Genomic DNA, 72,089 nt, shown 5'->3' with positions numbered 1-72,089 from the left:
GAATTTGATGTACTACAAAAACAGAAGAAGGGAGAACCAAAGAGAGATACCCTTGGGAGGCCATTTTAACACAAATCTCAACCAGAGCTGAAATGCATGTGCCCTTTGCAACCATACCTAAACTGTGTTGTGGAAGGAGACTTTGCTTTGTATCTTTCCTTGACTTTCAGCCTCTCTGTGGAGTAAAATGCACTCAGGTGCTTAGTAGCCATTTATCTCCAATGTTTTGTCAAATTCCAGTCTTGATGGTTTGCAAAGCTTAAGCATACCTATAACAGACTGTTATTTTACAGTCATTAAAAAATGATGATACTCTCTGCCAGCTTTCTGCTGTCTATTCTTAGCAAAAGTCAGAGGAATTTTCTGGCAGAGAAACATTTAAGATGCAGTGCAGTATCAATAGCAGCTCCAGAGGTAGGTTATTTTCTTTGTGATGTCTCAGCTGGTTTCCTTTCCAGAAAAAAGGCAGGAGGGGACCACAAAGCTCAACAGTTCTTCTGGTACTGCAGTTCCTCTCTGCACATGGACGAGAGATGATTATATTATTTTATTATACAAATACAAAAGGCATTTGATGTCTTATAATAATGGTTTTAATTCCAAAATCCCAGTGAGCAACTTAATACTGTGAATCCAATGGGAGAAAACCCTTCTTTTGTCAGGAGGCAATTTGTCTTGTCAGTCCGTGTTTCTCAGGGATGCTTGCAGACCAGGATGCAGCACATGGGAAGGCACATGCTCTGCACTGATGGGAGCATGAGAGGCTGGGCACGACAGGCTGCACCCAGTGCTTTGCTCAGGAAGGAAGGAGCCATGAGCCACTTGCAACTTGTAAAAAACAAGAATCAAGAAGCTGGAAAGAAGAATTCAGTAAAGATTACTTCAGAAAATAAGGGCATATGATCTAAGGTCAAAACACATTTACCTTTTTCACTTCAGTTTTCTTCTAAAACCGTCTTGTATTTGTCTTCACATCTGTGTAATGATGTACAGCTACAGGGCTAACGTTCATATTTTGCTGTGATTGTCTTCAGCAAATATGTCTGAAGGGGCTGCAGGGCTGAAAAGGACTCCTCAGCCAAAGTCATTGTGACAAAGTAACAAAAATGAGAAGAATCTTGCACATGTGATTGTGCTTGGAAGATGCGCTACTTTGTCAAGCTGTAGCATGGCTTTGGCTTACTGAGCTGACTGGGGAAGATTTCCATTTCCTTTTGCCTCTTGAATTTTCCATTTTCCTAGAGCTGCCCAAGTCTATTCTCACTTTTGATTTTAGAATGATTCAGAAGCACCCTGGAGATGGTCTAGCTACTGAAGCTTCTAGCCAGTGAGAGAGAAACTGTGCTTGCAGTGTGATAGAGATCACTCTATGCAAATTGCTCTCCCATTTGCACTACTGTTCTTCAGATCTAAGGCACAGCATTGGGTTTTCTATTGCAGTCTTTTAAACTTCCTGTCATAGTCTATATTTTGCTTAATAAGTTTCTGAAGGAATGTATTGATTTCACTGCAGAATGATGGTGACTTTTACATGCTGCTTGACTTTATCTCACATTGTGATAGCCCCACTGAGTCCCTCTAGCCCTGACCCCACCTCCAACCTGTGAATCAAGAGCTGCACATTTTGAAAACCTGCATGTTTACTCCAAGTGGGTTGGAGGGCTGAAGGGGAGGACTCAGATATCTAAATAGTCACCAACTCTATACCATTTGCACTGCTCAAAGGTTCAGCATTGCAGAGATCCACCTGTGATTCTTCCTTGGGACATGTGCAAGTAAAATGCAGCTGTGAAGCCCCGCAAGAAGGTGTGAACAGGTTCTGGAGATTTGCTGGTTTCAGTGTTTAGTCTTAGGAGCAAGCTGTCTGTCAGTGATGGATCACATGGAGTTATTTTCTTGTCCTTCTATGATTTTAGCAATGCTCTGGTGAGTTGAAGTTACTACCTAAACTCTGGTGCCAATTTGGGGCTTTTCTTATCCTTGCTGTTGCCTGCTCCATCTCTAGACTAAAGGGGATGTCACTAAAGATGGAGAAACCTTCATTCATGCACAGTTACAGCTCAAGAGCAAGGTATCACCCCTGTAGATGTTGAAGGAATGGAGGAACCAGCAGGTTCCCTTGAGACTAACCTTTATCAAGTGCACATGCTTTCAGTTTGCTCATTGAGGAGTGCTGAGGGTCAGGCTTTTCACCTGACCACATAGTGTTTGATGATTTGTAGCACTGGCAGAGGGCCCCAGATAGGAGATAAATCCATTAGAACCATCTTGGTTAGCAGATTTTGCTGGGCAGCAGAAACATCACAGCAATTTGTTCCTGTCTGAAACCAGCATCCTCTTCTTTTTGTGTTGGCCTCAGAGACAGCCTGGTAAAACTCCCCAAATTGTGACTTTCACCTGCAGCTCTTGTTACACATTACTGAATAACACCATAAACACCCTGAAGGCTACTGTGCATGGATTTGTGTTAGTGCAACTATAAACGTGAATATGGATTACCAACATAATATATCGATGAAGGAAGTTTAGTAATAAATAAGAACTTTTGATTTGAAGCAGTACTCTGCAGAGTTTGAAGAGGAACTAGAGGGGGTTTCCTTTCCTCCTGCTCTAGCACCTAAGAAATAGGTATCTAAATACATATATAGATACATATACCAAACTATGCAGGAAGAAAATGGAGACCATATTGAACAAATACATGACCAGTGAGAGAAAATCTGTAGTAAAGGCATTAGCTCTGTAATACCAGCTCATCAACAGGTACTTCTAACGTGTTGCTTTGTCCCAGAAATTAAACAAGAAGAGAAAATCCATCCTCTTTTACTGTGAGCTACTGAGGATTAAAATCTGGAACTATTTCAAAGCCTATGAGATCAAAAATATTGACCTGTGTCTGATGTGTACCTTAAGGGTTTGGTATGGAGATGGCTTGGGCATTTAGTCAGACAGTTAACAGGTATAGTAACTAATCTGAGCATTGAAAAAAAAAACCCCACTGTTAATATAAAAAACATGTGTAAGTGCTTTTCATGTAACTAAGTTCTCAGTTTTTCTCTCCACTGTGCATCTGCATAGAAATATATTTTTCCCAATTTTTGTGGCTTAGAACCAGTCACTGTTCCTTTCCTTGTCTGAGTGTAACTAGTTCCACCTATTGGTATCATTGTAGTCTAACACAGCAGGTAAATTGCTTATTTATTGATTTTTCTACAGTACAAAATACATGTTTTGAGAATTAGTAGCATTATATTTAAAATCCTACAACTGATATAGGTTCTTACCCCGGAAATTTTGAGTAGTTTAGCACTAGTGAAATTGAGTGTGGGACAGTGCATCCTGCTTCTGAGCTTAGTGAAAATGACCTGGGAATATCAAGGGCTAAGTAACTGCTGACAAAACGACTGGATCTTCTGTTGAGGAGGAACTGGAAAAGTCTGGCATTTTCTCAAGGCCAATTTTGTTACCTGACATTCTGCCAAAAAGGAGCTATGAGTGACAAGGTTAAGGGCTCATTCGATGGCTGTGAAATCAGCATCAAACAAACAGCCACAGGGAGTGCCAGACCATGTTCAGTCCTTTGCCTGGAGTCTCCTAATATTAGGATTACTCTTGACAGAGCAGACTTCCACTGGCCCAGGCAGGCAGAATGAGTAACACAAAACAACTTACTACAAAGCATGCAGTGACACAGTGGCAGGAGCTGCCAGTGAGCCTTTGCTACTTTTAAAGCCCCTGTGTCTTAATTTACACTTATCTGAATTCTTCTTCCTCTGATGAATAAAAAAGAGTTAATACCGAGTCAAAGTATTTTCTGAACCCTGGGCAAAATGGCAATTGCCTATTTTAATCTGGCATATAATAAGAATCTGACAACCACATAAACAAAACAAAAATTTCCAGTTGCGTATTGAGTTTGTGACCCATGGGAGAAAATAAATAAATTTTCTATGTAGTTGGAGTGAATTTAACCAGTGATTTTAGCCATTTAATAAGGTTTCTTCTGCAGGTGACCATTTTGCTGGTGACCAGGTTAATGTGATCACACTTGTTAATTTGAATCATGTTCCTGAAGAGGATTCCTCCATAATTGTAGGGATTGTAAGTATGAAACTAATACTCTGTTCAGCATTTATTCAGCTTCAGGTTGTGAGCTGTGTCTTCAGCTCATCTTCATGATTGGTCTAAGAGTGCTTATACTCTTCTCAGAAAGATGAGTCTTTGCACACCTCCAGCTGTCCACACGCCCCAGGTGAACCAGCTGACATTGGCAATGATGATGATTTACAGACAGACTGGATGCCAAGGTAAGTAACACCCCATGGGGCAGCAGAACATGTTAGTTATCCAAAGACAGAAGGCATTATTTCTAAGAATGCAGAAGTTGGATTGTCATTTGTGCAAACACACACACTCCTGACTCAGCAATGTAGAAACAGTTGGACTTAATTTCTTATTTGCACCTCACAGGTGAGATACAATTGACACATAGATGTACCTGGACTAGTTTTCATCTGTGAAGGAGTTGCAAGGAGAAACTCAGGGCTTGATGTTTGCTCTGTATTGGAGGCTTATGTGGTCATGGCTTATTCAGTATGGATTACTGGACAGAAGCTGTGTCAAGAGAACCTGCAGACTGAAGTAGCAACAAAACCACCAGACAGTTGGAGTGTGGGTTTCATCTACTTGGTGTAGTGCAATTATTTGGTAAGGTCTGACACATAGCAAGGATGGTGCAGCAGTTACTGCTGGTGGTTTCATGGAGGTTGCTGACAACACTCATTTTTCTATATATGTGTGTAACTGTTCAAACCATGCTAATGATTGAATGACACAGAATATGTTGTTTTCTTACCTGTCCAGCTTCCTTCATGGTGAACACTTTATGGGAGTGAGGAAGAAAAGCATATGCTTATACACATACTGGCTATCACAAAATTGATACCTAAAAAAGTCAGGTACAAACAACTATACAAAACAATTCCCTATAGGCTATAGCAAGCAGGACAATAACAGGCCCACTCTAGTCAACTTGGCCTCTAGAAGACAAAATTGAACTGACTTGAATATTGAGTAAAGGGTCATGGGATGACGTAGTTTCCTTGGTCCACCAAAACAAAATGCAACTTGCGTTTTTGAGAAAAAAAGAACCAGCAAAGAGTGAGGTGACTCTGGGGTGATAAATTGGTCTTTTTCAATTTTCTGAATCTCACACTGGCTTATGCATTCATAACATTCAGCATTTTACTTGAACTCTGAACACACACAAGAATCTGCTGAAGACAGTGGGAAATAACATATGGGTAGATACAGGTAATAAATAAGATGTATATGTTTATTCTGGATCCATCCATTCCACCTACCCACATAGCTAAAGGACATATTACTGCAGTAGCTTAGCATCATGTCTTATCCTTGGCATGTTCATGTTTATATAGTTCTTTTCTGTGAAAAAATGAGGCAAATTGCAGCGTTGGTTTATATTCCACGTATGTTCTATGTTATTTATTCATCCTTTTTGGCTCTTACATCTAAGAAGTATTTCAAATCATCTTGACATCTCATCTGTACACAAAGCTAGGAAATTTTACATTTCCACCAGTTTTACAACCCAGTGAAAACCATTTATTTATTTTATTTTATTTTTTTGGTCAGTGCATCATTGCAAATTTCATTCATGAAAGAATGTATTTTTACCCATGCAATCTGAGATTTTGCTTCATAAAACCAGGACCTGCTTATATCTCTGTGGAGGTGATTCCATAGGGTCAGAGGTTAAATTTAGATTTTTCTGCGGCTGATTCATTGTGAAGTTACTTTTCAGAATGATATTACCCAGTCTAGCCAGGAGATTGGCCAAAGGGACAGCAGGAGGATTGACTGAGAGGCAGGGACCTTTTAGTTTAGACTGGAGGAGCCACTGGAGAGACCATTGCCTGCATTCTATTGCTCTGAGGTTCAGAGGCTGCCTTCCCCAGCTTCAGTGAAAAATGGGGTGGGCTTGACAAAGTGTGCATGAGGGATGCCTTTCTCCCACACCTCTAAGTTTCACCATCCCTCCAAAGAATGTGATTGAAAAACTAATGTCCTTTGGATGGCTTATTTTGGGGGTGATCAACATTTTGTGGCTTGATTTAGTTTTCCACTCTGCCTTCCCCTGCAGAGCAAAATTAATGTCTCCAGCAGCAGTTTTATCAAAATGTGATGGTTTAGGGCAATTTAAATCAAATTAAGCAACCAACAGACTTCTTAAGTATCTGGTGTCCAAAGTAGGGCCTTGGGGTCACAGTCACTCTGGCTGCTTGCCCCACATGGCGTGGGCATTATAGGCCACGGAGGTCTGTGGGCAGTTTCAGCTTGATTTTGAATGATCTGTCAGGCCCCTGGAGAGCAGAACTGTAGCCTTGTCCAGCTGGCTCCAGGTCAGGTTCTGAGCTGTCTGGTAGAGACAAAAAACATCACTGCTCTGAGATGTGAGGAGAAGTGGAGGATGTGAAAGTAATGCTAATTCCTACTTCTGTCTCTAGTCAAGTGGGTGAGAAATTAAATCGAAAGGAGCTGCACAAGAAGCTGGGGAGTTCGTAGCTTAAAAAAAATTAAAAATAAAAAAGAGAAAATAAAAAAAGCAGAGCAACAAATTCCAGCTCTGGGTGTGATGGAGTTTTGGGGAGCTGAAATTTCTTAAGGCAGCTCACAGTTTTGCTGTTGAATTGCAGGATCTGCTTTCTTAGAGGATGAAGGAGCCAGGCTGCTCAGCACTGCAGGAAAGCTAGTGCCTTGTCTGATGTCTCACAGTAAGACACAAGAAAGAGAATTCTGTGGAGGCTCCTTTTTCAGCTGATCACCAGTGGGCAGACAGATAATTTCTAATTAATACTTGTCAAATCAAACTAAGTTAGTTGGACCAAGAAGGAAGGTATCAGAAGATGATTTGCCATCCACGGTTTTAATTTTCTTGGCTAACTATAAGGCTCTTCTGTCTTATGATGTCCTTACCAGACTCTTAAATGCTTTAATTGAAAATGGGACTTTGCATAAAGTACATGGAATGCCCTGACTTGGTGATCTGCTTCCCTCTGAGGGTAACACTTCCTGGCCCAGTTCTTGGTATGGGCAGGGTTTTTTGAGTCCCTTTGTGGTGTTGTGCTTCCTGTTTGTGCATATTGAGATGGGAAAGGCAAAATAAAATCCTTCATTCTGTAGGTGTAGGAAGGGCAATTTTAAATTTGGATTCTTTTGCAGTGAAAAAGTGGCCAGAGTTGGTAACCAAGATCACTGCATTTCAAATGTGAGACTGAAGAAGGCTATGTATCCTCACTGTGCCATATTTAATATATTTTGTTTGGTGTTGTGTTAAATTTCACTGGTAGAAACTTTTAATAAGTTATTAAAAAAGGCTGAAGATTAGCAATTTGCACCTTTTAAAAAATGAACAGTAGTCTTGTTTTGATATGCAACTGCATTATCAATTTGCATCTTTAAACAGGTGAAGTCTTTCTGTGATGACTTCTCTCTTTTGATTAGCTGAAAAGATTCAGTTTTACTTTGCACTACACTCTCCTAAGCACACTTAAAACAAGCTAGTAAGAAAAAGCAAACCAAATGTTTAAAGACCTGGAGTGTGATTCAGCTTATTGTAGCCTAGGCTGTCAGAGTTGACTGGTAATTTTGCTGAAGAGTAGCCCTGCAGGTTATTAAAGAAAAAAATTAGTTTCTGAGAATATATCAACAAAAATTTCTTCATGCTTGACAGTAACATACCCATAACCTCCTTATTTACCAAACTGCCTTCAGGGAATAGTACAACCTTCAGCCTGCTATCGTAGTGATCTGTGCCTGTTGGCAGAGCAATCTTGACTGATAATTCCCATCTTTCAGCCTGCCTTACCATATCTGTTCAAATTGACTTGTCCCAGCAATAGCACCCAAGGAGCCACCTTCTACAAGGTCAAGTTCTGAGAGGTCAATCTATTCTCCAGCAACCTGGCATGTCTGGGAGGTCTGAGATGTATGGACTCTATACAGATTTGTTGCAAGTAAGTATCATAAATAGGGCCGATAGGCTGTTAAAAATATGCACAGAATTCCCTCAGCTGAAAGATGTTTGAAAGATTTTACAACATTGTTTTTATTCTTAACTGTGAAATTGAAATCTTATCTTTATTTTCTTCCTATTTCATCACCTCATAAATACTTAAACTTGTTACCAGACAAAAAACTAGCAAGTAATAGTTATTTCTATAATTTTTTTCTCCACTCAGTTCATAACCATTAATACATTGATGGTGAGGCTTAAAAATTGGCTCAATTCTGTCCAGACTTCCACACAGGCTAACTGAAGTGTGGTGCAGGCTACAAGGCAAGTCAGAGATTAATACCATCAGGGAGCCATGCTTGCCTATCTCTCAAACAGAAGGTGTTCTCTGGCTTTAGGGGAAGAAAATGAACCTGAAGATGATAGTCACAGTATAAATCAAGGTTATGGAGAATAATTCTTGATAACTCTGGATGAAAGTTTGCTGAAATCACAAGGATTTCAGTGGCCTTTAGGCCTCATTAGTAAAACCAGTCTTCAGTTTTAAAGTTTTCTGTCTCTGAGCTGGTACCAGAAAGTATATGAATCAGCCTTCTGTGGGTGGCTCAAATGGGAATCCAGAGGTAGAAAAAGCATAAAACTATTGATAATTGACAATTCAGATTGAGGATTTTATCATTTTAATGAGACATCTCCCCAATTCATACATTATTGGCATACAGAGTAATATTCAGTAAGATGTATTCATTGTCTTCTGCTGAACATTGTCTTCTGCAATTTAAGTGCCAAACAATTGGACTTTTGCTTCCTTAAACATAAAAGCCTTAATATGAACTGAACTACAGAATAGTTGCTGAGTTCTTGTCAAATTAGCTAGCAATTGATTACATGGGGAAAAGCATGGCACTGCATCTATCAGCTCCCTGCAAGGGGGAATGATTAGACTCTTTTGATCATTGATTGGGGTAAATAAGTTCTCAAAATGAATCCACTCCTCCAACTTTTTAGACAGCAGTCAGTCCTAACTGAACATTGCTATGTATAGGAGGATCACAAATGTGAAATACAGGCAGGGCTGCAGCAAAAATAATGCTTGAAAAATCAAAATCTTGGACTTAGTCTTAGCTTGATTTATCTTTGTGCTGCAGGCAGAAGAGCTGTCCCCAGTGGCAATGTTCTTTAGTGGCTTACACGGCCTCCACACTGGTGAAAGTGTTGTCCTTGAAATCACCAAGGAATATCTTTATTTCAATTTCAGCTGGAGGTTATCATTATAGTACATTTTAAAGATACATTAAATTCCCAGTTCATATATGGAAGTCATACAAGTTATTGATTTTTAGTCCAGATCATTAAGAATTTTAACACAGACTGTGGCTACTAAGATAAAAGATGTTCTATTAAGAGCTTAACAAAGGTTAATTTTGGCATGTAATTAACTCATCATCTAATGAGCTAAAGACAACTTTATCATTTAATTGCTACAACTGGTAAAAAGTTCAAAGAGGGGGAACAACAGCTTTCAACATCTAAGTGCTTAGAGTAGTAGCTGTGCTTATTCTCTCACTCCAAGGAAGGTTAAAATCCAGACCCTCTTACAAATCCCTTTTCTTTGTGTTTTTAGTTTCTTTCTTCTAAGTTATGGGAACAATTCCTTCACCCTTGCCTTGCTGTATCCATTCTAGTATGGTGCAGGCTAATATTTAAAATGCAGATGGGTGATGAAATTGTAAACAAAATTCTGAGAGCATCCAAATGAAGGGGGTGTGGGTAACAGACTGGTAGAAGATGACATTATCCACTAGCTCTCTCCTGATGTTATCCCTTCAGTCCTCAACCTTATCCTTCAGAAGATGCTGGAGGAGCTTGGTAAAGGAAAGGGGAGGCAGCATTTCAGTCAGGCAAGAGGAGTAGTTGCATTTCTGGGTGCTGTTATGAAGTAATATATAAATGTGACTGTCTTCCTCTTGCTTAACATTGTCAACCTACTTGGAGACTAAGAATTAAACCCAGGAATTTAATTAGTCTTATAAGTTCTGGACATCAGGAGGAATTAATTCGTGGAGAAGATTGTCAAACATTGGAATGGACTGCCTAGGAAGGTTGTGGAATGTTCCTGGAGGTATTCAAGAAGTGACTGGACATGGTGCTTAGTGCCATGGTCTAGTTGACAAGGTGGTATTCAGTCAAAAGTTGGACTCGATGGTCTCAAAGGCTCTTTCCAACCTAAATGATTCTGTCATTCTGTTAATGGACAAACATTTGTGGGGCAGCTGCTCACCTTCTTGAGTAACTTGTGTAGTTTGCCACTTGAGAATCTGCCTATTGAATATGCAGGACCTTGTTTTGGACCATGGGGTCCTGTTGAACAGAAGGCAGTCTCCATGACAGCTCTGGCTGTCCTCATCTAGTGAGAGTTTTGGATTTGAGTTGCATTTTTCAGTTAATTTTCTATGCAGCCTGTGTGGTCTGAACCTGGAATTGCTGGTGGTTCTGAATGAGGCAGAACTAAGAATTTAATGATGCTTTGGTGGAAGGTGTGATTAAAATAAGGTGCAGCAAAGAAGAAAAAAACTGGGCATGAGTAAGATGGAAAGCACCAAAGCATGAGATAGAGCAGCTTTGGGGCTGAGAGAGTGAGGAATCAGCAGCTGAGATCTGACTGTCTTCATGGAAAGGTGAATATTTAAATACAGAATGTCCAGGACTGGGTTTGTGATGGGGTTTGAAATTCAGTAAGAGGTCTTCTATCCTTTTTCCTTACACCTTCTTCACATGATGAGAAACTTTCCTGCAAACAAGCACCCTGACAATGACAAACCAAATCCTCATTAAAACAAAGAAAGGTTAAGGGGAAAAAATAACCTATTTAAAATGAGGTAACTCACCAGTCTTTGAGCTGTAAATTGACAATAGGATTTATATAAATCCATAATTGTATCTCTTTTACCTGCAGTTAGGCTGGTTAATGATGAAAAAAGTATACAGCCTATCGAGAGGTTTTAATGAGGATTCTTTTTGCAGAGTTAAAAAAATCCACCAAATTAAATTCTGCCAATTTACTCTATTGCAAATTGAGCGCCACCCTGTGCGCAAAAAATCATCAAGTAGCTTAAATCAGTTACAGCTAAATGTGTAAGTCAGCGTGTGCTTTAGCCTTTAGTCATGAAGAATATATTAGATTTTAAAAATAAATGGCTTTCTGCTGAGTCTTCATTGCAGTGGCTTTCTGACTTTTAATTAAATTTTCAGTACTTGTGGGTACTTCTTCATGTACTTTGTCCATAGAATTCACAGCATCTCTATCATTATATGCGGTGCAAAACCAGAAGCTTGTTCATTCCTTTGTTATTCACTGGTACAATACCTAGAGATTTTTTTTGCTCTTGTAAGATAAGAGCAAAGCATTTATTCTACAACAATACTCTATAAGAATGAAGCAAGAATGCATAAACGGAACGTGATTAGCAGTCACTGGTAGCTCATTACAGTTTGCTCATTAGACACTTCTGGTCTCTTTCATTGGTGTTAAATGAACTTAATGTAAATTAATAAGTATGGGTTCACATCATTTGCAAGAAGCTCGTGAAGGAAAGGGAACATTGGGTGTTGCTGGCCTCAGCGAGATGAGCCGCTGCCTGCAGGTGTCGGAGGGAATGGCTGCTCCTCTGTGGGACAGCAGGAGCCATCCCTGCGAGGCTGGCCATTGCCTTTTTCAGCTGTGGCACTTGTGGTTTGAGGGACAGCTTCGTACCTTTGACTGCTTACTGGAAGGGGGAAAGAGGCCTAACACTGGCTGGCTTCTTTCTGCTCCTCTGGGACCCTGGCACCAGCCCCAGGAGTGGGGTGCTGGCCCTGCAGTGCATGTGCTGGCTGTGCCTCCTGGCATATGTGAGGTGGGCAGGGGCCCGTGCACATCCCCAGGATGTGTGAGGTGGGCAGGGGCCACTGCCCATCCTTGGGAGCAGCATGTGTGCTGGCACACTGTGGCAGCCCTGCCACCTCGGTGGCCAGAGCACTCTCAAACTAGTGTACCTAGGCTGGCTAGCGGGCTGCCAGCCTTCCTACCCACCCCCTCCTGCTGCATCTGTGTGCTTTGAGATGAGAGAAGTCAGAACGGGCAATTTTGACCTGGGTGGCAATGTGAAGGAACAGCCATCTCCCACTGCTCATCAGCCTGGGATTTAATCTGTCACATCCTCTCACAGGTGTGGGTGAGGCCAGGCTGGGGCTACCTTTGCCCTTTACCCCGAGAGCCCCCAGAGCTCCCCACCAGCTGGAAACCAGGCATCCTGCCACATCTCATGTGGAGTCCGGCTGTTTGTCTCTGTCCCCACACACGCTTAGGATGGTTCTGGCAGGCTGTGTCTCAAAAGATGAGTCTGGACTCCAGGGTTTTTCGGTCTTCAGAATTGTTTATTATATCTTATCTTTAAAGTCCCTTCTCTGCCCGACTGGGATCTGACCAGCACGGCAGCCAAAGGCACTCTGGCCACCCCCAAGGCGGGCACATCTTTTATAACAAAAACTACGTATATCATATTTACCTTTTATCCCCAATACCTATCACCCTCGTCACCGGATACACTCTCGTCCCAGACCAATCCCCAAGTGCAAACACCACAGCAGAAGATGGATGACAAGAAGAAGAAAGAAGAGTCTTGTGACCTGCCTTGTTTCCTCCATCTTGTCTCCATAACCCCCCCGTACAAAAACCCCAAAATCTGTAATTTACCCTATAACTACGTTTTCCCTTCACCATTCACACCCGGGTAATTCCCACAGGTTCCATCTTCTCATACATCGGTGGCACATCCCTAGATGGATCAAAATCAAGCCACCAAGTGCTTTTGGCAACATTCCAAGACTCCCGAGCCCCCCAAGGGTTCTCTCGGTAGCTCTGGACATCAGGAGTGATGTGCTGGGTTCCCACAATCTCGGGCCCCCATTTCATTTGCTGTGCTGGGCTGCTGCAAGTAGCTCATGGTGCTGGTGTGAGGACATGGGCATGGACACAGGCAGGCTGAGCTTTGTTTTCTCTTGCTGTGACTTGTGGGAACATGAGCAGGGCCTGTGCCGCGAGCTCTGCCTGCAGCCACCCGCCGGCAGGGAAGCAGTGTGGGTGACAGCCTGCGTAAGGCAATTGTCTGTGTGTCTGGGAGGAATAGACAGAGTCATGGAAATGTGACAGGAGAATGCAAAGGTTTAAGAAATATTCTTAGCTCACCCCTGCCCATCAGTGCTCATTGAGTGTAAGAAAAATGAATGTGGCTGGGCAGTGGGGGACCTATCATACACCTAATTTCAAGTGTCTCATCACCAATTATCCCCATGCGCATCTATTCTCTTTACCTGATGGACTAAGATTGACTCTCAGACCTGGGCTCTTCCTCCTCTCTCAGTGTTGCTTTCAGCATGTCATTTTTTCATTTGTCTCAGCTGCCACTTTGGAGGCTAAGGCCTGGTCAGTTACTGCCTGTGTGGCTGTTTGTCTGCAGCCAGTGTCAGTCCTGGCGGTTGGCATCTCCCTCGCTTCTCCCAGTTAGGAACCTCTTCCTGGAATTTGATGTAAATTCACTGTGAGCTGGGCCTGTATAGAGAAGACTTTAATGGGGACTTCAGAGGTACATTGGGGGTGGAGAGAGTAATGGATTCTTTCTTTTTTAAGTGTAAGAAAATGATGGTGTTGTCCTTGCAGAGATTTTCACATTAACAGCTTTCATCTGCTGGAGCTGGCTGGAAAGCAGGAATTATGGTGGGGCAAGTGGTGGGAAAGAAGAAATTTGAGGGGTGTTTAATTTTCAGTTTGCATCAAAATGAGCAGTGGAACTTTTTGAGGTGAAAAAAAAGGAGACATTCAGGATCATTCCTTCCTCCCGTCTTTCTCCCACCTGTTGCTTCTCACTGGACGTAAGTTAAACCCTGTTCAAATCCTTACCTGGCTTCTTTCAGATTTAGAATGGCATGAGAATGTTCCAGGGAGAAGTAGCAGAAATGTGGCTGGCAGTGGTTTTGGGTAGCTCTGCATGGATAAGGGTGTGTTGGGGTTGGAGGGTGTTGGCAGGGGTTGACAGACCACAGGCTGTGCAGGCATGCTACTCTTGCAGCCCTGATGCTCTGTCTACACCCATCTCTGCTGACATCTGGGGGACTTTTACCTCTCTTCTTTCTGGTGTTCTGCAGAAATGGGCTCCAGAGTGTATCTTCTCTAAGAAACCTTTCCCTTTTGACTCTGTTTTCCAACGAAAGCTGGTTTTTATTAAGAGATCTCAGCTCAATTGCACCTAGAGGTTGCTGCTCTAAGCCATTAACTATTCACTTCAAACACGGTGAAACTGCCACTGATTATGGTTATTGTGGCACTTTGCTGAGACAGCGTTGGGTGTCCTTCTGAGGAGAGGTGTTCAGGAAAGGTAAAAGTAGAGAGCAACAAAGACTCAGATGTATTTTTTGTTCCTGTAAGACAGTTTGTGTGGAAAGTGTCATTATTACATTCATGTGCTGCGAGCAAAGTTGCTAAGATACCTTAAACATTCTCCAGCAGATCCATGTGAGCTCTCATTTGTACAAATTCTGGTAAAACAAGTTTTCTGACCTAAATCAGCACCAGCCCAGCACTAAGGAGCTGGGTTCTTTATTCGGCAAGTTATCCTCCCTGTCAAAATGCATTTACATAGAGCCCTGCAGCCTATGCACTAATAGCGCCTCCCCCTGCTTCTGCCTCCTAGTGGGCTGCTGAAGGAGGCTATACATATGTATTAAGTTATTAAGCAGTGGTGTGGGTTCTCACAAGTTCAAACGCAGAGCATGCTGTGCCTATGCTCAGACGTCTCCAGGAGGGCCTGGATTAATAGAAATGCAAATGGAGCATCTGCACAAGGCCATATGATTAGAGCCTTCCCCCTCACACCTCAAAGTCAAAAGCAGAAAAACACTGCATGTGAAATACAACCAAAAAAACCTGGTGATATAATATGCAAAGTCTGTTACCAATTTCAACAGCAGTCAGCAAAACGTTGAGCCTCACCCTGCTGTAAGCACCATTGGCCCTACCTTTCAAAGGTAAGTGGTTTAATCAGGGTGAATTGCTCGGGTCCTAGAGTCCATAGTGATACTTGCCTCTGCCTCAAATTCCAGGAAACTTCAGCTCAGCCTGTCCAGCAGGACCACTGCTAACCTGAGCAGAAAAGATCCTATTTTGTGCCAACTCATGCCTAGCTCTTTCTGCACTGATGGGAGATTTAAGTTGTCACTCATTTAAAAAAAATCAGTCATTAGTAAAATCAGCTAGGGAAGATACAGTCAGTCAGATTCTGATTCTGACTCACTGGAGGCATATATCATGCTCTGTCAAAGTTTTACATCCTTCTAGAGACAGCCACTCAGCCATGGTGTAGACTAGTGTGGCATTATTGGATGTTAGTTCCTGCTGCCACAAGTGTGGAATAACCAGAAGGCAGTGAAGTTGTCATTTTGTGTTCTTGGTCCCAACCAGAGCCATGACATGTAATAGAATAGGGCTATGTTTTTCCATAACTTTTAAAATTTTTCTTTTTGTGTTGATATCAGACCCCTTAGAGGTAGTGCATGAGAATGACTCCTCTGTGGAGAGATCTAGATGTTTCTGCAGGAAATAGAGACTTGTGCCTGTTCAATAACCATATCATAAAATCAGGTGTCTATTTTTGTCAGTTCCCTGTGGTTTGTCTTCTCTGATGGCAAATTTTCAGAGGTTATTGCAGACCTCATCTGGCCAGGATCCTCTGAGGAGGAGAGAATCTCATTCCACCAAGAACTTTGCCAGGTAAAGTCTGTAGGGACAGAGGGACAGAAGCTCAGTAACCTGTGCCTGTTTGCCAAGTTGTTTACAGCCTTGCAGGGGCATGGCAAAAAGAGAGGTGCTCATAGTGAAGAAGCTTACCTTTGTCTTCTACATATGAGACATCCCACTGGATGTAGATCTGCTCCTCACACATTTCAGAACCAGGTATGTGAAACAAATCTCTCTTGTAGGTAAACCTCACCAACTACCATGGATGTACCTATGCAATCAAACATTGTCCTTTAGATTTTTGTAAGACTACATACTGTAAGCCTTACCTTTTTTCTGCTTCTATGTAGTTATCATATTCTTGATCAAGAAGACATCTTGAAACTTTTAGGAAAGTTTCTTGGAGAGAGATTACAGCTGGCATTGAAGATTTATTTAAGTGACTATTCATGATTCTGTCAGAATAAGAAATCAGATTGATCTTTCATACATTGTGGAGATTTTATTTAGTTTATCCTTGACAAGAACTCTCCTGATGGTAGAGGCTATTCACAGATGTTGATACACTTTACTGTCGTTGTGAATAAGGGAGCAAACATTTGAGCTCTTCCCTTCTCTAGAGTAAGGCTCGTGAGCAGCTGCTGTTGCCTCTACATTGAGTTTATTTTATGTGTACAGAGTAAGAACACATCTAGCTCTCTGCCTATGGTGTTCTGTGTGGAAGTGTGGGAACTAACCTGAATATAATGTAACTTGGTTTATGAAGGACAGTCCCATACATCTGATTCAAACACCTCTCAGATATATGATCCTCACAGAGCAGCTGGTGATTGTGCTTACTGCTTTGAATGACTTTAAGAACTGAAATATGAATATTGCCCTACACATATTGCAGTTATCTCTTTAGAATCAATTGCCATGTTCTCTTGCTATTTCTGTGCTGCTTGATATTGTAATCCATGTTTTGGTCACCTGCCTTGTATTCTGGGGCCTACTTTCATATGTCTGTTGCAATAAACCTGCTCTTCCAAGCTTCCTTTAGAAAACTAGGAGAATTTGTCCTTGCTCCCCAACTTAGGCTTCTGAACTGGAAAGCAAGCCAGAAAAAGTTACACATAGAACAATATGTTCTACTTTTGTCAAACAGAATAGGAAAGGCTGAAGAGTTCTGGTGATTTTTTGGTGGGGACATTTTGTTTGCTTGTGTTGGGTTTGGTATTTTTTTTAAGGTGACTAGAAAGTAACTCTATTTGTAAGGGAAGTAAAATTTTGTATATGTCTTTAGACAACGTCCCTGAATTGCTAGACTTTTTGTTCCTCTTTGTCTATAAAATTCACAGAGAAAAAAAAACATTGGGCTAGGTGGGGAATTGGGTGTGATTCTTCTTTTCAGTGTCAGAATAAGGTGACTGTGAGCTGTAGCTCACCTTCCTGGTTTGATAGGTGCTAGCATCCTCCTTCACAGTTTTTCAGCTGAACAGCAGCATGACTATATGGAGGCCTTGACTCTTCAAAGACATAGCTGGATTTATTTGTGTGGTAGTTAATTTTCTTATCTGTCCTCAAACCTTAGAACCAATGGTATGTAAATTCCTCCATGACTGCATGCACCAGGCTTGCACAGACCAAGATAGAGGATGAATTAATAAAACATAAATATGAGTCTCTGCTGATTTCTCCACACATTAAAGGCTAGTGGTTGCCCAGCAGTGAGCATGTTTGTATACATACTTTCCACCCACATGCCATTAACAGGGCTGACCTCTTTCAGCAGCACACACAAACACAAACTGTATCTACAGGAATCTTTTCATTTCTCTTAGACAGAATATATTCTTGTGGTGTTTTCAGTATGGTGGGGAAATGAATAAAGGAAACAGTTCCCTAAGGTTAGATGAGACTCCGACTTATAGCATATTATGGGCAGGATGAGTGTAGTATCTAATGGGAGAAGGGCCATTCCTGTCCAACCAGTTGCTGCTGGTCCACAGGAAAAACAGTTATATATCTCTGGAACATATTTGCAACCTTGGTTGTAATTGCCATGGTCGATTCCATTAGAAGAGAAAGAGAAATGGAGAAAACAGAATAGTTTAACACACAGCACAAATGCACAGTAACAAGAACAAAATTAATTGCTTGTAGCATTTTAAAAGCAACTTTATTTATTTGAGAGGTGATTCGGCTCTGAAAAATAGCACATCAGTTCAATATGGTTGAGTAGGTGTGTTTGCCTGCTTTGATATCTAAAGCAGGTGTTTGTTACATATAATTTACTTTGATTTAAGTAATAAAAGTAGCACCTAGGTAGAACTGTGGCTATTCTATCACATATATGACTTACAATAAAAACCTAAAGTACTCAAATACTATTTCAAACAGGACCTTTACCTTTCAGCTATCTAGAAAAAAATCCATTTAACTCCTATGAAGGGGGCAGAGCAGGGCAGTTGCAGGTGCAGACATGACTGAGTAGCATAAGAATCTACTCCTTCTGGTTGACTACTGCCCCGTAGCTGAAGAATAATACAGCCTACAGATCAGATGTCAAATAAATCCTGTGTGAGCCTTTGGACTGTTTCAGGACAATCCCACCCAGGAAAATTTAAGTTATATTAAAATGGTTCAATCCACATAAAGGTAGTTGCAATACTGTGGCAGCACATGAAGCTGAAGCAAACTGCTGTGTTGGTAATTCTTAAACCATTTTAGCTAAGTTATTAGAGGAGGTCTTGGATGCCCCCTATACTGGTTCTTGCTCCATTGTGCCAGAATGTAGTTGCCCAAAATGCCCAGCTCCTGCTTGCTGCAGTGGCTGAGCTCTGGCATTTCAGAGGATGCTGCAGATCCCAGTGAGGCACTTGCTTAGGGGAACGTTGCTGAGGGGTCCCTTGGGACAGATCTTTCTCTGCTGTAAAGCTCTGAGCCCCAGTGAAGCTGTCAGTCAGAGCATCGTGCTGCAGCTGCAACACTGCTGGTAATGCTGTGAAGTAAAAGGAGAGCCTGGCTGACGGTCAGATCTCACCTTGAATCTTCAGGATGAAAGTTACATATCTGTCACTCTTTGAGGTATTTTTTAACCATATTTAATTAGGAATCTAGTTAGCCTCTCTGAACATGGAGCCCTTTGTTGCCGTTTTCATAATGTCACTTCTCAGAATAGCACAACACAGCAAATGTTATTTAGGAAGAAGATACTGTAAAAAACTGTAACAAATTACTCCTCCAGGATGGCTTAGTGGTGAGATAGGTGCTCAAAATTTGGAGATAAAGAGAGAATACCAATAGAGAATAATAAAGAGAAAACAATACACGTGTCCAGGGTGAGTGCAGCCTTTATAGGGATGAAGAACATTTGTTTGAACATGAATACCATTAGAAGGCAAGAAAGTGTCTATTTTTCCTAAAATAAGCAGGATCTTTTCTAGCAGTACTTAAGTACTCTGTCTGTGCAGGGATCTAAAGGTGTACCCTGCATTCTTTTTTGATCTTGTGTTTTCATGCTCTCTGGTTCACAACCCTTGGCTGAATGCTTGGTGGTGGGAGGAAGAAGGACCCCGCTGGAGTGCAAAGGTTAGCCCGATTCTTAGATTATATCTACAGAGTGCAACAAAGTTCTGCACAACAAAGTCATGACTGGGACCTTCCCTCCTTCAGACTAACTTGACATGTGAGAAATTAGGCAGATTCTTGCCAGACCAGAGCTATGATTCTTCACTCCATTCCCAAATTGGATTTGATTCAGATCCAGTGCTTCAGAGGAGAGGGCATGCATGAGGCACAGAGCTTAAACAGCTTATCCAGAAAATTATGGCAGGTTTTAGTTAAACTGGGAATAAAATTGTCCAACCTCTTCCCTCATGTCTTTTCTCTGGACCTCTAGCATTAAATCTCTGTGGTTTTTTTTCTTCTGTATCTACAAATTCATTGTGGATTGCCTGGTCTTTCCTGTGTTTATGAATTGGTGACACCGTATGGGAGACATAGTTTAACACTGGCCTGTAAAAACTGAACAAGATGGAAGGTATGCTGTAACAAAATCATGCTTTTATTCAAGTGACAACCTCTAGGACAAGCTGAAGAGAGGCAAAGACAGCTTTACATCAGAGATTCCTTGATACAATATGTTCTGTAAAAAGATAGCTGTCTCCACATAGTAACTTTCTGACTTTGTGTGATTCTCTTTACAAGTGCTTCTGAGGACTGCAAGAAAGAACTCTTTCAGCAATATCATCCTGTTCAATAACAGTCACCTCACATAATACCACCAAGGACAGTTCAGGTTTTTAGGGAGCCAGTGAACTGAATCAGTGATGTCCTGTGGACACTACATGTTAATCCTTTAAGGAAATCTTTCTGTTGCTCTCTGGGAGTCTCCCAGCCACCACAGTCCTTCTTCTCTCCAAAGTAACATGAAATACAGTGATCTCTGCATGTTTGGCTTCTCTTTGAAATGCTACAAGAACACTCTTTCTTGCTGTGTTTCAGTGCAATGCAAAAGGGTGCACTCAATGGACTCTCAGATCTGAAGGAAAAGTAGATGTTTTTTTGGATGGCTTCTTTTCCTTTTAGTTCCCATCCTTCTTTTGAAGTATGACTAGTTTTACAGGTATTGTGCTTCCAGCTGACACTAACAGAATTAAAGTGAGATGTATATTTTCTGACTACTAAGAAGTGTGGGGCTAAAGTTCTTTTCTTCTACAGAAATGGTCCTGTTGTAGATTTTTTTTGTCCTTCCAAGTGTGGTCTGTGTCCCCTCAAAACACAGCCATAAACAATTACAGTGTAGCAGAGGTGGCAATCTAATGCAAATGCCAATGAGAGATTGACTCTACAATGCTTTACCTCACAGATGAGCAGATGAAGAAAAGAATCAGAATTGTGGCAGACTGAGAAACAAGCAAAAAAATAAAAAAAAAAAAAAAAATTGGAGGGCTAGTTCTCCAGCAGCCTGGTCATTCCTGGAAGTACCATAGCAGAAAACTGTTGTAAAGTTTAGGTTAATCTCTACAGTGACTTGAGAGATGTCCAGAAAGAACTGGAAAGGACAGGATTGGACCCATGGCTTCCTGTCTGCCCAGAATATTGCTTTCTAAGATGGCATCAGATGTTTGTGGACAAGTTGTGATATTGGCAGCACTGTGAAAAATATCTTGGACTTTTAATGTCCATAATGTGTGGAAGGTAATTAAATATATCTGCTGCTCAACAATGGGTACTTACTGTGTTGACCTAAGTTTCCACAGATGGCAGTCTAAAATCTGTGTAAGGCTAAGCAGAGCATGCTGGATGCTTGTCACTTTACACAACCAGACTGGATGCTTACAGATCTAATGTGCAGACCAAGGGCCCCTGTGTTTGAGAACCTGGGTTATCCTATACACCCAGCTTCTGGGCAGCTTGTTCCTGCAGCAGCTGTGGCTGTCTTAACCCCCGTGTTTTGCCAATATTATGTCTAATCTTTTAATATACAGCTTTATACTAGGATTTTCTTCCTCTGTGGACATATTTCCTTCTTTTCTCAGTCCATTCTCTCTTTCATTCCTGACACTTCTTTTCAGGGCTTTTTTCCCTCTCATTGCAATTCCTCTTTCCCACCTCACAGTGACAATAGCCAGTGGTCTGGTTGGCCTTGGTGCATCTGTGCTCAAGTGAGCAGCCTCATCCCTAGACAGGGCAGCAGACCTTGGCTAGCAGCACTCCATTGCCTCACTAAATAAAATGCAAGTGTTTTGTTGTGACTTTACTGGCAGTCTGAAGAACCCTTTAAGTTCCACTCGAGAATTCTTTGTTAGATGCTGCAGAAATATGGGTGGAGTTTCAAAGCGTGGGTGGATTCATGGTCATTTTCCTGCTTAGAATCTTTGGAGATACATGAACAACCAGAGTGCATGAGCTCTGGATCCTAGATGCCAAACCTGTATCAACTCTGGCAATGAAAAGGAAAAATCATTCCTGACTAGTCATAGCCAAAGAGCTTGTCTTGAAGACTATTCCAGGTCTCTGTGCTGTGGACTCTGGATGTCCATTTTGCCCCAGTGAGGTAACTTTTGAGACAGAATCTCAGTGGAGAAACAAGAATTTGTTTCTCTAATTTGTTGCTCAAAGTAGAAAAATAAACAATGTTGCACTTCATAAATAGGGTGTTAATGATAGCAATGAAATAATCGCTTACTCCTCATTAAGTAACAAACAACACAAGCTGAAAAATTAACCAGTTTGTTTCACACAGTTGGATTAATGGAGAACAAAGCAGGTTCCTCTCGCCAATGAATAATGGCCTAGAGAAGCGCAGTGCTAATCAAGACAACAGCGCTGGTAGTAAACAAGTCAATCCTGTATTTATTAGAGCAGTAACATGCATAATACATTGAGCTCTAGTTATCAGCTGAAAGTTGCTCAATGCTGGTAAAATAGTCTGTTGTATCTCTACTAGAAGGAGATTGTTTCCTTGACAGAAAATCCATATGTCTAGGAGGGGAGACATTAATTTAGTAGAAGGTGAGAAGAGTGCCACATGTGGAGCGGGTGGCCTGCTCTTGACGGAATGGCCATTCAATAATTACTCAAATGCATCACTAATACAGCAAAAAGCGCTGTCAATCAATCAGCACCCTGACTTGGTAAACTTACTAATACTGCTCAGGTTTGACTAGAAGTTTAGAGGAAACCATGGATAGTATTTAAGTAATGCAAAACACAAAAATATTATACCAGGTAAATCCAGCTGGTTTTTTTTGTTTGGTTTTTTTTTTTTTTTTTTTTTTTGTTTTTTTTTTGCGCAGGAACTTGCAGAGGTTTCAGTGTCTATGAAGTGAACATATTGGAATGGGATTCAACTCATTTGACTTCTTGTAGTGTACCATGGGTTTGGCCTAGAGAACAACATGCTAAATTGGACCTTGGAAAGCCTGCTCTACCTTTGACCTGCTGAATGATCTTTGGCTTAAATGTGCCTTTTTCTGACACACTTACATGATAGGGATAATGATAGTACCTATTATAAAGCACTTAGAAAGCAAAAAAGTCCTATATGGAAGACATGTAAGGATTGCTAATTTCTTTCACTGTGTTTATAGTGTGTTAACCTTAAATTTACTGGTTCTAGTGGAATTAATAATGATGATCTCATTGGAGGGGTTTTCTCACTGAGGTGAAGTTGGTTTTTTTTCTGCTTTAGTTGACTGTTTGCCTACATTTGACTGATTATGCTAGTACCAAGAAACAGCTTCATGCATAGTTTAGTAAAGGATAGATTTAGTGCTGAAGCATTTGGAAGGTGGTCAGCTAGAAAACGAAGACTAACAGTAACTGCTATTCGGTAAGCCTCATCTTAGGCTCACAAACCCAGTTAATTATAAAGAATCAGCTGTCTTCCCTGAATACTCCCTGAATTTGTCTTTGCTTTAATTTGAGTAACAGTCTTTATGGCAATGTGATTTATTGTAACTAAGTGCTAGTTGATGGTGTTCCTCGTGCAGATGTTGGTCTTTGCAAAAGTCAAACAGAAGATATTTTCAGTTTAAGATAGCTCCATTTTCAAAAGCTAGCGGTATCACCATTTCTTTCCAAACAAATCGTGTCATGGCACACAAGAAATGTGATTCTGCAGAACTGCAAAATCCAAAGATAATGAAAATTCATAAAGAATTGATAAAAAGAAGAGAAAGTATTAGGGATATTCCTGAAGAAGCTGTATCAGTAGGGGAGTTTCTATTACAGGTAACCAGAGTAAGTCCCTCAGGAGTCTTCTGTTTTCATCTATTTATTAAACAACTAAGAGAATAAGACAAACTATAAATTAATTATACTTACCAGCAACATAAAGTCAAGGCAGTGGTGAACACAGATAATGCTATTCATAGACAACAGGGGGCCAAATTTTCTCCTTGCTTACACCTGTTCAATCTTACTGAAGTCAATGGGATTGGACAGGTGTAACTGAGGGGAGAATGTAGCCTCAGGCCTTTTCTACAAAGGGGTGGAGAGCTGGTGAAAGATGCTTAATGTTAATAAATATGAAGTCTTATCCATTAGTCTGAGATGCACAAAAGACAAGGAATGAAGTGAACAGAGAGATGAGGTGCACAAGTGCCCAAAGCACGGGCACTTTGCATACAGGATCTCTGGTGATTTCAGGGAATGCTGTGAGATCTCAGCCCAACCCAAAGCCAGGTACCTTTTTGTGGTGGCTCAGAGGAAATGCACTGATGAAGGGTTTTGAGTTTTTAGGTCTGTGTGCACAGCCTGCATGGCAGATTGGAGTGTAGCACATAGCTGTCATTCTCTTTATTAGTGACTTGCATAGACAGTAGTAATGACTACCTCTTACAAATTAAGTGTTGTCTCATAAACAGATTAAGTGCCAGTACCTTCCAGCCCTGCAGTTCTCCCACTCAAACTGTTCACCAGACTCTTGTTTGATGAAAGGTATCCACAGCCTTACATATTCATTCACAATCTAAATCTCAGGTTACCAAGGTAACGAGCAGGTTAATCAGCTCCACCACACTTTCCTTAATTGAGGGAGAGTACTTCATTCTCCACTTCAGTCAGCTAAGTACAATAGCCTTTTTTAGTTGGCTCTCATAGACTGGTTTTGATCCACTTGACTCTGAGACAGCTCTCCTCTCCAACTACAGTGTACAGTATTGCACACTAACAACAAATGTGGTTGAATTGCTGAATTACACAATGTGCTTTCCAACTGGCTTGTGCTACAATATTCATACATAATTTATGTTGGAATTGCATTAGGTTGTGTCCTTTGCATGAGATTGGCTGTCTTGTAGCTTATAGCACCAGTCCTGTGATGGAGGTGGGGCAGAGCCATTCTGCACTAGCATGGTTTTGGGAGATTGGCCCATGACTGAAAGAGAGTGGGGGTTCACATGGGACCGGGGAGTGTTTCCTTGCTCTGCCTGTCTGCCTGAGGTTTGTTCCCTGTCTCAGTTCTCTGTCAGTGAAAGCAATTCTCCATCAGTATAAGAGAAGATAATTTCCTGCAGATATATGGCTGATTTGGATTCAGATTGTGTGTGAAGTGCTCCAAGGCAATCTGTGATACCACCTCATTTATTCTGGGACCCCTTACCTCTAAACTTTTAAAAGAAAGAAAACATCATGCTGTATCAAGTGCTCTTTGTGAATGTTCAGAGCTTAGCCTTAGTCTCCATTACCACCAGAATCTCAAAGCTCACAATGTTTCCTAAAAGGATTTTGAGAATTCTTCCATACTTTTTGTAAACTGATAAGCAGGGAAGTATATAACTGTCACTGAAGTGAAATTGCTTGTGCAGTATAGCATGTATTTATCATATCAGAAATAGTATCCAGCAATTACAGGCAGAAAGTACACTGCTTTTAAAAACTTCAGGGGGATTCAAGCAGGAAAAAATGAATTAGGGCTTCAGTATTAATAAAATTGATGCAACTCATGACAGAGAGTCTGGACTTTTACTTACATACATGTAGATGAATCTTCAGGTTTATGTCTGTTTTGTGAGATGGGAGCCATAATAACACAATGCCTTCTAATGCCAGTCTGGAGAGTGAAGCAAGTAACAAAACTTCACCCTAGTTTGTGAGTGTAAGGTTTTCAATGACCTCTTCAGACACCCACCCTAACCACCAATGTAACCCTAAATCCACCTAAAGCCTCTCAAGTACCGCTAAATTTGAAAGGGGGGAAAAAAAAGTAAAGAAGTATTAGGAATTTTAAACCAGGATATTCTTTCAGTATTTGTTGCTGAGAACATGAAATGTTGATTTGTGATGAGAATAGCTGGCTTCAAATTTTCATCAGTATGGGACTTCTAAATGCCTGCTACTAGCAGTGTGTTTTTATTTATTGTGGTGTGTGCCTCTCTTTAAGTTTGGGAATCATCAAAATTGGGTAGACTCAGCCTTTGTAATACAACCCTCTAGGAACAATTTTATTCAGTCAAAGTAATACTGAGACCTTGGAGAGGAGAATTGATCTAAAAAGCATATTTTTTTAAGAGAAGCCCTTGCACCAACCTTCTATTGTATATTATCATTAACAATTTCTGCTAACCCAGGAAGACATGCTGCTTTCTAAAGTAAAGCTAAAGCTCACTCAGCTATGTTAGAAGCAGATTTTTGAATCCCTTAGTTCCTCAAGTCTTTAATACTGCCTGTAAATCTTGACAAATTACATTTTTGGGCTTCAAACAATGTTTTTTTATGAACTTTTCCAACTGTCCCCCTGAGAAATATCTAAATGACCCAAGAACTACTTACATTTTTTGCACAGTGTAAACCAAAATTTCACAACTGCTATAATTTGAAATATTGTATCCCTCTGTCTTGGGAAAAAAGGAAACAACCCACAACCCCAAGCTGTCACACAATCATGTTTGTTTTTTCTTATTGACTGCATATGACATAAAACCAGCTCCCATGTTTGGGGTTCCAAGACAGAAATCTGTTATTTTTAAAATGAAAAATACTCAAAGTTTTAAAAAGTAGAGGCTAATCTGCAAATGAGAAAATGTATATGTTACTTAGCAATGAGAAAGAACATACTAAATTTAACTTCTGCTGGAGAGAGAAGGGATCCCCACAGTCAGAGAGCTTCACTGCATTTATGTACATACTTCTAGCTAAGAGGAAAAAACACATTTGCAGCACCAAATGCCCTCTCAGCATTATGTGCTTACCACTGTTACAAAAATGTTATTTCTTTCTCTTCAGTTAATTTGCTTGAGATGCCAAACAAAGATGCACACTGGCAATTAAAAAAGCTGTAGTGCTATTTCAAAGAGAAACAAAAGTAATACTGAGAGTAAGACCAGTACCATGAGGATAGTTACATTTAGTGAATTATTAGCAGAGTAAGTGAGCCAAAGAGATGTTCCTTCTGTTTATTCCTCTGGTATTTCCATGATGTCTTAGAAATTCTTACCTGATTTTAGTCACTTAAGTACCTTTTTAAATTCATATACACCCAAGAGAATGCACATGTCTTCATTTAGAATAAAACAGTTTTGCTGCTCATTTCTGTAGCAGTTTTGACTGTTAACCTTGAAATTTTTGGAGGAAAAATGCTTGTGGTAATAAAGGGCTCCAAATTATTTTACAATTAAAAAAGAAATCAGAAGAGAAAATTCTTAAGAAATGCATATAGTGATTTCAGCCCAGATACTCTTCAGAAATTAGCCCAAAAAATGTACTCATTAAAAAGCAGTTAAAAACATTTATTCCTTGCTAATTTGGAGGTTTTTAAATTTCTTTTCTTTATATCCACTTGAATGTATAGAAAAGATGGCTGTGTGCTTCTGCAGAATCTTCCTCTCTTTAGAGTGTTCTAATTAAAAAAAAAAAGACACAAAAAGTGAAGCCAAACAAGTTTGAAATTTTAATAAAATAAAAAAGATATAAAATATTAGCTTGGCAATATGAGCCAAAAATACAATCATGAATATCGATGGGATGTGAGATTATTCCCACTTGTAAAAAGCACCTCCATAACTCATTTGTGACTAAGGCAGTTTTGAATTATGGGATTTGCAGTTCACTCGTGGGATAAATTACATTCTCCTCAGATAACCATTATGTATCTGGCAATGTCTGCAGCATTCCCAGCTCTGGGTAACAGCAAGAGACTGTGCTTTCCTATTGCTTTAGTGAGTGTACTCTTCAAACATTTATTGTGCGATGGTTATTGCAGGGGATAAATAATGCATACGAGGGAAGAAAATTTACATTATAAGTTGATTAAACTGCTTAACAGTTTTTAGTCACTCTCTAAATAAGGATTTTTAACCAGATTTAATCTATGCAGTGTTTCATGTCCAAAGAACTAGCATTTAATCTCTGTTTAACTGAAATTTAGTTAGCGATGTTGACACCTCTGCATTTTAACACTGGGATTTCTTTGTGAGACACAATCCCTTTCACTCAACTTAATATCCCATCTTGGTCTCTAAGGGAAAATAATTGAGTTTAGGCTAGTTCTAAATAGCGATAAGGACAGGGAACACAGATGGGTATTTCATTGATTAACACTAACACTGGCCTAAGGCCTTGGTGTCAGGCATTAGATTAGGACATTACTAAGAGAATGACAGAGTTTTGGCACTTTATTCCTCCTCAATAACATTCTTTCACATATTAAGTTTATCCCACCCTAGGTAGCTACTTTATCATGCAGAAGGCCTTAATCCACTGATGTGACTCTATCTGCTTTCACTTTGATGCTGCCTCTGTTTACAAGAGTAATGCAGCCTGTGTAAGACAAAGTACTCGTGACAAGAACAACTGAATAAGGCTTTTAGATGCACAGAGCTCTGACCTAAAAAAAAAGGGAAAAAAAAAACTTCAATAAACTTCAAAATACTCCAAAGCAAAAGAGAAGGGAAAAAATCAACAAAAACCAGAGGCTTTTTGAAATGAAGTTATGTTGTTTGCATCATGAAGAAGCAGACATGAGTTTTCCATCAAGAAGATTCAACTTTACTGATCTTCTTGTACTGCACTTTATCTTTTCTTCACCTTTGACCTTCCTTTCAGTGTCTCCTCAAGGCATCATGAGCGTAAGCCTTGTGGTGTTCTTTTAGAAGTAGGATTGCTGCTATCCCCTCTGGTGAATTTAAGCAGCTGTTGGAGTCAGTGACAAGGTTGGCTACAGATTTGGTGTACTGGCTGGGAAAGAGATTATGGGTCAGTCCCCAGTGCTGGGAGACAAAAGATTCAAGTAGTTCAGGATTTTTTGGATATCCGAAAAAGATTTCATGAAATTTGTAAAGATCTAACAGTGTATTGCAGGTTTCATGTGGTCTAAACAGCTTAGAGCAAGTAAAACTCTAGGTAGCCAGTAAGTGGTGTTTTCACAGCAATGCTGTTTTGCAGAGGTGTATGAGGTCTTGTGTAATATAATTCCACAAAATTGCATTGCTGAAGACAGAAACTAGTGATTCTTACCATTTGCAGGAACTGTGACTATTAGGTGGACTGCCAATTTTATGAAACTCAAACTAGATTATTTATTACAGGAAAATGAGTTTCTGGTGAGGCTTTTCCTCTCTAGTTAATAGAAGATTTAATAGACTGGCTACTGACAGTGGCATTTTGTATTTTTTAAAAGCTCATTTAAATAGATGCTAGCAAATTTATCTCCTTTTTTCCTAAATCATGGGAAAATTTTGGGAACTCCTGAAAGACAACAGAGTTATGGGCAGCGAGACCAAGGTTTTGACCTTATTTGTTTGAATCTAATGAAGATTTTCCTCCCACAAACACAGACTTGTTTAATTTTGTTTGGAATGTTGCTGTACCTGGATTCTGACTGAAGGTAGGAAAGGAAATTGCCTTCTTTCAGTTTCAGACAGCTTACAAGAATTGTTATTTTATAAGCCCTGTAAGCCTGCTGTGAATGTTGGCAACAAAGAAATGTTATAATATATTTTTATATTTGCATATAAAATAGTCCTATTAAGATTGTTTAAAATTATCCACATGAAACAGGGGCTATCTTAAATTGTTCTTGTTTACACAGATTGAAAACCTGGCCTTCAATGTTCAGTCAAAAACATGTGTTTTCTTTTCTTTTAATTTATACTGGTGCAGAATAGGAATAACTATGTAAGTCAGTTGAGCTGAATAAGAACCAGAGGAAAAAATCCTTCTGATGGATGTTTTTTCATGCATTGAGATACCACACTGGGGTAGTTCCCTTTTAGAAGAAAGAGTGAAAACTTATATGGGACTTTTCCAGACCTTAAATCTTATATGGTTGCTCCCACCTATTTTATAGTTTGTACACTGTATTGACAGTTTGTTGTTCAATTTTCTCCACAAATTGTATGAATTTTGCTTGAATTCACCAGCCAAAATTATTTCTGTAATTATCTCTTTAGAAAATTATGATTATTTTTATAACTGTAACAACTCTTAGGTGAATTGTGTTATAGAGAATGCTAAAGTGGCCTCCTTTTCTACTTTTTAGATCATGAAATATTTTTTGCACAGCATCTTCAAAATGTAAAAATATGTTTGTTCTCCCACTTTTTTTCAGTGACAGCTTCATGGCAGTTGAGGCTGTGGTAACAGTTTTCAGTGCAGTTCCTTTTCCCTAAATTTCTTTGTAAATGAGATGTTATTGGCAGTGCTGATGAAAAAGAAGGATCATAGGACTAAGCTGGAGCCTGAAAAAGTATGAAAACTTCTTGACCTTTGTTTTATCCCAGCAGCCTTGGCCCAGTTTTCTAAAAGTCATTTTTGGTGGTCTCTCTAAGCAAAAGAAGATATAATGGCAAATTATAGTTTGATTTTTCAGGTGTGGACAGGGATTGCCACATAATGCAGGATTTTGGCTCAGGTTTCCCAAGAAGAAAGGTGAGCACAAACATCCTACAACCTGTACTCTCCACAAGAATTTGCATTGGTTTTGACAGCACTTGAAAAGATAAAAGGTCTTAACAGTTTAAAGGGTGGTATTTTAAAAAGGAATAAGCTATATTTGGTAGTTCTGAACACTGAAGTGATGTGAATGTAACTGTTTCTGCCCACCTGTAAGATTTCAAAAATGCTCTTTCAAGCACTTCTTTTGCATCCTTTTTCTTGGCATGGTAGATAGAAACTTCAGATTGTTTGGAGGAGAACTGGGTGCAGTTGTGAGGCTTTTGAGTTCTTTATGTGCAGCAATGAGCAGGCTGGTTTCAGATTTAAGAACACGGTGTTACATCGGAGCAGGAACGTGAGTTTCTCTATGGTATTTACCCTCTAGTACAGGACATCCTGACAGCTAGGGTGTTAAAACTTCATGGGGGTTTTTGTGTTTGTTTATTTGTTTGAGGTTTTTTGTTTGTTTTTGTTTGAAAAGGGATTATGCCTGTGCAGAAAAATGTAGAACATTTCCTTGAGACTTCCTGTCAGTGTATGAGTTTAATGCACATCTGAGACATTGGCAGCACTATAATAAGCCACAGTGGTAGTTACCATCTGTCATGTTGCCAAACTATCTCAAGGCACATTTGTCTTTCTCAGGGAGGGGAGAATATGTCAGTACACTTGGAAATGGAAAGTAAAGCTGTGCTTTTAGCCCTCTCCTACCACATAACCACACCTGGTGATTCTGGACACACATAGAGGAGATTAGCTCCATCTACCAGTGTGATGCCCAGAAAGGCAAGGCAGAAGTCTGCTCACTCTCTGCAGCTCAGTCCACTTCCAGGGCAGCTTCAACTGTAATATCATGCCACCAAAATATCACTGTTGTTTGTTGTTCATTGGGTCACTGCTGGCTTTCCTACAAAGTCAAAAGTGGCAGGAGACAAAGATGAGTTAACGGAGCCTCAGTGGGTCTGGGAATTGCAGGGGCTCTGCAAATCTCTGCAGGTCTTTGCCCTGCTCCTAGGCGTAGCTGCTGTGCCACTATGAAGGCTCCTGGGCAGGGGCAAAGCAGGTGGGGAGCCCTGCAAACACTTGAGAGCCTTGCTCTTTCTGCCTTCAAAAGAAATGGGGGATCTGTGTCTGGAGGCCAGGGCACCAGCATGACAAGCTCTGGTGGGAAAATGGACCAGGGGAAGAAAATGGATCTGGGGGAAAAAAACCCATGAAAACCCCACTCAGTAAAATATGCCTGGAAAGAGGAAAAGCTGGTGAAAGTAAATATTAATGCATAAATACCACAATAACTGGGTTTTTTTTTACTTTTTAAGTATTCCACAGTTTCTGTAAATAAGGAAGAGAAGTGTCTAATTGCGAGTGTCAGATTGGGTGTGTGTTTTCAGGGCCAATTGCTGTGCCACTATTGAGATGCAATTCCCACTGACACTGGTATCAAATACACTCTCAAGCACCTGATTCTACTGGCAAAAGTGGGATGATTCCTGAGGGGCAAAATTGCAGCTTCAGTATTTATTCTGTTCATATTGGCCAAAAATCCAACGTGTCACACTTCTTTGATAAAACTGGACTATATTAGAATGAATTTCATCTTAAATGCAGACTTTTATCTAATTGCAGCCACCTCCTAAGATGTGCATGTGAACATAATCTAGGCAATAATGCAATGGCAGTTTCAATAAAACTGAAAGTCTTTAGGCCCCAACTCAGAATTAAAACTCTTAGAAATCTTGTCTAATGTGTTGTTTATGCTGCCTGCCCCCATTCTTTGAAAAATGCAGGCTAGCCAAAAGTTTTTGATCCTTCTGCTATTAACAGATGGTATATGTAGCTAAGGATAAGCTGAGACTATCACTTAGGCCGCAAGCAAAGGGGTGAGGGATGCTCCCCTGTGGGTACCCTTAAAAGGCCATAAGCTTGAGTAGCAAAAATGAAAAGGTCTAGTGCTGGTGTTAATTACGCAGAAACCACACAGAAAGTGCTCGCTGTCACAGAGTTGAGAGGTTGTGCATCCCTTCCAAAGATAAAAGGCATGGTATGAAAACATTTTGCAGAGGACAATGAAGCGAAGATTAGCATAATCTTTTGCAGTATCCTCAGTAAGCTATCCATGAGTGAGCTGCTTTTTTCTCATTCCTTTTGCTCTAATGTCTGGATTTAAGGAATGGCAATGTAAGAATAGGCTTTGTCCTTGAAGCCTGACAGTTGTGTTTTCCCGCCTTCATGTGATCATCTTGTTGCTAGTGTACTGCTCTTCTGGTAATCAGACAATGGAAGGAAAATGAAGTGTCGGTTCATTGACAGAACCTTATCCTGCCAATGTTTTTGTCTTAATCCAGACTCATCAGTGCTCCCACACTCTCTCATATTTTCTCACTTGCTCTGAATCAAAAATGTAAAATCTCTTTTATAAATGTTTGGGATGAAAGTAAAAGCAAATAATGCTGGAAAAATCCTGCAAATAGCTCCATGAAGCCTAAAAGCAACATAATAGTATAATTCCTCTCTGCTTGGGAGGAGAGTGTCTGTGGTGGATGCCTGTTTAGCATGTTAAATTGAGCATGCTTTCGTACCTACCTCAGTGAAAATGGCTCTTTAGATGCACGTCCTCTGGAGCACAATGTTTCGTTTTAGCATGGAGACTGAGCCATATACATGTTTTGGTTTAACGTGGCTGTCTCTAGGGCTGACACAGTGGCTAATACTCAAGTTTGTTAGTCACTTTGATCCTGAGTGCCCTGTTTTAAGTCTTGCTACTACTGGTTAAGCTAGCACTTTGTTACCGCAGGGATAACTGGAGGATTCGGAGTGTTGGGAGGCACTATCCCCAAGATCAAAATATAAAAATAGGTCTGAGGTCAGGGAACTGTACAGACCCCCAGAAGCTTTTCAGTTTTACAGCTGGAGATAGTCTCTTAAGTATATATAAATCGTCATTAGGATTCTGACAAAGAAGTGCACGATGGGATTGCTGCAGGGCAGACTCTTTGAATCTTATTCCTGATAAAAACCACTTCTGGCTGGCTGACAGGAGACAAGGCAAGTTCAAGGAAGGCATTAAAAACATCTTAAATCTATTGATGGCAGCAGAAGTGTTGGGATGAATAGTTTGGGATTAGGATGAAAATTTCTGAGTGCAGTCAGGGCAGAGAATTTGGCTCCAGCTGGCAATTCTGGGGAGAAATATGTTTCTGACTATGGTCAGATTCAAATAATAATGCACAGAAACACTGTAAAACTTTCTCAGAGGGAATAGTTGATTCTTTTCCCCTTCCTTCCCCCCCATTCTCCCCAAGGAAAGCCTCTGATTGAAACATCTCTCTAACAGAAGGCAGGCTACCTATCAAAGGTCTCCCTAGCAGAGGCACCAGTGAGGAAGCAGGAGTGGATTTCAGGTCATTGATGGGCACCAGGAACTCCCCATGGCTGCTTCTCTTTAGCAGAGTGGAGGGGCAGTGTCTTTCCACTGCCTGGGTAGCCTGGGATGATAGAGAGTGAGGCACCTTTGCCTACCTGGAGCCAACATGTCCTTGCTGAACAAGGAAAGCATCACTACTCATCTTTGCAAATCAACAAGCAATGAAGCTCCTTCCACGCAAGGGCTGAGGGGAGGCTGAGGCAGACATGGTGTTTTTAGCCTTTTCCAGGCTGTGGCTTCAACCCAAAGACTTTGGGTGACATGTGGTTTTGCCACCACATTAGTGGCTGCCCTGTTGGCAGTGACATTCAGTTTCCCAATTCTTCATCCCCCACAATTGTTAAGGGTTTTTTGCACTGGGAGACCTGTAATGTCTAACCCCTGAACATGTAACTTCAATGTACCTATAGACCTGCTGCTCTCAGTCAAGCAAGAGTCTGTTGCTCATTTTTGTTTGGCTTTTGCATTGATGTAAGAGCACTGAGTTGGTTAGAGTGTCACGCTTGCCCCAGTGTGATAAATGTGCTCCATGTGTCAAGCTCTGTTGCCTTTGGCCCTCCTGGAAAGACCTCTGTGAAACTGAAGGGAGCATCCATGCCTGCCCATGGACGCATGCACTGTCACAGTGGACTGTGGGCAATGTGACTACCACAGCACAGGCTGTGGTAGCTCCTTCTGCTGGCACAAGAAAATCCTGGTGGGAAGACTTTCCCATTATTATGCAATAGAAATTGTGTTAATTTTCTTCCTAACTGATGGTCAGGGGAGCAATGACTGAAAAACACATGCTTTGTTTGAAAGATTAGAGAAACTGGTAACTGAGCATGCCTGCAATGGAGCATCAGCTCATCCCTCCCCAGCACAGTCCAGAGCCATGATTTAAAACTCCAGTAGGTTATTGCCCCTTGAGACCTTAGACGTAATGTTTTTTTCCTATGATAGATGGACAGTGCAGCAATATGATTGAAATCTAGCCTGGCATTTTACTGAGTGCAAATGAGAATGTCTCTGTTAAAAGCAGAGTTCAGTGAGAGGGTGACAAAAGGACCTAGTGATCAGAGTTATCTTAAGTTCTGTGCTATCAGTGAGAGTAGTTACCAGAATTTTGTTAGAGAAAAAAATAAATTGGAGCTTTTCTATCCAACCTAGAATTCTGCCCCAACATAATGCAAGTAGACAGGTTCAGTGCTACCTAAAATTATTTTGCCTCGTCAGTGAACTGTGGTGTTTGCCTGTTCATAAATACTGTGGACACCTCATTGTCTGCTCCACTGCCATCTGACACACAAAATTGAATCAAATACTCACAATATCCAACTTGTTGTCAGATATCAGATACTAAAATAAGCCTGCTTCCCTTTGTGTTTTAGCTATCATGCTTTGTGATGTCGGACTCTGGGATCATGTTATGTTTGATGGGTCCCCCTGAGAAAGAACCCAAGTGATCTGTGATTCGTGCTGGTTTGAGAGAGACAGCAGTTGGTGGGCAGCAGATAATTGAAAGTTTGCAAGGCATTATACCTAGCTGTCAGCACAGCTCTGGATTTGCATAATTGTTCAAAACATCAATGAGAATTGTTAAATTTAATTACATCTTATTTACAGGGGACTTGCTCCAATATTTGATTTATTGTCAAGCAATGGAAGAGGCTGTCCAGGGAACTAGTTAAGTCATTATCACTGGAGGTATTTAAAAAATATGTAGGTGTGGCTCAAAGGGACATGGTTTAGTGGTGGACTTAGCAGTGTTGGGTTAATGGTTGAACTCAGAGATCTTAAAGGTCTTTTCAAACCTAAACAATTCTATGATTCTATATTTGAATGAGTGTTAACTGAGGTACAGAAACCCTGAACCTATAGAAAACCAGGAACCAGCACATGAGAAAGCTCATTATAAATTTGCTGATAGTTGTTTTCTTCTTTCAGAAATAGTTCACAATAAGATGTCCTTAAAGATCCAGCAGTGACAACCATTTAAGCTTCCCACAAGTGCATGGCAACAGGAGTCACAAATTATGAAGAGCACATAGGCATGACAGCAAATATCTCACAGCTTTCTTGATCATTACAGAAGATGCCAGGTGAGATTTTATTTCTGTTAAAGTTCCTTGGAAGTGTCAGGGCTTCTGCGCAGAGCCAGCACAAGTACCAGTTGAATATGTACAGTGGCAAAATTTAAAACATACACAAAGGCCAGGAAGCTAAATTACACAACAGGCTTCCTGTAATGACTATCATCCTTAAAAATGCAGTCCACAGTGCTTTCCAATGCATGGCATTTTTACTAGCACCTTTCCTTGGGAACATTATTCTTCATAAGGCACCACAGCCAAACACAGAACCCTTTGTTCCCATGGTCTGCATTCATATAGTGTATATCCTACTTTATTCACTATTAGGAATATTTACATCAGTGTTTGGATTTGTTCACACAAATGTTTGTGAAAGTGCTGCTTTATTCACACTCTGTGTGTGAAAAAATAAATAAAAGGACTCTAACAAGAACATTAATCTTTTTCTACTCAGAATTCAATTTTCTGTTGGAGAGACATCATTCATTAGATGCAGACACAATAATGTATGTCTCAAGCAAGTGATTATTCCTTAAAATACTACCCAGAGAAGCAAGCTGTTCACCAACTCTCCATAGGCTCACCTGCAGCTCACTGAGAAAATTGATGGAGTTCAATGGGATTATGGGGAATATGAAAAGCTAAATGTGTTTCTAAGTGTTGTCAGAATTAGGGCTGATGCACACATCCACCACTATCAGGAGCAGTTTTTGAATTAATAATGATAAGAAAATCTGCCTAAATTAATTGGATAATTTATTTGCAATGAATAATTTGAGTAGCTCTATTCCTGAATGTCTTCCTGCCCTTGAATAAAGCAGTTTGGAGGTACTGCCTGCCTCTTGTTTTGAATGCAGTTAAAGCTTCAATTAGGCTTGCCTACATTGAAACTTGACATACCAGTTTCTTTCACGTATTTGTACAGACAGAGAAGCAAGTCTGTGTTTGGGTTGTATTTTTTCAGGGTTTGAAGTCTTGTTCAAAGATCTTGAAAGATTGAATGACTGAGGACATAGACTGGAATTCTGCCCTTCAGTTTATGTGCAAAATCAAAAACATGCAAAGTTTGGTAGTATCTGAGTTTCATCTGATAAGGCATACATTAAAGTATAAAAAGAAAGCCCAGAAATAGGAGACTTGTCAGTTTGAATGTTAGTTAAATAAGTACATAGGATAAACAGTTCAGTGAGGGTTATGTAGCTGAATTTTCAATCAGGATGCACAAAAGGCTGTTGCAACAGCATCTTCCATTACAAAAAACATGTAGAATTTGTTGCACAGAGTAGCAGACATAATTTACAAAGGAAAATCTACCAGTTTTAACAAATCTTTATTTTCAAATTAAGTATTATTAACCAACTCAGAGCACCAAAAATGCCTTTAACCATGAGCTCTTTCAAAAATCCAATATGCAGCAGGTTTTGGCTGTTCATTTGTCACTTAATTAGCACTAAAAAGTCTTTCTTTCAAAAGTATTTATTTCATACCTGCAAACATGTACTAAATTTAGTTAAATGCATCCCTCTTTTTAGTTTAAATTTTAAAATTAATTGCTGTTGCCATTCTGTAGAATGCAATTGGACGACTAGCTGCAAGTTTGTGATACTACCACTGAATTTCCACATTACAATACACTGTTAGACTATTTTGCTTCATTATAATATTACATTTGAATTAATTGGCCCAGAAATTCAAGGCAAACCAAGCCTTTGAAAAAAGGAAAGAAACAACTGATGTTTAGGTGGACCCAAGTGCTCACAGCCTGGATCTGTACTGAAGAGAGCTGCTTCCACTGCTGGGAAAAGGTGTATCAGGGACACAGGAGACAGGCAACAGGGCAGGAGCCAAATGCAGCAGCTCCTAGTGCCACTGTCTGAGGACAAACCAGTGACTGCCTGGAAGAATTACTCTGGAGAGTGAGACAGGGTAAAGGTGGAGTTCTGACCTAATCAAGGAATAGGTTTAAAAGGTATTTGGGAGGGAAGAGCTGGAACCAAGAGAGAAGCAGAAAAGAAGGAATAGCTTTTAATGTAACTTGGAGTGTGTGTGTGTGTGTGTGTACATAGATACATACATACAGGTATATATGTATGGCAATGAATTGTACTTTCTGGGGTTGTAAGGGGCAGCACTGCAAGGCAGAGACATTTTGTACTTTCCTTGCACAATCTCCACTTTTGTTTCTTGAGTGTGCCATTGGAAGGAGCTGACAAACCAGGCCAAGTGATCCAGAGAGCATGGTACCAGCATGCAGCTTGAGAGCAGTGTGTAAATGCTGGGGTAGCCAGCTGCTAAAGCTCTGCTCCTTTCTACAGTGACTTGGACAGGCTGCTTTGCTCACTAGATTGTCACACAAGGTATGGAAAGGGAGGACATGGCATACTGCTGTCCCTTCCCAAAATGGCATGTTTTACAAATCAGTGACCAGGAACAGTAGTGAACACAAGAGATGTGGAGCTCTGAAAGGTCACAGCTTAGAGGTGGGTGGAGGTGCACCTCCATGGAGATCATCAGTGAAGGACCCTCTGTGGTTACAGCCCTATTCTGTGGAACACTGAGGACTCTTTGAAATGTGATGCATAATCTTACCTACAAACAAATAGTCACAAATTAAAGTTTCCTCTTAAGGTTTTTAGGGCCTTCCACAGGATTCAGGTTTTGGTCATGAGAGAAGAGTTTCCTTTCATATCTACAGATATTGTATATGAAATTTAAGCACTGCTGTTTATTGTGTTTTTTTCACATGTGTAATTTATCTGGATTCTGCAGGTATTTTTTTTTTTTTACATTTGTCCTTTGGTGTTAATGTATTTTTTGTAGAATATGTGTAAATAGATATGAGCAAACTGTGTAAAAGTTATTCAGCTACCCAGTGAACCATGTAATCTGTTGATTCATAGAGACAACAGATAATAGAGTGAGATATTTGCTTTACACTGTCTGTATAGTATCTAGGCACAGAGTCAATTTGTGTCCTGTCGGGGCATGTTGTACCACACTATATTATCACTTTGAGGATAGGCAATTTGGGTAATGAATATGTGAGCTGGTGGGGGTGGAGAAGTATCTCTGATATTATCTATGGAAGTGGAAATGTTGAACCAAGGTTTTGGCTTCATCCTGGTTAATACAAAGCACTAACATCACAGAAAAGCCCTTTTGCTATCTTGGAAACAGTATTGTTAATTAGCTCCTACCTTCACCTCTATCATATCATAAAAATGAATACAATGCACTAAACATTGACATTTTCTTTCTACAGCAGGTATGAGTAAAAATGCCATCCCTGTGGAAAAATACAAAAATTAAATGGAAGTAAATGAGCATTTTGAGAACAGTTGAAAGAAAATAGTTACTATTTATGCTTAATCCAAGGATCTGTTTAACCAGGTTGTGGTTATGCTCAGCTACTGCAACAGCCCATCACTGTACCTCTGATCCAGCTGCCCCTGACAGCCCTGGGGCAGACAGCTGTGCAAGTGAGCAGGAGGTGCAGAGTACTGACAAACAGGCCACTTGCTGTCCACTCTCCAGAATATGCTTCACACCACCAGATCTTTGTTTTCTTCTTAATCCTTTTCTTAACAGATGATCTTACAAGATGTTGACATTTGCATGACTTTTCCAGGAAAGAATCCCCAGAATCTGACAGGTATTTAAAAAAGAGAGTTTGTGGAAGAGAGATGTTCCAGGGCTGTACGTCTTCCTCTACTCCAAACATCTTCCCTGATATGCTGACACCATGTTGTGCAATTCAGGAAAATCTGTACCTAGGTTTTATGTCAAGTGTCAGAATGGGTTTAACTGTGTTACTCGAGACCTCTGCCCTGAATAATTTGCCCTTTTAGTAGAGAAATAGAAGTTAATCGACTTAAATTGCTTCTCTCTAGTACTAGTACAAATGAGCTTGGTTGAAGATGGCTCCAGTATTGCTATGCAGTCAGGGTAACAGGTGAGTCTCACGGTCCAATATACCAAATATTGTTATTTATTTGGGTGATCCAAATAAACCCACTAAACTGTATCCTGTGTAATGGGAGAAGCTAGACCCTGTCAAGCTGGGATTAGCTCCATCCACTTAGCTTTTCCCCATTTTCTGATCCTGCCATCATCACCTGGAGTCATTGCTGAGATTTGAAGCCTGCAGAGGGGAGTGGGAACAAGCTTTCCACCCACACTGTGGGTGACTGTCACATCAAGGAAATCTCCATACATCAGATATGAAGCCAAACAGCAAAGGCTTAAAAATGGAAAAGCTGGGTGAAACATATTAAAATCTTTTTTCTTTCCTCACTAATGGTTGGTGATTTGTCCATAAGCAGTCATTTCACTCACATCTTGCTCAGGCCTCCTGATAAGGTCTGCTTCTGACAGCTTGGTTGGCTTCACTTTGACAAAATTTGTCTGGACTTAAATACAAATTTTACTTGAATAAATAAAGACTGAAAGCAGTCCCCGAACCTCTCTTTCCTCCATCCCCACACCTACCACATGCACCCAGGCTACTTTAGCACCTCACTTTTCAGATAAGGTTGGCCAGCCTGCCCCTGTGTCCCAGCCAGTGAGCTACCCCTCTGAAGGCAGCTGGGCTGAGCCAAGCAAGCTCTTCTCTCCTTCTGCATGTCTGCCAAGTGCCACAGCCACCCGGGCCATGATGGGCACTCACAGAAAAAGGAAGCCATGTGGTAAAAGCAGCGCTTAGTCATGATTCCTGCAGAGGTACAGAAGTGGGGGGTTTTCCTCTAAGTAATGCTGTTTGTTGTCTGTGCTGAGAAGCCCTGGCGAAGGAAAAGGTCAGCATTTTGATATGTATTGTACAAACACAAAAAAAACCAGGCTGTATCTGCATAGGGCCAGTTAGTGTTTGTGACACTCAGTAGGAGTTTTTCCCAAGACATCTCTCATGGTTCCAGGTGAGTTCAGCTTCCTTTATGCCTTAGAGTAGAATACACTCTGGAACAGAGCATGCAAGATGGCAGCTTTTGATTGCATTAGAAATGTTAATTCTCAATTTATAGCTGCTTATAAAGCATATTTCTTCAGCAGTACCTCATGCTGTTAGTTATTGCTAAAACATCTCTGGAAATGGCTTGGAGACATGTTTGTTCTCTGATCCTGGTAATCTGTTGCAATTTGATAATGTACCCCCAGCTCCAAGCACGATAAGGCAACTTGATTCTCATTCATCAGCCACACAGCTTAATGCAAGCAGGGTCAGCTTTTAACAGGACTGGATCACCTCCCTGATGGGAAGCAGTCTTTTGCTACTCAACTGCTGTTCCCTGTCTCCAACCATCTCAGTATCTGCAGTGGATGTTTTGGGCCCAGTTGGAGTAGTTCTCTCAGGGCTTTCATTTAGGCCAGGCCCTGAGCTGTCCTGAGTTCTGCTTGGGTTGGGGCCAACATGTTCAAGCATTGTGCATGGAATAAACAAAATAGACTAGAGGAAGTTAATTACTCTTACTTAGGCTCATCTCTCTCCTTAAAGCAAAAGACGAAGGAGATGAAGGACTGTGTATCTCATTTGCAATTTACTATTGAGGTGACTGCCCTGCCTATGGAAGACCTTCTCCTGATGGGGATTGGAACAGAACCCACTGTGCTCTCAGTTTCCTGTTTGGGAAGTTATTGCTGCTTTACTTGCTATTGCAGAAAAGCCTAACAGAATGGTGAATTCCCCTGCCATCCCAGTACACAGATCTCGTGTGTATGGTATACACAAGAACACTCTGAAAGAGAAGTTAGAAAATGTCATGTGTACTGTGTACTATAAAAATTTCAGTTTATCTTGCATGTATTTTTAATGGCAGCCACTTTCCAGCTTCCTTTTGTTCGATACAAACAGCAGACTTGTTCTTGAAGTAAACACTGTTTTAGTCTTCTGGCTTTCCCCTTTTATTTCATTTCAGTTTAGTTTAGTTTAGAGCTTCTGCCTGAGCAGCCAGGGAATATATATAATAGGGCATGAATACATTCTTATAAGTATTAGAGCAAGTATGGAAACACAGAGCCCTTAGTGACCTTGCTAGTCCTCTGCTGATCACTTGTGTTTGTTGTTGTAGGAAGGCAAACATAAGTATAGAAGTGTTATTGAACAGAAAACCCTTCAAAAATTTCACCAGTCTTTTGTATTCAAGTTGCAGAGCAATAGGGGGCCGCCCTGCTCAGAAAGCATACTTATGTGAGTATTAAGAACTGGCTGAGATAAGAAGTAAAGCTTAAGAGACCTTCATCATTAGCTGCTAGTGGTGGAGATTAGTGATCCTACTACAGGATTACAGATGGAAAGAGTGCTAGTGTTGGTTAATTGTTCATTAATGCTTGTAAAATAAGATAGCACGTAAAACTTGCTATTGTCTGCTCTCTCAAAGTAAAGCAAAATTGGATCTGTTTGTCAATAGCTGTATTGATGTTAACAAGAACATATTTAACAGATCATTTTACAGTGTAAACTACTATCCAGCTTTTTCAACATTTAGTTAGACACTATTATCTTAATAAGAAATAATTTGTGTTTTAAATAATCTGTTCTCTCTGCGTGCATATTTTATCCTTTTAATTAGCAATGCTTTCACCAGGGTGCTTTTAATATTTCAGAGTTTGCATATGATTCTCAGGTGGAACATCACCTCCCTCTAGCCTCATGGATTTATTTTATTTACAATATCTTTAGAGTTGCCACACTTTCCCACCGGTGTTTTTCTGTACCATTAGGGAATGGCAGCCACAATCCAGGTAGCAGAATCCTTCTCTCAGGTGCAGCCCAGGATTATGCAAACTTCTACCAGCAAAAACCTGTGAGGAGGATGTGTGTTAAGGATGATGAACCACGGCTTTGACTCTGTGTCTCCTCAGGGGACTGCCCTGCCACCTGCAGCAAGGCTGTGTGTGCTGCTAAGGGCTTACCCTTGTCCTCTCTCTTGGTGGGATGCTTAGCCCAGGCTGCAAAGGAGAGCTCCTTAGGCTTGCACCCGAGCGAAGCGCTGCTGTGGTGGCTGTGTCTCCTTGCAGATGTGCCTGTTCTGCTGCCAGTCACCCACTGCTGGGCCCTAGCAGGGAAGGAGTGCAGGCAGCCCCTGTGCCCCAGCGAGGGACCAGCTCCCTCCTGCTCCTGCCACGCTGCCCCAAGCACTGCTCCTCTTCAGAAGCTGTCACTGCGTGTCCAGCGCAGGCACCTGTGGCACACACGTGTCTGCTGCACTGGCCATGGTGGGACTGCTGCTTCTGGCAGCCAGGATATTTTCCTCCCACAGCCAAGTGGGTCCACAAGATTTCTGCAAAAAAAAACGGTCTTTTGACAAGGATGTACTTGAAAAGAAAAATGAGACCCTCCCTTTCTCTTAATACAAAATTAACTTCAAATGAAATACTAATCCTGAAAACAGTAAAAATATGTTTTCAATGAGATGAATTTGAAGCATTAGTGTTTTCACAAAAAAAAAAATTATTTTACAGGAAAAAATCTCAATTGTTCAGGAAATAATAGTATGTGTTTTTGAGGCATGTATTTTAAAGGCAGAAGAAAACTCTGCATCTTACATCTTACTTCTCAGTAGCTGCTTGAGCATGAAAATAGAAGTCACTGCATCTTCACAGCAGACACACCGTGGGAGACTTCATCACACCTTCACCAGATTTTCCTGTGTATTTATGGTTGAAGATAATGGTTAAAACCATTGTTGAAGAGTATTTGCTCTGCCCTGATTTTGGCTGCTTTATTGATCCCTTGGCAGCAGTCAGAGGAGCCTGAAGGTGGCTTTAGCTTGAGCCAGATGCCACTGGCCCTAAGGGACTGATGCAGCATCCAGACACTGACAGGGCGCTGAGAAGTCCTGGCCAGGTCCCTTGCAGGCAGCAGGAGAGGTACCTGGCTGTGTGAAGAGCTGCCATGCTAACTGGTCTGAGATGGGCTCCATGTGTGGCAGAACAAATGCAAACACTTCTGCTGGGTGCCACTAGATAAGTATCTGCCCCAGAATGTCATCAGCTGAGAGACCACATAAACCATCATACCAGGGCTCTGGCTTCCCATTGCCCATCACCTGCAGCCTTGTCTGGCAGGGCAAACAAGCAGGGGCTGAACTCCAGACCTGTGTCTTGCTCCGGGGAGAAATTTGAATGCAACAACGTCTCTGTCGGTGGATAAGAAGTGATAGCTCTGGTTAATTGCCTCAAAAGTGTTAACCAACAGCTCATTAGTCTTAAATATACAAACTTGATAACCCTTTTTATGTGGCATGGAATGAGAAGTGCATAAATAATTGCATGCTGAGACCTGCCACTGAGAGACATAAGATGTTGGTTTAAGACAAAGAAAAACAAAGCCTGACTGAAATATTTGGGAAGATGAGAAAGATTCAAGTCACAACCTCAGTTTGCAACACAAACCCAAGCCCAGCCTTTCTGTAATGACTGTTTTCATAGGAGTAACAAATAATAGCTAACTTGTCTGTGCTGAGACTTAACCCCAGTACAGAAAACCACCCAGCTCTTAATTTAGTACCTAAAGAAAGTGCTCATAACAGATGTTGGAGCTTTCCTTGCTGTTTATTGAGTTTTCCTCTATTACAGTTTTAGGGTGCTTCTTCAATTGCTGCAGCTGTAAATTACGTTCTTAGCAAACTGCCTTAGGTCAGATTTGGGTAGAACCTCTGGGTCTGACAGTAACTTCAGTTCAGACCATTCAGCAGTAGCATAACAGGCAAAGAAAAATAAAAAAATCATTAGGGTGGCTTTGTTATATTGATGGAAAGCTATGGATTTGGAGCACACCCCTCCTGCAATATTAAGAGATGGGTAAATAGGATACATGGTAGCTATGGCTTCAAATCAAAGCATAAACAGCTGGACAAATATGCATTCTGGCCAGATAATCTAAGGAAAGCAGAGTGCTACATGAACATGTCCAACTTGGAAACATGGCAAGGTACTTTCATTTGAATTTGAAGCGTACATTAAAATGTCATTATATGCAAGCAATGGGACTACAGCCCCTTATATGGAAGCAGTGGGATTGCAAATGATTAGAAGGGAAAAAAAGAAAAGGAATAATTCCTGGTAGAAATTTTCCAAACAGCTGCAGCTAACATATAAAATAGGTGCTAAAGTAACTGTGTGATGCTGGTAGAGACCTTCAGGAAGAAACTCTTTGTCTGTACCAAAAATAAGTGAACAACGAAGCCCCTCTGTGGCTAGATGAGAGAAAGCGTCTGAAGAGGGGTCTTGCCATTCATTCTACCTCATTACAGGTATCTGACTGATAGCAAAGCTGCATCTCAGTGCAGCAGCTCATTAGTAAGAGAAGACTGTGACATTAGTTCAGATGTTGATCGATGTGACTGGTAGTGTGAAGTCAGGATTTTGTTGTCAGATGGAGCTTTATCATCTGCATTGCAGCCTGGTGTTTTATAGTAGAGAATCAGTCTAGGAAGAGTTGTGTTAAACTGTTTGGGGGTTTAATACCTACCCAGCCATTTTCTTATGTTGCAGCTTCCTTTACCTACTGTGTCATAACAGGCCAGGTGAAAAGACCACGAAAAGGCAAAGCACATTTTCAGAGCTGCCTCCTAGAGCCCAGGGCCTGCTCAATGCCATGTGTTGTGTGACATGAGAGAGACAGAAAGTTAGATCATGGTGCTGCCTGAAGTGCCAAAAACATGCCCACATGTCCACGCAGCCTATGTCAGCCCAGCTCTCTGGTGGGACTAATGTTGCTGTTATTGTCCAGTCTTTTCACCTAATGCCTCATGACAGAAGGGAATGGTCCTGTGAATCTGTGTTCTATTGGAGCATTAGTGGCAATTTGCAATTGTTCAGCATTAAAAGCCCATCAAGAATGCTGTGGCCTTCCAGAGGGCTTTGTCCTTAGGGTGCTCTGGAGCGCCCTGCCCCTGAGCAGCTCTGCTCCCCCTGCTCACAGTGCTCTGTATGGCTGCTCTGGGAGAGCATGCCATCTGACTCCATGCAATGTTTTCCCTGGCAAGATCTTTTTCCAGTTCTCCTGTTCTAAACAGCTGATGGTTTCCTGCAACCCCTCAGACATACACTTCAGTTTCTTGTACGCTGCCATCGAGCTCCCTCTTCTTAACTTGTTATGAGCCAGCACATGATGGGTGAGCCCCCAGCATGCCTTGAGGTATAGCAAGAGGAATGGAGAAGTAAAGACAGCAGATCTACTTCTGCAAATTAGCAGCAAAAGCAGGCTCTGATCAGGAAGTTCTTTTGAATGCTATAATTTTAGCTGTTCACTATGGAGTAGTTCTTAAATGGCAATTATATTTAAGTCACGTTATTATGTTATTCCAGCCATGTGAAGATGTACTACAAATTTACCAGCTCAGGCACAAAATTTACCCATCCTTTTCCAAACTGATGATAATGGACCCCTTTCTTTTTCTTCCTTCTTCCCTCAAATTATTATATTTCGCCTGCCTATCAAAACAAATCAGCCATGTTGGGTAAATAAAATTTTGCAAGGTTGCAGTAGGCAGAATGACAGTTGTTGGTTTGGGGTTTTTTTACATTTTTCTTGACATTGTTCTCTGCAGAAGATTTCATGCTCCTTGCTTAATTTTTATGTGGTAACCATCTTATTGAATTTTGACACCTGTCACTTTGATGCAATTCTGTCAATGCAACATCATTTTTCTTCTATGGAGAATTTTGACTGTATTTTCTGATTATTTTTTAATGAAACAAAAAAGGGAAAACAAAAGGTATGCTTTAGATCATATTTTTATTTTTATTCCCCTACTTTCAAAGTTCTTCCTCAGGTTTTTGCACTCTGGAAATTTTAACCAAATAAAGCTGTTCCAAATGACATTTCGTGGTGGTGTTTGTACCCAGACCACCATGTCAGTGCTGGGCATTGATGGGGGCCTGGGTTTAAAGGACCAAACTCTGCCTGAGAGAAAAGAGCAATGGCAGCTGGACAGGATACATCCCTCTCCTAGCCTCCTCAGGCCTTTAGGTACCTCAGGATCTCCAAAAAATATGTAACCATTTAACCATTGCCCATTCGTGCTGCAGCATGCGAGGGGCTCTCTTTCACTGACGTGTTTCAAAAGGAGCAGCATGAAGCCTTATTTACTGCCAGCATTTCTGGGTGTCCTATGAGCCACCCAGCCTACAGCTTTTCCTGCAGGAGGAATATTTCTCCCCTTTGAGAAACAGCTTACTGCAGTAAACCTTATTCCAACATTTGCCCCAAAGCAAAGACTCACTTGTGCATTTTGCAAATGGGTTGTTTTGGGCACTTTACTTGTTTCTTTTCTATTCAAAAATCAATATGACACTTGCAAAGCAGCTCTTTTCCCCACCTCCTTGCCACCTGTGTTGTCAGAGATGCTGAAAATCAAAAATAAAGCAATCAGTTATTTTAAGCCAAAGCTTAAAAGGGTATTAATTCAATGGGATAAACTGCAGTTAAGAAACTTTCATCAAGCAAGCTGGGTTAGGTGGTTAAAAGAAAGAAAAAAACCTCTAGAAAACATACAGTAGGTAGCAGTTTATGTGTCAAGAAAACTGAGAGAAATTTTGACACTCTGATGTCTAGCAGATAGCACTTAAATCATTTTTCTCCAAACTTCAGTCATAAAACTTCAAAGAGTTTTAGCCATAATACAAATTTTTAGACTAAGAAGCGGTGTTTGAAGTTATTTTATAGGATTTTGCTGTAAGGGCTCCAATTGATTTGTAGTAAGATAAAAGAAGAAAACTTTATTTTCGAAGCTTTGTCGGAAAAAGCTTAGCTTCCATTGGCCGTTCTGCCAATATGCCTTGAGGGGATGATGATGTCGACACGGATATTATATGCCTATACGAACTGAACTGAGTTTACACCTCCTGCTGTTTGTGTTATGGTTAAAATCTGTCACAAAACTGGCAGTGATTTATTAAATGTTTAATGAAGTAAGACAAAAACTTCAAGAACTACAAACAGAAAAGTAGAACATCACATTAAAGTATAATAATATGGGTTACACTTCTGATTTTTTCATATTTCTTTTGCTAAAAATGTGAAAAACACAATTAGAAATCAAGGCAGTATCAAAAGATTATGGGGTGTCACAGATCAGTCTACCAAAGGTTGTGCTTCGCTTGTTCACTTTTTTCTTTCTAAACAGAGGAATGAAAAAAAGAATATGAAATAACAGCATGCTCACAAAAAAAAACAACAAACAGGCACAAAGCAAAACTCAAGCTGGCAAATGGAGTATCAAGTCTCAGCCACAGAAAATTTTCCCTGTTTTCAGAAGAGCAATAATAAATGTGGCTCAGTGCTATGTCGCTATTGCTTCATGTCCCAGATTGAGGAATATTCTGCTCCTTTAATGGTGCTTTTCTAATAAACTGGTTTTAATTTTAACTATTGAACTTGATTGGAATTGTTATTTATGTAAAAAAGTAATTGTTCAATGCAGAAATTTATGTTATTTTCCAGTATATTTCATAAATCATCATTCATCCTGATACAGCTTTATGTTTTCCAGGTTATAATAAAAGACAATATTTGGATAAGCCTCCCACCCCTCAGTGTGGTGGCTGTTAAAGCTTGGTAAGTGAACTCCTACACTTCTTGGCAGAGATTATTTACATTTCTTTGTATAACAGAGACTAAGTCTATACTTTAGGTTTAATTATTTTTACTGTAAAATGTAATTCCTGATATTTGATTTGCCTGATTATTTATGTACATCCTGAACTAAAAATTCATTAAACACAGCAGGAGGGGGTTTAAGAGTACAAATTCATGTTTATTCTGTTACTTAACTCAAAGGACATCAGCCATCAATGCACCCATACCAACATGGTAATTCACTGAGAGATATATGGTGAACCTTGTGAGGCTGTTACACCCAGAGGGTTAGAGCTGCTCCATAAGCTTCCTCCTCCTGGTTCTCCCTTTTCCTCAGTGACATTTCCACATCGAACATTTTCTGTCTCTGGGATAGCCAGCAGAGCAGCAGAGAGCAGAACTGCTTTCCAAGCCCACCTTGTGCTCTGCTTTCCAGAAGGGTTTGTCCTGGTCTGTTCCAGTTTCACCTTTCAGACCTCCAGGGTTCCAGGGTAACCCCTGGCCAGCTGGCCCTGACAGAGCCAAGCAGCCAGCTCTGAGTCACTTGCTCTACATTTCTGTGCTCCACAGAGGGAACATTAACTTGTTAAATAAAGAAGGTTTTCACACAGTGGAGATAAGCACAACCACCAGTGTCATTTACAGATCCCTCCTATCATGAATGACTCGACCTTTCTCCCCTTCCCACCCTTTGCAGCAGCCCAGGATTCAGCTCTGTTTGCAGGAGTTTTGGCTCTGCTGATGTACTGAAAGCCCCAGGTTTTAAACTGCATTGTCTTCTTCGGGATATTGGTAACCAAATTAATAGCAACAAACCCAGAAATTGCAATAACAACAACAACAACAACAATAACAACCCCCCAAAACAAATTCCAGTAGGCAATCCTTTAATTCTTCTACTGCTCTGCTTGTTCCCTGCTTGTTGGGTGAAGGGCTGGGTGACATTTTGCCTACAAGTGCTCAGCAGCCTGAGGGTGGTCACGGAGGAGAACCATGTTTTGAGCTACTTATCAGGTAAATTTAGATGTGGGGAGAAAAAGGCTGTAGTTGTTCATTATTGCCCTCACTACTGAATGTCTCTGCCTATAGCTAGGGCAGAAATATTCAAGGTTGCCATAATGCAGCACACCAAAAATAAAGGTGAATGACATGGGATATCCTTAATCTCTGGCCTTATATAAACTAATCTACTGGGATTTTTAAACAGGTGTATTCTTTCAGCTAGTTTTTAATCAAGTGAGTCTCATATTCCCTGTAATATATAAATGATCACAGAATAACTAATACCTCCTTTTCTTTTTTCTTTAATTTTGATTAAAGAGCAAGACATAAATGCAAGCTGCATATTTTTTGCTATTAAGTCTGATTTTTTTCAGCCAGCTATGTATTGTCAGAGGTTTTCCAGCACACAAAACAGGTCCATGGCAATTAGCTCCAGGTGACTATTCTTTCTTTCTATATTCCCCCCCCCCCCCCAATGTGTTTGTGTTATATCAGCTTGCTCATTTCCCCAGTGCCAGTCCCATATTTCTGGCTAGCAAGCTACACCTGTCTCTCTGGGACTCTCCTTAAGGGGCCCTTAAGGAGAAAGAAGTGCAGTGTTTCAGATGTTATTTCCATAATTTAAATGGATTTCTAAAAATATTGATAAATGCTTCCTTTGCTTCCCCCAGTCTAAACATTTGAAAAAAATATATTTGTTTGTAGAAGCTAAGGATGAAATGAAAGAAGCTAAGGATAAAATGTATGAAAGAGGATCACTGGACCCCTCATTGGCAGCAGTGGTTTGCAGAAGGTAGTTTCAACTTCATGTTTCTCAGCTTTTGGGCTGTCTGTTTTGTAACCCTGGACCTTTCCAGACTACAAGAGAAAATAAAAACTATCTTCAATTTGTCTTCAGTCTCATAGAAATCAACATGGAGAGACTTACATTCCTATTGTAAAAGAAAAATGTGACACCTGCTTCTATTAAAAATGTACACCTTTAAAAAGAAAATAAATTAAAGGACAAGCTTGACCCGGGGGCAGGCAGTTCTGTGTGCTGAGAGGCGGTGGAAACCTTAGCCCCAGCCTGGTCTGACAGCAGGAGCGCTGTGTGTATGGCCGAGCCTTAAAATACGGGCTTGAAATCAGCCTGGGCAGCTCCTTGTAGCTGTTTTTCCCCAGCTGGAGGGAGCGGTGCTCTCCCAGCCCACACCGGTGCTGCTCGCTCCAGCTCCGGCTCCGGCTCCAGCGCCCTTCCCTCCCTGCCCTCCGCCCCTCGGCCCCGGACGCGCAAACGCTCCCGGCCGGGCCGGCGATGTGCGGCGCTCCTGGGCTCCGCTTAATCCATGGGACATCTAGCGGTGGGCTCCCAAACAGCGCCGGGACCGGCACCCCCGGGACCGGCACCCCCGGGACCGGCACCCCCCGGCGCCGCGGGGCTCCCCCGGGATGCGCAGGATGGCCCCGGGCTGGGGCGCCGCGGATCAAACCTCAGCGTCTGTCGGGCTGGGCTCCTCTGCGCGCCTCTCCTCCTCCTCACACGGAGTGGGGTGGGAGCTTGGATGCACAGGTGAGCTACCAAAAATGCAAACAGGCGTCACTTCTGCCCAGGCACTGACACAGCTGCCAAAATTATGGGGGATGAAGGCACACGACATGTTGTTGGGGGTCTCCTAAGGTGAAAAATAACATCAGGAACACTTGAAAGAACACAAAAAATATATGTGATGTTAAAAAAAGTCATTAGGAGATTTGGACTTTAAGCTGAGCATTTTCTTTAGGAGGATTTATTTGGAGAGCAGTTATTTTACTGGGCTCTTTGTGGAAAGCAAGTTCCACCACTAATGGATGTGGGGAGTCACAGACACTTTGATAGTATCCTATCTGGCCTATTAATGACTTCAGTCCTGCTTTTATAGTCTGTACTTCAGGTATTCATTTTTAAGGAACATAAAGTTATAATGGGACAGGAAATATCATAGCTTTCCTATCCCTGTAACCCTGTAGAAATTTCAAATAGGGCTGTACTTACCTAAACTGTTCTGCAAGGGGGACCTTCACAGCTCTAGCCTACATTTCTTGTGCATCTCCAGCTCCTAGTCACTCTGAGGTTTAGAGGTGCAAGGTGTTCAGTCCCAGCCATCTTTATAAAATAACAGCAAACTTATCCCTTGGCATTCAGCTTTGCTCAAAATTCAGTTCCCAAAAAGAGCTCCTGTTTATTAGAAATGGATTTCCAAAATCCATAGAATCACACTTCTCCCCATGAGTTTTGTACAACTCTAGACAGGAGAGCCCTGTTGGTTGGAGCTTGGTGACAATAATGCATTGGTCACAGGTAATAATGACCTTGCCAATGATGCCAAGGTCACAGGTTTGATACCTCTCTGGGCCATTCACAAGGGTTGGACTTGATGATCCTTTGGGTTCCTTCCAACTCAGATTATTCTGTGATCCTGTGTCCATTAGCAGGTTAATGGGGTACCAACGATTTAAATTCCAAAGGTTGTGATGGATTTGTTTCAGCATGAAATGCAACTGAGTGTTAAAATCTCATCTCTCTGTGCCAGGATACCCGAGTGCACCATGCTAATTATTGCTAAAAGAGCTGGCCTGTGTCCCCTGATTAACAAACAGACAATTCCTCCAACAGAACAGCTTTCCTCTGGGAGCTGTTGGGGCACGTTGGTCACATGAAGCTCCAAAAGCTCAGCAGAGGCAGACCAGAGGTAGGCTTGTCTGGGCTGTGGGATCCCAGAGCTAACTCCTTTGAAATGGATGCTGATTTGAAAAGAAATACATTCCATGTCTTTAACTGAAAAGATTCAGAGTTCTCTTTCCTTCAGGTAAACTGTAGGACATTTGCTGCCCTGCCTCATAAGGGGTGTACCTACATTATTTTACTTTGTAAGAGATTTTCATGGAAATCTCCCTTTTGGCCTGGTAAAGAGTTACACCTCTGTGTGGTATTATGGCACAATCTGAAGAGGGAACTACTGAAGGGTTATTGACACAAAGAAGAGGATGGGCTTGGAAAAGACACAGCGTGGCTCCCCATGCACTAACATTGTACAGAGGCTGTCTTCTGCAGGACTTGCATGTGAACCTCCCTCTGTTAGCTCCCTGGCTGTCACTGCTCCCTGCTCTGCAGAGCACTCACTTCTGCACAGGTACCTGCCCCTCCTGTGCTGGCATCACCCTTGAGGAGCCTTCACTGCTGTCCGTGGGCTGAAGGGCTTCGAAGCGCTCCTTGCCTGAGCCACAGGTAGAAAGGTGCACCCTTTATCCCCACATCCCTCCTGGCAAACTGTTTGCACCCAGAAATATTTGGACTGGTGAAAGAAAATAGGATTTTTATAAAAATTAGCATCTTCTACCAAAAAGATTTTCCCCATGCCAAATGTTCTTACTGGGTATGCATACTGTAAATTACTGCTATACTGTGAAAATAAATACTTACATTCACATCCTTCTTTTCACCCCTGCTGGAAAAACCCCCTAAGCCTTCCATCAGCTAAGGGAGGACTGGCAAAGGCAGAAACCAGTTCCAAAACTATGCAAAAATGCTTTGTGACCTTCCTTCCAGCACCCAGGTGGCACTCAGAGCCAGCACTGCTCCACCTCTGGCAAGGCACATAGATGCAGCCCAAAATGCGTAAGGATGTCTCCATCAGTTTCACGAAATTCAGTTAATGCAATAACACAGAAGGGCTCATTCCTCTGCAGGTACAGATATTGATAACAAATTCTGAAACCTCAAATGCTTTCATGGTGCATGACTGTCTATTTCCAGCCAGCTGTAGTTACAATCCTGGTAACAATGTCAGACCCACAGGCAGAAAGCATTGACTGATGATTTAAGTCAATATACATGACATTAATGAAGGTATTGGATAGATTTTCTAAGGAAAGCAGTGAGTTTTTCACATTTTTTTAGGGTTCTGGTTAATCTTATGTTTTCCCTTAATTCAGGGCCATCAGTTTGAAATGCCATGACTTGTAATAAACATTCTACAGTGCCTTGAAAACTTACACAAGATGCACTTTTCTATGAGGAGAATTTTGTTCCTCCTGTAGGCTTTTATCTGGCTAAATCTGCTCAATATATTAATTAATTATAAACTTCAAAGCTGATCTTGCAATGTTCATTGACCAACAATAGCTGATGCTCAAGTATCCTCTCGTAAATGCATTGTTCTTGTTCCTTTGTAGCACAACACACAAGCAAAAGGGATTCATAACTAATCTTAATATTATCTCTAATATATTTGTGCTTAATTAATTTATCTAATTATCATCTGTCTGTTTTAAACAATTTATGTTTAACATCACAACTTGTGTACAACTTTTCTCCCATGAAATCCAGCTGGAAACATGGTCCTTTGGGGAGTTCCACAGTCCAAGACTGCATTTCTCCCTTTTTTGTTGGGCAGGTCATTGCTCACTGTCTCCAGAAGCTGTTGGAGCTGCAATGTGTTTCAGAGGCAATCTCCTGTCCACAGCTCATTCAGATCAGCCCAGAGCATCCACGCAGCCAGCCCTTGTTCCACAGCTTTGTGACAGAGCTGCCCCATCCACTCATGGCTGTCTTTGGTGCCCCTCCACTCTCAAGAGGAGGAGAGAGCTGCCTCAGGGCAGTTCCTTCAGGAGCTGGCCCCAGGCTGCTGGGAGGAGGACAGCAGTGCCCAGCAGGTGCCCAGCAGGGCTGCATCTCCAGGTAGCTTGCAGGTTAACCCCAGAGCTGGGCACTGCCCAACCCCTCTGTGCAGGACTGCACGGGATGGAGCTTGGCAGGTTGGCTGCATGCAGGCAGCTGGAATGCCCACAACTTCCTAATGACCTGTGATCAGAAGGGAAGAAAATTCCACCAGGACAAGTGGGTGGAACTTGATGGGGGTCTCTCTGTCTCCATTGACTGTTGAGGGAACTTTAATTGCTATTTTAGACCAAGTGTTGCAAGTGAGATGAATTCCCCCCAATGTTATGAGCATGAGAACTCATTCCAAGGGTGGGAGTGAGCAGAGAGCCAGCTCTTCTGCAGTAATTGCCTGCATCCATGCTCAAACCCTCAGTAAATGCAAAGTACCTCACTCCTCAGAGGAAGTTCACTTTGCATGTACCACATAAGGACTTGTACACATGCAATTACTGCCACTGCACTGTAAAATTATCCCCTAGCTGTCTCTTGGTATCTTATTCAGGTGCCCATGCCTTTAATCTTGGTGTCTCCTGGCTCCCAGCTTTGCTAATACACTGCCTCTTTTGCCTGCCACAGTTCACTGAGGCTGTGTACAGGTGTTAGATCCACCTGCATGAACAGCCTGAGGCTTCAGTCTTATCAAGCACAGAAAAACCTGATCCCTGCCTTTGCAATCCTCCACTCTAAATTCCTGCTGACAGTCACCTGGTCTCTTAACTTCCAGTTACAGGTTGGAACTAAAGCCTGCTGATGCTGTGGGAGTCCTTCCATTGATTTCCACGAGCTCTGGATCACTGTTTCCTGTCAGCCACATACACAGACAAATATCTGAACACCTTCACCTAAGTAGTTCAGACAATCAGAGTGCCATTGCATTTACAGGTGCATTAAAAAGAAAGACATTGAGAGGGATTATTTATTCTAATTCATGATTGAAAACAAACCAACACCTTGTATGCAATTGGAAAGGGCTCAGAAGACATCTGTTTACCAATTTTCTCCTGGTAACATCACCTCCACAGAAATAACTAAATCACCTTCACATTCCTTTCAGTGAAGCCATTAAGCCCAGAAACATGCTGGTTTGGGCAATACAGAAATCAAAGTGGTTGCACAGCAGAGAAGATCTGTGTTAAAGAACAAAAATCCACAGGCTGCTTCAAATATCAACAAGGAACCCTGAAATTTTCTATCAATTTCTTTTCATGGCCTTGTGACATTTTCAACTAAAAACTATATTGCTTAACATCAAGGCACTTTGAGAGAGCTTCAGTTGGAAAAGGTAATTTTTGAGTGAGACTCAGCAGAAAAAGGTAATTTTTCAGAGAGGTTCACTGGAAAAAGGTAATTTCAGAACCAATTGCTGCATTCTTTTGCTGTTATTTTGTCTCTTTTCTAAGTAGCCCTAATGTCATTCATGGGCACACTATGTCAATACATCAGTACTGGCTAAGTCGTTTGTGCAAAGTAAGTTTACAGAAACTGTAGCTTTAGGCTATGTTATTCCAGGACTGTGAAGATCAAACAATGCAATTTCACTTGGAAGTTTCATCAATTTTGCATCAATGTTGATGCCAGAGCAGGAGACCTGCTCACAGAATCATAATTTCATCCTGCTAAAACTTTTGTTTTTGATAGAGAATCTCATTTCACTTGATAGGTTATGCAGTAATACCATTTATTCATAATACCAGTCTACCAGAGCCATGTTGCTTTGCTATAAATTGAGGCAAAGGTAGAGAGGAATTTTTAATAGCTGATCTGAACCACATCAATTTATACTGGTTTGGGATATGAAGGGAAAAAACCCAGTTTTTGAATGCAGGTGTTATTATGTGTTATTTGTACAAGTGGAAGAACAAGAACAACAGAAAGCCCAGAGCTTTCATCTGCTTATTTTCTGAAAGCTTTGGAAAGGGAGTAATGTATTTCAGCTTTAATGGCTTGAAATAAAAATCTCTGAAAATTATTGGGCCCCTCATACATGTATCCTTTGATTGTAGCTCTACAGAGAAATGAAGCAAGTCTTGCAATAAGAGACACAAAAGTTGATGTGCACGTGAAGAAATAATAAATAACCTCCTATTCTAAAGTAAAATAGCAAGAATGACAGTCAAAGAGTTAATTCCACCCTATCTGTTATGCCTGCATATATGCTGAATATCAGATTTTCATTCATTTCATCTTTGCTACCTAAATACTCAGAAGACAGTATCCAGTGCTCAGCATGTGTGCTGGGATCCTGCACAGAGCATCCACCTTTGGCACCTTTGTGGGGAGATTTGATGTGGCAGGAACATGCTAACCCAGGGACAGGGACTTTCTTCGGCTTTAAACTGATCATCTTTCCAAACCTCTGCATTGGCTTCCTGCAGGAGCAGGCTCAGGTACATCCCTCACCTCAGCAGCCCCACACCAGGCAGTAAACCACTCACTCCCTGGTGAGGAGCCTTTCAGAACTAGGCTGAGAGGGATAAATCCACTCCAAAGCCTCACACTTCATTTAGAAATGATTGGTTCTATATCTGCTGCACCCAGTTGTGGCAGTGGTTTCCTGGAAGCACACAAACAGCGGCTTCCTCACGCAGGAAGCCAGCAGGACACACTATTGTAGGGGTCCAAATCCACTTTTGGAAGTTCAGCCTAACTAAAGGCCACATTCATTAAAAAGTTATGTAGCATTTATAGATTTCTTTTTTTTCTTTTCTTAACTACCCAGAAACACGTGGATGAACTTTTCAAAGTAAAGTATACACTTTTCCAATCCATTACACTTCTTTTTTCCCTGAGCGCCAGCAGCTACCTTTCTGCCACGCTCCCGAGGATACACAGGGCAAAGAGGGGGCAGGAGTAATCTCAAAATCTATTCCCTCCTTCAAACATATGAGCTGTTGAACAATTATTAAAAGCAAACCTGAAGAGACAAGCTCATAGTGTAGCTGGCACAGGCACCCTGCAGGTCATGCTCTGGGCACTTCCAGTTCCTGAGCATGGAGCAGCTCTTCCCCTCTGCTGCTCTGGAAAGAGAAACACACACCAGTGTGCCCTGTACTGTCCTGTCACCAAATTCACAGAGCAAAGAAAGGGAAACAAGGGCCTGAAACGCTGGCTGTTGCTCAGACAGAGGCTCTTCCATAAACATGCAAATAGGCTCTACCTAAACAGTTTTGGGCAGCATTTCTGCCACAGGGCTTGTTCCTTTATGGGCAAACACCCAGCTGTGATGCTGGAGTTCTCAGCACACAGTCTCTTCCTTCCACCCTCATTTCTACTGCCCTCACATCAGAGCTTTGAGGGAAAGATTGGGATTGCTTACTTCTCAGACTGTTGATATGTCAAAATAATCTGCACTCCAAGCTGTTGCCTGATTCAGATTATACACCTTTCTAAACTTATTTATAATTTAAAGGATGAATATTCCTTACCGATCAGAAGGAAAAAAATTAAAAAAAGAAAATAATTCCAAAGTAGAACTGAAAAATGCCTATTCAGAATTTCAAGTGAGATGGTAATTTCACTTAAAAATTTGATTTAAGACACAGTTTATGGGATAGAATATTTGGGCTTAAGATGTAGAAATGTCCTGTGACTTGTTACTGTAACACTGATGAGCATGGTGGGTGTCAACCCTGTCTATGGTCTACTCTGAATAAATGCCTTATCTCTTGATAAGGGTTTGTCAAGAGAGCCCAAGGCAGCAGGGAATGGTGCCACCAAAGAGGCATGTGGAGCACCTCCACTGCCCTTGCTAAGGACAGCTTTTGCAGAGAAACATTTCACTGTAAAGCAGAACTTCTATTGAGTGAAAGGGAACAAGGGTCTCAAGGTCTCTCAGGGCTTAGGAGGATGAGTCCTCTGTGCTGGGGAAGCAGCACTTGTTTGCTCTTTGCATGGAAGAGCTACAGGGGGCCTCACTGCTGCTCTGGCCTGCACCAGCCACGGTTGTGCTGTGTATTGGGGTGATTGCTGCTCTCTGCACAGCCCATGCCATCCCATCCCATGAGTATTGGGGTGATTGCTGCTCTCTGCACAGCCCATCCCATCCCATGAGTATTGGGGTGATTGCTGCTCTCTGCACAGCCCATCCCATCCCATGAGTATTGGGGTGATTGCTGCTCTCTGCACAGCCCATCCCATCCCATCCCATGAGTATTGGGGTGATTGCTGCTCTCTGCACAGCCCATCCCATCCCATCCCACGAGTGTTGGGGTGATTGCTGCTCTCTGCACAGCCCATCCCATCCCATCCCACGAGTGTTGGGGTGATTGCTGCTCTCTGTCCATCCCATCCCATCCCATCCCATCCCATATGCCAGTCACTTGGTGCAGAGAACGAACACCAGGAGGACAATTGATTAGTGAGGAAGGGCAAAAGTCTGCTGCACAGACTTAAGGCATTTCATTTTTGCTTTCTGGTTTCTTTTTATCTCCTCTTTCTCATGTGGCTGGCTGGGCTCCCTTTATTCTGCAGCTGTGGTGCTGAATGCTGATGACAGTGTGGCATTCATTTTAGGGGCAGTACATGCAGGCTGTGAATGTCTGACCTTTAGGAGGGAAAATGAGTGGAGACTGTGGTTTTATGGCTGAGAGATAATAATGCTTTACCTCTTGACACTTATTTGGGTGAGGGATGTGGATATACACCCAGTCCTTACGTGTATATTCCAGCAGCACAAAGCAAGTGTCCAAAGGAGCAGCAGCACACATAATTGATAGCTCCTTTGTGTTTTAATGTTGTCCTATTTTTATGGGTTTTTCTTCAAATCCTGTTGCTGGTTCTAGGCTGTTGGTGATTTGATACTATTCAGTCTCAGATGTGATACTATAAATATTATCCAAAGATGGGGATGATCACGGGACAAAAACTTCAGGTATTAGTGCCAAGTACCTTTCAAGAGTAGGTGCTGACAGCTCCCCCAGAATGCCCAGCACTTTAGAGCCTTATCTCTTGGGTCCCAGGGGAGTCCCAAGCTTGGTTACTCCTATGGACAAACCATGTTGAATCACACAACAGGTTTCATATCATCTCAGCACAAAGGCAGCCTCCAGGGATCCCAGCTATTACTTCCTAATCAACATGAATGCAAAAATGCAGAGCAAGACTTTCAGGATGGGCCTGCCCAGGTCAGTATCTAGTCTGAGAGCCATTAAGGGAGAGAACTTAAGGAAGCCAACATGTCAATGTGCCCAAAAAGGCTGATCTTGCAGAGTGGTAAGCTTGGAGATGTGGAACACCCAAACATGCCACTCACTTTTGAAACCTTAGAGATTAAAATGTTGCAGTTCAGGTCAAATTTAGAGGAAAATAACCACTTAATGGTATTTAAAATCTGATAATATTATTTGCAAGTACCTTTACTATAAATATTATACAAGTGCATATACATGTATATTTATATGTACCCACACATCTACATGTGTATATATATGTTTGTATGAATGTGGGTACATATACACGCATGCATATATATATATACATATATATGCATACATACACAATCTCAATAAGTCCCACCAATTACAGGAGTTTATTAACAGAGCTTAATGCAAAGCAGGGAAAGATGCATATAATATGTATATTTAACATGTATATAAGGTGCCTATAATTTTAAGAGACATATATTTTTAGATACATAAAAAATAATATATATATGGGAGTAGGAGCAGAAGAGAGAGAAAGAGAATGATAGAGAGGAGATATTGGAAATGCAAACAGACCACCAGCCCAGGGGGTGAGAGATGTTCCCATTACTTGTCTGGAATATGCTGATGGCCTCAGCCCAAGTCCTGACAGACATGTCTGCCACGTCACTTCAGTGGCAAGGCTTGTCACAAATTGAGGGCACATTTGCTTGCAGACAGCAAATAAAGCCAAAGATTGAATGGCTATGGAAGCATTCTTATCCTGACTATTAATTTAGGGTTTCTGGTATGTCCCAGGTCTACTGGCGGTGAGGACTATCGAACTAGCATCTGTCAAACCACACACTAATTGCACTGAGACAAATGGAAAAATATAATTTGCAGGTTTTGACACGTGGTAAAGTACAGTATGACGACCTGGCTGAGAAATACTTGCTTTTGGTCTCTGCTTCCCATGGAAAGCACATTCTATTAACATTTATGTTTATAATTATCCTGCAATTTTATTTAGGTTCAGTTGAACAGAGGCAAAACATGGCACTTTTCTCACAGATCCGAGCAGCTGATGGGCAAAGGTTAATTTGTCAGTACATGGACACATTAGCTTGTCACATCTGTTATTAATTGCAAACAGATATATTAGTCTAATTAAACATTGCAAAGGACTGACCTAAATTGTTCAATGGTCTGTAGCTACATATATTCTGCTATTAACACACTTCATGTTTCATGTTTAGCTTTTGCATACTGATGAGAAGTAGCACTCTTAATTGTAAAGCTAGTTATGTGTCTTGCAGTCACCACTTACTGCTGGTACAGCTAATGTGCTCCAAATGTAAAAATAAAACACATGTGACACAGCCATGTGAATTTTCTGTCAAATAGCAGCCATTCCTCCTCTGCCGTCTCCACTGCTCTCCCTCCTCTCCTAAATGATTATTTTCCTTGGCAGCTGTCTAAGTGGCTTGTCGCAGTCTAATTTCAAACCTCATTATTAGGACAAACAGTTGTGGCGCATCAATAGCCCATCAGGATTAATTAAACTGGGAATCAGCAGCTGACTGTTAATCAGATCATTTGCAGTTGATCAGTGTAGGGACTATCATCAAGATATTACTGTAGTCATTTGTTATTATGTGTCCACAGCTCCTAACAAACCCAGTAATGGCTTGATACAAAATATTTGCCTTGCAAACAGTGGCTTCTTAGCATGTGTTGGGTAGTGCAATTACTGCTTGGAACAAGATAACCTCCAAACTGTACACTTATGACCTGATTCACTTTGTCCTGCTGGCTTTAGATGCTCCACTGCATGGGAATAGGCAAACCTCTCCTCTGGGGAGTCTGATCTGGTCTTAAGGCACAGAATGCCCAGCAAATCACATCCTCTACTCTTGGTCTCACCTTTCTAAAGCATGGTCTCCCCAAAATGCACACAAGGTTTTTTTTTTTTTCCCTAACACTCCTTTTTCTGTGGTAATTCTCTAGAAGAAAATATATTTAAATTGCTAAAGGAGTGTATATGCACATATCATTTCTGGTCAATATAATCTGTTACGATGACATGCAAGAACTAAGGAGTCTGAAAATCACTACTGAAAAAAAAGCAACAGAAAGAAAGATGGTTCAATTTATAGCACAGGTCTTGCTTCAAAAATAAAATTGGAAGATATGTTCCTAAGGACACATCCTGCCTAAACACTTTCCAGATCAGTAACTAATTTTTAACTTACTATGGTAACAATTGAAAAAAGTTCATTGTCATATAAAAAGACTGTAATCTGGCAGGATTCAAAAACTACCTTTAGCTTGTAGAGTGGTTTTTCACAAAGAGAACTTTTCTTCTGGGAACGGCTCCCTATTTACTCTTTGAAGCAAACTCAAACACAAGTGGGAAGTTAGCAAAGGGCAGGCATACAGGGAAGTCTATTCCTGATGGAAATGTCAAAGTAGAAGGTTTCTGTATTGTATTTTTCTGTCGCGTGGACAGACAGAGAGGCGACCACAGCAGCTATTGAAAGATCATCTGAAGGAGCAAAGAAAGAAAGAAATTCTGACATAATTGAAAGCATGTGCCTATCTCAGAGGGTATAAAACAGAAGGATGGAAACTCTCAACTTCATCATCACATAAACAGAGTCAGAGTGGAAGTGATATATTCACTCCTCTTTGCACTCAGGGGAGGCAAAACCCAACTATATATTTATCTAATATACATATGGTTATTTATAACAAACAGTAACAAAATGGTAGCCTATGGGATTTGTGTGAGCCCAAAGAAAAAGAAATCCAATCAATGTGAATTTCCTGAGAAAAGACATGGCAGGAGGAGGTATCACTTTTGATGCATGTCTACATGAAGACAGACAAGGAGATACAAAAAGCTGTGTGTCTGTGCACTATCCTCAAATGATTTTCAAATAAGCTGTGCATCAACCAGCAAGTTTTCTTGTTCTTATCTCTGCAGTCCTCATGGAATTGATGAGATATGAAAATTCCTCTGCATATTATTTTCAGTGATCAGTGGCTACTCTGAGGTCTGGCCCTTGTGCCCTAAATTCTTGAAGACCCCAAAAGGTGACTTGGACTTTGCTTTGAGCCATGCTCACACAAAGGTCAGTTTGCCCAAGAAAAAGACAAACACTCTGCCACTAACAAGTTTGCTAAAACTGAACACAGAGTGTGACAGGACCCTCAGACCTCTTCTTCCTCCCTGCCAGCTGGTAGCTCACCATGTTTCCAGGGTCCCAGTGCCCTTCTTAATCTGTACCTCATGGAGGTGGCCAGCGACAGCACCTCACTGCATTTCATTCCCTGTAGAATCCAAGATGAGAGAACAGCTGAAAACCAAAAATCAATGTTCCCCCCAAGGCCTTGAGGAGAAAGGCAGTGTGTGCTTTCCTCAGAAAATGGTACAATTTGAGCATTCTGTAAAGGCCCCAGCCGTTTCCCATAAACTGCACTTTAATGAGCATTTTTCCAAACAAAGCCAAGGGAGAAGTCTACCCAGAACCCTGTCTACTTGGGGTAGCAATGCTAATTTTAATATGTGCCTGGTGGCTTCATTATCTGAGATTACAAAGATGGTTAAGTAAAATGACATACTCTATGTTGTTTAGCCAACAGAAAATACCCCTTGGTGTGAGGAGTGTAAGGAATGTGTCATTCCTCAGTACATTATGGCAGAAAAAAGAAGCTGGTATTAGACAAGGAAAAAATCCCAGTTCTGCTGTTTCTTGCCACCCTATCAGCCTCGCTGCCCTAGGCAGGAGCTGTATTTGCTCACACTGGAGGGCTGCCCCCAGACAAAGTACACACACAGGCTCATAACACGTATGCCCTAGGCACTGTGGTTTGGGTGACAATGAGGCCAACTCTTTACATTACAGATTTATATAAGGCTCATTTTCTGACTTATCCTGCCATTCTAGAGGTGTTTGCTATCAGGAAACAGCGAGAAATGTGTGTCTGCCTTTAAAGTGTACGACGTGCCTCTTCTCCTTGATGAGAATTGCTGGAGGAGCTGTGGAGGCTATGGTGACTAATGCTATGCCCATATGTTCTGGGTGCAGCCAGTAGCACAAACATTTTTTTGTGAGCAATCTTTGATCAGCTTCTGACACTGATGAGATGGAAATTAAATTTTACATGCTCTAATGGCACTGTCTGGAGAGAGCATAGTGGAATTACAAAAAGAGACCCAGTGCAGGGAAACATACAAAATCTGCCTTTCTGCAGCCAGTTAGAACTCACTGGCTGGTAAAATGCTTGTAGGGTGGAATGTATTGTAATGGTCCAAATGTATTCTGGACACTGACATATGAGAGAAATTCACAATAAAAAAGAAGAGATGGCCATATGGTTTACCTTTAATGATTGGCCATGTAAGTAATGTCCATCTGGATATAAAAAGCCATCAAATACATGACAGTTTATGTTGTGTTAGAAATAGCTATGCATTGTAGACTACCTCTGGATCTGTGGGTATGCTTCAGCAATCTGTGTGCCTCATCCTGCTGCTGTAAGACACAAACACCCACATACAGCAGCCCTTTTCCATGGAAAACTGTGGGGCACTGCCTTTCTTTGAGACACAATAAGGTGCCTCATAGTCTACAGACAGCCAGGTCTGCTCTGAAAAGAAAACTCTCATTTATGCAAACTCTCAGGCTACAACTCTGCAGCATTTCTTCTGGATCTTACACTTATTTGGTCTTTTTTCACGTGAGGCCTCAAGTGGACTGGAGTCTCAAGACAGTACCTTCATATTGCCCTTGTAGTGGAGCTGCTGCTAACAAAACACCTGGCTAGCAGCTGCCAGAAACCCACCTGCTCATCAGCTATATGGCAGCCCTCCTCCTCACTCAGAAACAGCCTGACTTGGTTGTGTGATGAAGAGAAAATGATATTGAGTCCTAAAAATGCGAGGAGAACAACAACAGTAAAGAAATGTTAGGTAAGAAAATATAAAGAAAAGAAAAGTAGATAATCTTCTCTGACTTCTTGCATAAAGACAGGATCTGTAGAGTTAGAGATCTCTCAAGGATCTCTTTTTGTTTGGTGGCTCTATTTAAGATATGGTTTGCATTTTAGGGAACAGTCAGGGACAGCCAGGCCTCCGAGTAAGCCAAAGACTCAGCATCTTCACCCCCCAAAACAGAAAGCAAATACTACCACACTCTGCTGTCATGTCTCACTGTGATGGAGAAGTATCAGCCAGATAAATAAATTGGTGGGTCTGAGAAATGGTGTTGGCTCCATGGGTACCAAATCTTTTGATATCAGCTTGACTGATAAAATCTACTTGTCTAAGAAAGGCACACCAGTATTGACAATGACACCTTACTAAAATCCAAAAGGGACTGACCCAGCCAAATCTGAGGGAGGTTATCAATCAGGCTGTCATCTACCTCCCAGCCCAGCAGGGACTAACCCCCCACTGTCAGTGTCCTGGGAACAGAGCACCCTGCCTGGGGTGTGGGATACCCAGACCTGGTCTTCCCTGTGCTGGAAGCAGATCACTTTGCAAACACTCCTCCATGCCACCCCTTTCCCTTTCGCCCCCTTTTCCCAGAGCAGATCCATGTTCCTACTGTGCAGAACAGCAATCCCACTGAGTTATATAGTATAGGGAGATCTTTTTCCCTGCTTATCCAGCTGTACCCAGCTTATCTCCAATGAGCAGCTAGCAAAGACACCTTAATCACATCCACTTGTAAGAAACGCAGATATTGACCTAAGCTCTGTAATTGTGACCATTTCTGAAAAGCACTTCCTGAGAACTTCACTAAGGAGATGCATTTAGGAGAAAATGCTTATGAACAAAGAGTTGCAACCCAACAGGCTCTTCAGTAAAGGTACACTCTCCTCTCTGGGGATTGGCAACACCTTGCAGTTTCTGGATATCCTGGAATCACCTGGTTTTCATGCTCCTTGGGAGTCTCCCCCAGACACCTGATATCACACTCACAAGACCTTGTGCAGTTACGGTGCCCTAGCCAGATACTCAGCAGTAACATGCCACAGCCAAACCTTGAAAGCCATGCCAGATGTCCTGGGTGAAGGATTTCACACAACGTCTAACATCAAATGAAAACCTTAGGTGGCTCTAACATGGAAAAAAGAAATCTAGTAAAAGTAATCAAAGTGCAAAACTCTTTCTTTTAGGCTATTTTCAGTCTGGTTGGCCAAAATTCCCCACTCCCACCTGAAACAGCAACAAGGTTGGGGTGGGGATTACTGCAGATCTGCAATACAGAAAAGGACCATTGAGAGAGAACCCAGCCCACTGCCAAGAGAGAAGACTATAGAGGGTAGAGGACAGCACAGTTGCAAATAGCCTCACAGCTGAAAGGGAGCAAAGGCAAATCAAACATCAAACATTCAGAGATCAATCACGAGAGAAGCTGGCCAGCTGGTAAATCTGCTCACCCCTGTGGGGCTATTGCTTCTGAATCAGTCGGGGGACTTGGCTTTAAATTATCAGGCAAGGTTTAGCACTGGTGCTGTCTGGAGGGGGATGCCCTGTGCTGAGCTGCACTGGGCACTCGTGGGGGACACCTCGGTGGCTGCTGGCTGAGCAGGTGCTCAGTGTGGCTGCTGCCAGCAATGCTTGGCCATGCTCTTGTGAACACGTGGTAAGGCCCTGCCCAGATGATGGCACTGGCCAAGGGGAAGCTCAGAGAGGGGATGCCATCCCAGGTTAATGTTTTGTCTTGCCTGGGTGTAGGTGACTGAAGTTAAACTGTAAAACCTGTTCTGTTACTGACCTTTTAAAATGTCTTCTTCCTTCCACCACAGTAGGCTGGTACCCCCTCATTGCAGAAGCCACATTTTTGTGACAGAATTGCAGTGTGGTTACCACCAGGCAAATGACTGAAATTTTAAAAACAGCAGTACCACTTACCTGTCCATGTCCAGCTCCTAGGCACCTCAATTTGTTAATTGCAAATGCTTAAGGAGAGGTGATGGAAGACTTAATGCCGAGCTGTGTACTGGGAGCCCATACGGCAGAGCAGCACAGTTGTGTTTTTGTCTCATGCAGTGTTGATACAGGACTGGGATGTTTCTGATTCTGAATATTTATAGCTGTTAATGAATAGTGTGCAAAGCTGAAAGAGCAGAGCGTGATTTGCAGTTAACAGGGTGAGTAGGTGTTGCTGGCACCTGGAAAAAACAAAGGCGAGATTTGCACACTGGACCAGCATCCTAGGGAAGGCAGAGATGGGCACCGGTTATGGGAGCAGATTAAGTCTTCTGCAGAGGGGTCTCCCTGATTAAACCTATGCATTATGCCTGAAAAGCCCTGCCAAAATGCAACTACAGAGCTCGGTCATCGAATTGTCCTAACAGAGTTTTGGATTAGGTCACATTTTTAAAGAGGGAGAGTGATCTTTCTGTCATCACACATAAGGGACTTACATTTGTGAACAGATTAAACTCTTGACTGTGAGTCCAAAAATACGCAAGATACAGTCCCTCTTTTATGCCCTCTCAAATGAAACGTGCTAATAACAGACATTAACAACTGAAGCCTTTTAAGATGAAAAGGACTCTGTATTTGTTCTCTTCATGCTTGTTAAATGTTTTATGGTGACGCTTATTTACTGTCAAGAAAATATTTCCAGTGGAGGCAACGTACATAATGATAAAAATAAGCAAGCACTAAAACTATTTTTTTACTGACCAGAGCACCTTCCAGCACTTCCCCCTGGATTCTTTCACACAAAGAACATATTGTCATTGAGGCCATTATAGGGCTGCTCTGCTTTGCCAGGCTCGGCAGGACTCAGGGGAAACGGCTATAGATTGCAGCAAAAAAGTCCATCAGACAGATCGCATCTGACCCCACTGTTTCTAGGAAAGAATGCACCAGAACACTCCGGCTGAATAGACAGATTTTCCAAATGTTTTAAATCAGTTTTGAGACAAAAAGGGAAGATGCTAAGGAATGGATTTGGCCTATAAACATTAAGCGATGTGATGCCCATTTCTCTAGGAAGCTGACATTAGGGGCTTTCTTGTTGATGGTGGACCTGAAGGAAAAAACCCACAACAATTAAGCAGCAATTGAAGAAAAGCAGGCAAGAAAAGATGGTTATGTATTAGTACAATAGCTCAGAGGCTTTTCATTTTAGGATACAAAGAGGGAGTAGAGAATGCTGTTTTCTTTTTAAAAACCTTTTAAAAATGGTAACTGCATCCTGCTCTTGTAGATGTATTACTTATGACATCCCAGTTTTCATCCGTTCATGATTTTACATTAGAGTTAAATCTCTGCAGCTTGAATCTCACGGCTGAGTTAGCCAGAGCCCATAAAATATTGAAACCTTTAGAGCAGCAGCCAGCCAGGTTGAGAGAAGTTCATGTCCAAAGCTGAGCTTTAGATTCTGAGACATCCCAATTGGAGTGTAGTACAGAAAAAAGCACTGATAAAATTTTCATAAAAATGAGCTAAGGATATTGCTAGCATGCTTCCCAGCATCTATATGAAAACTTAATCTGAGCTAATGGAAAGGATATGAAAGCCTTTCTCAATTCAAACACAGTCAGTGCATAATTCATAAATTATTGTCAGAGAAGTGATTCTGCTCTGAGATTTATTCTCTTTTGGATAGAAGCAACTGGAGGAAAAACTGGGTCTTTTTGACCTTTAATGCCAGCAAATTTTACAGTAGAGCTGTCAATATAACCAAGTAAACCGGTCATTTCTCCAAACAGCAACAAAGTGCCAGTATGTGCTCACTGCAGGCTAATATTAACACAGCCCTTTAGGTTACTTGCAAACCATTCAAAGCAACTGAACCTAAAACATTTAAGTGAAGATAGTTACAGAGAAGAGAATGAAATTTCCATGTTTTCCATGACAGGCACAAAAAGGTTCATTATGTTAAGAAGAAAAATCACGCAAAAATATGCTTCACTTCCTAACTCTAGTCTTCAGCTATGATTACTTTTAAAAGCCTATTTTCCAATTAAAAACCTATGCAACATTCCAATAGAAAATGCATACTGACAGATTTTTTGTTCCTTATATATGCCTCACTTCTAAACAACATAGCATAAAGTATGAAAACATTTATCCACGGGTAGTGATTAAATATTTCAGCTCTGAGTGAGGTTGTTGCACAGTCAATGCACACAATCCGTAGTGAGTTAAAAGCAAATCTGACAGAAATGGTTGGAAATCTGAGGAAATTGTAAATGCAATTAAGTGCTATCAGCAGAAAAGGCAGCAGCTGGTTGATAACATGGCAAGATTTCTGTTTCCTTTAGTTCTGGAATTGCTATTACCTTTTCTCCAATGTAGCAGGAACTTGAAAGAAATCAAGAATCGGAGACATTTACAAGTTGTGGATCCTGGAGTGTTTTGAAGCTGTAAAAAGGTATTACTGATTGGAGGTGAAAGCACCACTAAAAATGACCAACATAATCCCCTCCAAGAAAAACAAAAGCAACAATCCGATAAATCAGTCTGAGAGAGATATGAGGAACATTTCACCAGAAGAAAGTGCATTGGAGTCTGAAAATGATAACATTTGAGAAAACAGACAGATACAATGCCATGATCTGTTTCTTTTAAAATTCTGCTTAAAAGTGATTACCTTGTGTATGAGTGTGGGGGGGAATTAATTGCTTACAAGTGGGTGCTTTAAACATAGAGGTACCCACAAAGACTGACAGAAATAAGGGTTGGTTTGGGTTGCCTTTTTTCTGAGATAATGGCATCAGAAAGCAAAAAGGCAGAGAGATAAAGGCAGAAAACCGGCCAGTAGTACAAGGTAAAAGGAAAGAAAGAAAAAGAGAGCTGTGAGTCATTTAAGACAAATTCTTGGGACATCTACCCTGAATTCTCACTATGACTGTTGCCATTCCCCATGTGCAGTATCAGGTAGTATGTGATCACATCCCTCTCATTTCTTCCTCCTTAGAGTCTCCAGGTACACTCATTAATGGACAGGGCTCTAATGCTGGAGAGCAATAAACCCAAACCCTGCTGCAGCAGGGAGGTGCTCAGATTAAGGGGCTGATCTCGTGCCCCTTGCTGAAGCAGAGCTCTTACAGGGAGATGGACTTACTGGCAGAGCCTCATCCTGCACCTGTGGAGTGAGAGATTGTGCTGCCCTGCACCCAAAGTTACTCTGGCCTTTGCATTCCTCCTTTACCTGCTGGGGAAGGATGCTGTGCCTGTTGCCAAAGGATTTAGCTGCAGCTACATGTCTTGCCTTCAGCCTAAGCAAACACTGAATTCCTGTCCTTCAGTGGATTCCTCTGACCTCTCACACTGCTGTGCTTCACTCTGGTAATAAAGCTGATTTTTAAAACTCCCATCTTGTCCTTCCCCAAACAAATCTTACTTAAATGTTGAAGGAATGATTCTGGTACATGAACCTTGCAACTGATTTCCAGGCCACAATAATTAGGTTTATAACATTAATAGTTTTGAGCAAGTCATCTTCCTTGAGTGCTTTAGCTCACACTTGAAATAAGAATCAATGATTCACAATTCTGGAGTAAATGAAAACAGAAAATGTTTCCTTTTCTCATATCTGACTGCTATTATTTATGGTAGTTGGGTAAAAATGTGACTGACTGAAAAGAGCAACATTTTCCCTGGACCCATCCACACCAGAGAAGAAAGCCAGAATAACACCTTCCAAACACAGTAGTCTACAGGAACTGCTCCTGTATGCATATTATTAGAATACTACCTTCTGCAATACTTACCACCATCTTTACCAATACTCCTCCCTTCACTCTATAGAAGGCTTTTTTATTTCTGAAGGAGACACAAAAGCAACATTTGTGTTACACATAAAAAATAAAAAAGGTAGTAATTATATTTCTCCAAAGTGGTCTTGGAATTCAAGAACCACAGCTAATCAAATTGCTTAGCAGTAGATTGCAGACAAATAGGAGGAAAGAAGACAAATTTTTAAATGGACTATATTTTTTTAGTAAGAATGAACATCCAGGAGAGTCCAAAGTAATTAAGTACCATAATGCAGTAATTCCTCCAATGTTTCAGTGTAAAGCCCTGGCGTGATGTGAGCAGGCTGATAACACCCACACAGGCACTGGTGGCTGCTCTGACAGATTTGGGTCCTGTTAGCTCCCCAGCATAACACACTGGTTTGGGTCCTTCATGCTGAGCTAAGCCTCAGGAGCAGGGCTGAATCCTCAGTGCACAAACCCCTTTCCCACTAAATATATACAGATCATGTGCTTGGTCACACACTAAAATATTTTCATTATAAAGACATGAGCTTGACACTGTAATTTTGCCTGTAAACCCTATATTCAAATTGATGAAGACATATTATATGATCTCATAAATTGAATAAATAAATGAAACTGCCTAAAAATAGAGTCTTCTTTTCTTCCAGAGGGTTTGACAATGTTCAACCCCAGCCTGTATTAGTCACTATGAATTACAAAGCACAGCTGTAGTCAGATATCTTTGGAAGGCAAACTGACTTTTCTTCTTTCCCCTACCAGCTTACAGAAACAGACATATCTAAATAACATATATTTGGTAACAGAGCTTTTTTAAGCTTCTTGCTCTTGCCTGTTGTTATTTAGCTTTCGTGTAGATGTAGCCCTGAGAACAATTCAAGTTTGATTTTATAAAACCTGATCTTCACCTCTTTCTTTGACTGCATTTAACTGTTGTGGAAATAAGGAGAGAAGGATGCCTATTGCAGCTGGAGAAGTTAACGTACCTAAATGGTACTTCTTTTATAGAAGGAAGGTTGTAGTAAGTCATGTGATTTAGAGTAAAGGCAGCAGTGTGCAATGGGAGCAATTTTCTGCCCCTCAAACAGCACTTCAGGTGATGTTGTTCATCTTTCTGTGACTCACTGTGTCAAAGCATGCCCAGAGCAGAGGTGCTCAGGGACCTGACAAGCTGTAAGTGTCCAGCTGAAAAACCTGGGAGATATCCCAGGGCTCAAAGAATTCACTTTTTCAGTTGCTCTGATTTACTTCAGAATGCACCTTTAGGGAATTTATGTCTTCCATGCCTTTAGTTTCCCATTTCCTTTCTTGTCATCTTTAAAAATCCATTAAAGATCACAGAGACAGTTTCTCTGAGCTTCCATTTCTGAGGGGCTGTGGAGCTCCACAGAGCATGCAGTTCCAGAGGTGAACTGACTCTTTTACTCTCTGCACCTTGATGTTGTTAGGACGACATTTTAATTACAGGTGATGGTTACAGGCTGAGAAAACATGCTGAATTCTACAGGGAAACAAACAGTTTTCACTCATAAGGACTTAATGACAACTAGCTAACCAGTCCCCTTCTGACTGAATAGAGGAACATTAAAATGCAAGATAAAATGGGGAGGTGGATTTCTCAAGGTGCTTGTTTGAGGGATTTAAAATTATTGTCGTCCTATGTTTGCCAAAAGCAATCACTAGGCTTTTCGGGTGTTGCTAAAATAAAAATTTTAAAAAGTTAGCTCTCTTAAAAATGGGCAGCTGCAGTAGTCCAGCTTGCATTTGGATCTTCTAGAAAAAACATTTTGTTAGGCACGTATGTTGACTGGTATTTCACCTATTTTACAATATCCTTACAAGTTCCCATTCAGCAGAGTAAGTTTACATTAAAATGCCACACCACCTTTGCTATGATTAATTTAGATTTGTCTATCACTGTGCGTGCTGGCTGATTTGCCCTGGGTATTATAATAACTATAGCCTGCTTGTCATTTCCTGCTAGCATTGCCTCACCTGTAAAACTGCAGTAGATCTATTTCAGCTTCCTCAGCTTCTGCCATTGCCTCACCTATTACAGGAGAATAAAAGAACATTTCTCGGGTGCATGCATAGATATTTTCATCATATTTCAAATGCATTCAGAAAATTGCTGCAGATTGGCACCAAAACAAAGGAAATAATTCCCCATATCTCTTCATGTATGAAATCTTTCCTCCCTTGTTGGAATGATGGCCAGCCTCTATTTATCCAGAGCTGGAAGGCAATGTTCCCACATACATGCAGAGCTATTTGGTTTGTTGATA

This window comes from Serinus canaria, chromosome 8 (assembly GCF_022539315.1).
Source record: "Serinus canaria isolate serCan28SL12 chromosome 8, serCan2020, whole genome shotgun sequence".
Classification (NCBI taxonomy): Eukaryota; Metazoa; Chordata; class Aves; order Passeriformes; family Fringillidae; genus Serinus; species Serinus canaria.
Note: the sequence above shows the minus strand (reverse complement) of the source record.